This window comes from Myodes glareolus, chromosome X, assembly GCF_982192425.1.
Source record: "Myodes glareolus chromosome X, mMyoGla1.1, whole genome shotgun sequence".
NCBI classification, from domain to species: Eukaryota; Metazoa; Chordata; class Mammalia; order Rodentia; family Cricetidae; genus Myodes; species Myodes glareolus.
In genome coordinates this window covers 127,091,276-127,162,534 of record NC_142053.1, presented here as the reverse complement: position 1 = coordinate 127,162,534, position 71,259 = coordinate 127,091,276, and the positions used below count along the sequence as shown (strand labels likewise).

Below are 71,259 nucleotides of genomic sequence, written 5' to 3'. Positions count from 1 at the left end.
TTGCAGTGGAAGAGAAGCCTGTGCTGACAGCACACCCAAGCTTGGGTGATCTGTGAACTGAGGACAATACCAAGACTGGACCAAAATAGATGATGTTCTGCATAGTGTCCGACCTAGAGATCACTGTACCAGTGTTCTAGGATTCTGTTGCTGAATAACTATACAGTTCCTGTCATTTAATGTGTCAGGGCTTGAGAGAGGACACATAAACCCCAGGATGGGGAGAAAGGAAGACACCTGGATGAGAATCCCACTGTCCTAGCCAGGTATTTTTCTGTGCTATCTAATGCATGAACTAAAAAACATGAACAGGGCTCAAAACACTTGCATTAACTTAGTTCTGAACACGGATCCACTCACATCTCTAAGAAACACCACGTTCTTCTCTAGGAGCCAGAAGCCACAAAAGGCAAAGCAATGAATAGAACAGCCTGTTTTTGATCACAGCAGCACATAAACTGGGCATGGTTGTGCCAACCTATAATTCCAGCACTTGAGAATGTAGAAGCCAGAGGATGAAATTTCAAGGTCATCCTCAGCTACATGCTGAGATTGAGGGCAGCCTGGGCTAATACAAGAAACCCAATTCAGAAAAAGAGCAGCAGGTGTTTAAAAAAAGGAGTAATAACCATCATTGGAAGCTATCAAAAGGGGAGACAGTTGTGGATTTCAGAGGCTGCAGAGAAAATCCTTGTTACCTGCTGCAACTTAGTTCCAAACATGGAGCCGCTGACATCTATAACAAATACCACATTCTTCTCCACTGGCGGGAGGCCTCTGGGGGCAAAGTAGTGAATAAAATAGCCACCATAGATCTGGACAAAAAGAAAGGAGCCAAGAAGGAGGGTGAAAGCTAGGCCGAATCAGGCCCCCTCAGCCTCCTACATAACACCCTGCTCTCTCCTTCCCAGGCCAGCTCCCTCTCCCTGGTTGTCAGCTGGCTCAACCTTGGTCTGCACACCAGAATTGAACCTCTGCTCTTGAGCCCTTCATACCAGGCCTTGTCAAGAGGAGCAGAGGGGAGAAGACAAGCTTGGGGCCCAGGCCTACGAGGGTCAGCATCTCTGTACTATGTGAGTTCCTGTCCCTGAGACAGCCGGACTTGCACAGGCTTGAGAGTCCCTGGGGACGTTTGTCTGGGCTCCAGGAACGGAAAGTATTGTTTTAACCTCCCTCAACACAGTGAGCCGGGGGCCCAGCTCATTGCTGCCAAGGGCTGGGAGCTTGCAGGGCCTCCTTCTCCTCCTAAACACTCCTTTCTGCTGTTGCTGGGCAGAGCAGGGAGGGAGGAGGAAGCAGAGGCCAACAGAGCTGTCTGTGCAGAGGGGATTGGTTAGCACCAGGTACAGATGCCTTGGGCTGTCCTGATGTGATTGGCTGCCTGCCCCCTGCCCCCACACTCCATCTTTGCCTCTGCAGAGCCTGAGGGCTGGGTCAGTGGAGGGGAAGGGAAGGAGATGGGCCTGGTGGCCCCTCAGGACCAGTGTCCTCTCCAGCCAGGGAGGCCTAGGCTGCCTAGGGGTCGGGTCTGAGCTATCCCAGAGCCCACAGCTCTAGACCTAAGGCTTGAGGCCTCCCAGAGAAAGCAGGATTTGCTTCTGTCTTCCTTCAGTCAGCCTGTGAACTCTCTTCTCTTCCAGAGGACAGGGGAATGGGAAGAGGAAATTCTTTGCCCCTCCATCCCTGCCTCTGAATTAATTCACAGGCAACTGGAGACTTGTTTCCCACAGTCCTGGCTCCCTGCCCCATTTCCCTAAGGATTGTCACTCACCACCACTCACTCACTCTGTCAAGCTATGGGCAGAATTCTTGGGGCTCCTATGTACCTGGCATACATGGGGGATGATTGTGTGCCGACCACGCTGGCCTGCCTTCTAACCAGATCTCCTGCAGCTAGCCTGTAGGCTGGGTGCAACAAACTGCCCAGCAACTCACACAGCCCTTTTAATCAACCAGGCCATGCTCCCAGCCCCTGAGAACTCTGAAGGACACTGAGTCATAAGCACTTGCACAGCCCACCTGGTTTGTGGGAGGTCGCACGCCTCCTGATGAAGGCCATGCCTTCTTGCCATGGACCCTGCATGAGGCCAAGCATCTCATTTCTGTGCCAACTGCTCTCCCGGCATGCAGCTCACTAGGTCTTCCTCAGAGTGTGGGCAAGTGATTGCTTTCCACCCATTGACACAAGCCCTTGCTCCCAGTTGCCCTCAGACAGCTAACCAGTTTCTTTCCCTCTGGGAGCATCCCAGGCTGAAGACATGGGGAGCCTCAAGAGTCCCCTACCAGTAATTCGTTCCTGCTGAATTCACAGCATGCCCTACTCCCACCCCGGACTCATGCTTCTGACACCAAAGGCACCTACGACAAGTTTGTTTCCAGAGCCAGCAGATGCCTTTGGGCTCTGAGCAGATCCCACCTCACTGATGTGCTGCCCACCTGTAACCTCGGGATTCTGAGACCCTGAGCTCTCTCCTGCCACCACAGATCACTTCTTCAGAGCTCTTTCTCTGGGTTCCTTCACCGCCCCACCCCAGCCAGACAGCGCTCCCAAGTGTCCACGTAGTTTCCCGCACAGGGAAAGCTTGAGAGTGAAAGAAGCTGCTGGGGACAGGTGGCTCTGAGCAGGCCTTTCGAACTTGGATCTGGACATCCCAAGACATACTTACCGTGGGGACTGACCTTTGCCAGATTCCCGGTCTTACTGGAGTCCTTCCATCCCTGCCTGTTTGCAACGGCCATAACTTCCATGAGTCTCCATTTGTGACTCTGCCATAACCTGCATCTGCTCTCATGCCCCACCCCACCCTCGAGCCTTTTCCTGTACTCCAAGCAAGATCTGCTCACTTTAGCCATAGAACCATGATTGTTAGCTCTTTCAGGCAGACTGTCCTCAGCCTCCAGGCCTGAGAACACAGAATAGCATGGCACTTACAGGGTACTTATCTCTGATGTCAACATGGATCTGTCTGCTACTCTACCAGGAGCTAGCCAAGAAAGAGATAGGGAGTTCAGTCCAATTCTTTCTGAGTGTCCAGCACCAATGAATTGGACCCTAGACTGGAGTAGTTCTGCTGCAGGTTATATAGAGAGGGATGAAGGAGCAGGCTTGTCCCCTACACTGTATGGGGTGGGGGAGAGATCAACTGTGGGTGAGCTCTGGAGGGGATGGAGATGCTGAGATGAGGAGGGGATGGAGATGCTGAGATGAGGAGGGGATGGAGATGCTGAGATCTAGAGTGGATATGGATAGGAAGGAGTTTACCAGGAACTCCATGGAGAAGCAGATGCTGATCAGTGGAGGATGTAGAGGAATCCCACCCAGGGTTGCAGTGAGCCTGAGCAAATAAATCATTGCTCCTGGGCTCTGCGGTACTGGCTCAGGTAAGGGTAGAGAAAGGTGCTTGGTGGCCTGGAACCTTTCAGCAGGGTGGGGTTGTGCTTGGAAGGAGGAAAGGCAGGAAAGGCCTTGGGAACTGACTTCCCAGTCACTGGCCAACCTCACCAGCAAGCCTGGGGTAGGAAAAGGGTGAGGTCTTAGGTCAGGGATGCCCTGCTCAGCTGTAACATTGGAGCTCCCTTCTCTCCAGGGGTGTTCAGGCTCAGAGTCGACACACTTCCTGTGCAGGAAAGGGCCTCATGATGGGGAACAAGTGTTCAGAAGCTAACCACAGCAAGAAAGCCAAGGACAACAGGACAGTCTGAGAGCTACAGAAAGCATGTAAGGCCGAATACTCAGCAATGCCTTGCCTGTTTCAGAGCTGGTTAATGAAGGACACAGCTAGGGGCGTCCATTCAGGCCCTGCTTCAAGTCCTCCAGTTCTGTGTCCCTGTGGCCTGTGGACAGGATTCCCAAGGAATGAAGTCACTCACCTTGTCCCTGATGACTGGCTCTCAGAGATACCTTGTAAAGCTCAGAGGGACAGCTCCTGTAGCCCAGAGCATGACCCTGACCCGAGTGACTATTTACCAAAGAACTCTGCATGTCCCGGGTCCAGGTACCTGCACGTCTCCAATGATGTCTTCCATGACCACATCATAGTGGACCGTGAAGTCAGCCATGATGCCTGAGCTGGAGAAGGCAGACTGGTCTTGCAGTGTTGGGGAGAAGGTGATGCGGACACAGGTCTCTGCCCTCTGTATCCTGGTAGATGGGGGCAAGTCACCCTCTCCTGTATGGGCATTGAGGTGGCATGGAGGGCTCAGTGGAGAGAAAAGCCATGGATGGGGACAGTGAGAGGGGCAATGTGTGGGGAGGGTGGGGAGGCCATCCCTCGTTCCCGCAGCTACTCCACTTGTCTAGGGTGCACTTCCAGCTGCCCTATTCCCACTCTGTCACAAGGCCTGTGGCCAGCTCCTGCCCTTCCCACTCATCAAACCCTGCCTGCCAGACCCAGCCCTCCCTCAGCTGCAGCACTGGAGGTGGAGGGTCTGTCCTTCACTCATAACCTCCCCTGACTCACTTCGCACCCAACCCAAGGCCTGTCTCTGGAGGACTCTCTTGTCCCCAGCTCCACCAGGAGCTCAGTGTCCTCCTCTAGAGGGACAGTGTAGTGGGTGGGAAAGAAAGAGACAGACACAGTGGCAGGGCTGGGCTCCTCTCCTGTCCTTCCTGCTGTGAGATAGGGCAGGCTAGCAGGGATCTCTCTGGGACACGATGGCCTGGTTCCTCTTCTCCCTCTGCCTCTGGCACCCAGAATATCCATGTGAATGAGCCTTGTAGGGTCTCCTGAAATCACTCATGCTTTTTGCTTCTGGACGTTCGCTGAACCGACTGCAAGATCAACGCCTCTGGAATTTTCTTTCAAGACAAGTGTCCATTTAGAAATGTCTCCTTTTCTCCAGAAAATGGAGACTTGGGACTTCTGCTCCCCCTCCTTCCTGCTACAGCTGTCAGGAAGCTTAGGGGCAAACCGAGCCCCCATGCTCTGAGAAGCCTGCTCACATACATTCCCTGGGCTTCCTTCCTTCCAGGGCTCTTTGTTTTGTTTTATCCCCACAGGACTACTTCTATCCTCTGTTTTAACCTTTAAGGAGCAGGGGGAGGGAGCTGCCATTTATAGCTGGGGCTTAAGCATTCAGGCTGCTAGACTCAGCTGGCCCATGGACCCAGGTCCCTGATAGTGCCCTGTGTGCCCAGACCACTTGTTCCCTTTCTCCTCCACTTGTTCATTTTCTGAGCTCCAGTCTCCTTAGGAACAGCACAGTGGGGACAGTAGCTCTTTCATCAGAAGAGGTTGCTGTAGGGTCAGATGTGAGCTCATGGGCAAGACATTTGGAAGTACACCTGGACCTCCTTGAGTGTCAAATGAAGTTGAAGGGTAGCCCCACAGCCAGCATTCATTAACTCCCGTGGAGGGAGGATTGGCCCCGCATTTTGCGGTGGGTCCTAGGGTACAGCTCCGTGGGAGAATGATCTTCTGCATCAACTTGGCCCTAGGACGCATTGTCAGCTCTGGAAAATAAACCTCTCCTTGTGGTCTTGGGTCATAGTCGTCTCTTTCATTCGACAGATCAACAAACTGAAGCCTTGCTCACATGGCTCTATCTTATGACAAAGTCAATCTTGGCTTGCAACCCAACTTGTACCAAGTGCACCATGCTGTCTTTCTGGCTGAGCAGGTTCCCATCAGTCAAACCTGTGCTGAAAATCTCTGCCAGGGTAGCCTCTTGAGCTATGTAATTCCCCTGTTTCTGTCTACTCAACTCCCAGGGAAGTGCTTATATTTGTCTAGTGATACCCGAGCTTGGTTGGAAATCAAGTTACTTTGAAGTGGTTTAATGTGGAAATTATTAAGAAAGGTGCCCCCATGTTGTGGTAAAACGTGTTCATGAACTGGGCATTGGTGTCACATGCCTCTAATTCCTGCACTTGGGAGGCAGATGCAAGCGGATCTCTGTGAGTTCAAGGCTGGTCTATAGAGCGAGTTCCAGGACATGCTCTAAAGCTACACAGAGAAACCCTGTCTCGACAAAACAAAAACAAAATATATAGCTCAATAATAACAAATTTTTAAAAAGCTGTTCCTGGTCATTGGTCATTACAGTATTAGGAGAGCCATTGCTGGCTCCCATATACCTACTGCTTCTGCAAAACCTGTCACATGGTGCTCCAGGGCTGCACAAATACGACTTCTTCTCAAGCTCCATCACAGTGACCACCCTTCCCCTACTGGATGTCTCCCCTCATCATACCACTCTGCCCTTTGTCCAATCCCACCTTGCTGTCCTCTTTGGTCCCTCTGTTAGCTGGTAACTGTCAAGTACATAGATAAGTGGTCTTTGGATTTCAGCCTGAATCCCCCTTCTTCATGACTCAGTGTTGATACTGCCTCCTAACTCATTTGAGAAACCCCACTGTCCTCACCCTACTGCCTCTTGGTCACTCCATTCCTTCCAAGGCCCTGCTTCTGTTCTAAGATCTAGTCATCCAGGAAGTCCTCCCAATTCATTCCTTTTCCTAGGGGTCACTGGCCTTTGGACATCTCTTCCTTTTTTGGTCTGTTTCTGATTCTCTTATGTCATGAGTCTCCCTTTCCCCCAGCCCAGTTTAGTAACACAAACTTTAGGTACTAGTTTCATAAAGGCGTTCATTTTTCAGCATCTGATCCTTTTCCTGGGCTTGTTAGCATACATATTGCTTAAAAAGTCTCTGTCTGTGTGGCACAAGTTGGAAATGGCTTTCAGGAAAGGCATTCGTTGCCCTTATTATCTTTTATCAGACACCTATACGCGGTCACAGCACCATCAACATCCACGTGTGTGAGCCCACTTGATTGGCAATGGCAGTGTGAACTGGGAATGACTGTCATAGTTTATGGAGGAGGAAGTTGAGCCACGGAGGAGCAGAGAGCAGCCCCAGGTCTCATGACCAGCACATGGCAACAAATGCAAGACTGAAAACCAAGGCTTCTTGCTTGACCTGGGCACTTCTGCTGGATAGGTGGGAGATGTCCCATTTTGAACTGCCCTCTGAAGCCCTGTCTATGCTAGCCTTCTGCATCTCCCACGCTGGAGGTCTCCGCTGGAGGTATCCTCTGACTTGATTCTCAGCTCTCCCACTCTCTAAAGCAGGTAAAAAAAAACGACTTGATTCATCAGTCTACACCATGGCACTGCCTTCCTCTCCCAGTCTCTTCACTGGAGCCAACCCTGCCCTGCTATGCAGCTCATTCTTCCGTTTGATGGCTGGCTGGCCATGTCCATATGAGTGTATGAGTACCTCTTGTACATACAAATGTTTGCATGTGTGTACACACCAGACCTAAACCTTCCATTTACACTCCTCAGCACAGTATACCAGGCCTGCTTTCTGTCTTTTGTGTATGTGGAATGTGCATCCATGTCCATTCACATGTGTGGCAGTGCATGTGTGGGAGCCAGAGGTTGATAGCAAGTGTATTCCTCAATTGCTCCCAACTTTATTTACTGCTCCAGGGTCTCTTGCTGAACCCGGCATTTATCGATTCAGCGAGATGGCCAGCTCACCCAGAGGATCTTCTGTGACTGCCTCTTGAAGCATCGGGGTTACAGGCTGGTTCTCATACCCATTAGGGTTTTTGTGGGGACATTAAGGCTCCTAAGTGAAGATCTCACATTACACAGCAAGCGTTTTATCCACAGAGCCATTCCCACTGCCCCTAATTTCAAAAGCTAACCATCTTCATCTGTAGCGTTCTCGGGTAAGCAACGCTGACTGTGTCTCTACTGCACAAATCAGTGCCTGTGTGTATTTGTGTACCTAGCACAGGCCACCTTTGCTTAGTAATGCCCTGTACGCAGAAGAGCAGATCCCCCTCTGGACTCCCAGAGTTCATGCTCTCTTCATCACATAACTGTTCTTCTGTTTGAATTTAACCTGAAAATTTCCTAACCAATTTAAATTACTGGATCCTAGTATATTTCAAATGCCTAACGCAGGGCCCCGAAGTGACCATGCGCTATAGCCAGCACATACGAATTTTGTTCTCTAATCCATCTAACATAAATGTGCCAGGCAGTGACCATGACCAGAGAGAAGTGTCGCATATGGGAGTGGAATAGGCCCCGAGTGTACTTGTGAATTACACTAGGCTCATGCTCCCTGTTAACACCTACATGTGCACTTCATTGTGTAGCTCACCTCTAGGGCCTAGTTCAGAACTCCTGATAACTAAATTCTAGGAGAAAAGAAACTGGGAACATGGTTTGTAGATGAAACATGACAAGGAGGAACTAGCTGGGGTTTGAGCTGTTACAGCCCTACTCAATGTGACCCTGCTAGGAAGCTCGAAGGAGAGATCCATCTGGGGAACACGCATCTGCCTGATCTCTTTATCTGGAAAGCATCCTGTCATCCCAGCACTTTAGAGGGTGTCAGAAGCAAAAGTATATGGAATTTAAGACTAGTCTAAGCTACATAGGAGTGTTTGAGGCCAGCCTGGGCTACTTGAGACACCGTCTCAAAAACTAACACAAAACAAGCAGAAAGCAACCTAGTCAGATGCCCTAATCAATGTCAGTTGAGTCAGGCTAGAGGGCCAGAAAATAGGGAGACTATCGGGAGAACCGACTGTGATGGTAGTATTAGAACAGAATACTTCAAGGATGCACGTTGTGTACCAGGTAGAGTTCTAATTGTGTCGCCTGTCAATCTTTTGAGTAGTAAGCAAACAACTCTCTCAAAACGGGCTGTGTGGGAATATTGATGTCCTACCAACTTACCAACAGCTCTCTTCACACAACTCTGTGCTTGTTCATTAACTAGTGTACAAATTGCCCCAGTGCAACAATAGTTGTCATGTATAATTTCTCTACAAGTTGTCATTCACATTTACCTTTTCACTTAAAACATTTATCTAATCATTATTAACCTTCTGTTGGATTTTTTTAAAGTGGCGCTGGGGATTGAAGCAAAGGCCTTTACACAGTAGGCAAGCACTCTGCCACTGAGCTACATTCTCTCCTCTTCTCACTTCTTATTGAAGACAGGTTCTCAGTAATTTGCCCAGACTGGCCGTGAACTCACTCTGTAAACCAGGGAACTCTGGAACTTACAGTCCTTCTACCTCAGACTCCTAAGCTGGGACTGCAGGTCATGCTTACTTTTTTTTATACATGAGTCATAAATATGTCACAATATTCAATTAGTGAATATACAATTCACTATCAAAGAATATCTACATGCTTTTTAGAAGGTAAAATTGTTCAAAAAGCTCTTTCTACTTCTAGCCAGGGAGAAAATACAGGATATAATGAAGAATTTGGATTTAACTAGTAATGTCCTAAAGGAAGGACTACTGCAGTGTCCACTTCTTACAATAATGGCATCTAGGCTGAAAAGGTGGCAGAAACAAGGTCTTCTGTCATTTTCTCTGCCATTCCCTCTTCCATGCTGGAACCTCGCTTGCCAGGGATGGTTTTTCCTTCCTGTCCCACCTGACTTCAAGGCCTGACAGTTGGAAAAGAGCCAAGCCCTAAGTTTCCTTAGGGAACCCTACAAGCCCAGTGCCCTGTGGAGGACACATAGCAAGGGCAGATTCTTCACACTGACTCACTCATAGCTTAATCAAGTTCTTTAAAGTCCAGTATTGTTAGACCCACAGTCCTCGAGTTCTTCAGTGCCCCCATTATTACATAGGCACCACCCAGCAATGAAAGAACCTTTGACACAGTATCCACTGAGTCCTTGCTAGGATGCCAAGGCCGACTCTGACTGCATGGCATTGGTACCATACAGCCTTCTGAGAAGACCATGGCTTGTACTCCAACAGAAGGACCTGCTTCTAGTGAAGACCTCCCCGGGAGTGAAAGTAGATCTGAAGTGATGGCCATATAGGTAAGACTGGTTCCTTTCTGCCTGGTGTTTTGTAGTTGGTTTCTTTTCCCCCAATCATTTTTCCTAAGCAATAAATGTTGCTTTAATTTTATATAGAATGGAAGAGGTGACTATTACAAGGGCACCATTACCCACAAGAGTTTCTCAGTGACTGAGGATCTATTATAGGAATTAGAGATGGTAAGTTTTCCCACAAAGAAAAGGGCAAGACTCTTCCCACATTTACACAAGTCAATCTCCAGTAGCCCTTTGTGAGCAATGTCAGAAACCACCTTTAATCACAGGAGAGGATTTTGGGTTCCCTGGTTCATAGTGGTCCCCTTCATCTGCATTCTTGTTTCCCTACAGATGATTTGACTCCCATATGGATAGCTCAACTAATATCCTGGCCTCCAAGCCATCATATTCTTACAATCAACTATCCTGTGTGACTAAGCTTCTCTCCATACTCTTCCCCTCCAACACCTAGAACGCCATCAGACATACAGCAGCCACCAAAGATATTTATTTAGCTTGGTGCCCCATTCTTGGACTTAAGATTCCTAATCACAGACAACCCCCCCCCCGACACACTGGTCCTTTTTCTACCTCATATACTCATCTGTCTCCACATCTGTCTGGCTCCCACTGTCTAGCCTCCTCTGTCAGTCTTTGTAAGTACTGTTTTAAGTCGAGCACCAGAACACAGTAACTAAGATGTAGATTCACACTCCCCTTGGTCCTGTGTTCTTATTCGAAAGCTGAATGACAAAACCCAACCCCTGGAGTCAACCAATACTTGTTTTCTATACCTGGAATGCCAGTCACACTGTTGTGTCTCTGCTGCTTCCCTGTCCCAATCCTGAGCTCTATGCACTATTAGGATCTTCCCATTCCTCAGCATCTCCTCTCTAAGTCCTGTCTAGACAGTGTACTCTCCCAGACTTCCCAGCTATCCAGGCCTTTCATCTTCTCCAGGACTGGGATGCATGAATCAGTGTTCAACTTTTTCCTCTCCACTGGCTCCTAGCCCACTATATTACACTCTTCTTCCCCAAGAAAATAGTCTTTCATTTGGGTCTCTCTAACCACTCACCTTCCTCTACAGTTTTCAGCCAAATTCCTCAAAAGAAGAGTCAGGCCCCTTTTTGAAACAGTGTCTTCTGGAACCCCAATTCCCATGACCCTACACCACAAAAATCCTACCTACTTTGGGGAGAGAAAAGCCTGACCTACTCCAGAGAGATGTGCTAATTCTCATTCTCAAGAGTCCAACCACTGAGATGGAAATGTTGCCAATTGTTTTTAGAATGTGACAGTTCACCAAAAAAGGCAATAAACTGAGAAATGGCAAATAGATTTAATATAGAGTGTCAACTTCAAACGATTGATAGTGGCTGCCTAGAGTGCAGTGTTGAGTAGGTTTCTGAGAGCGCACCCTGGCTTGAGAAGAAGATGCAGCGATTATTAGCAATATCTGCAAACACAAATAAAGGAAAATCAGTCAATATCTAGCAAACATGACCCAGGAAAATCACAGTAGTGTCTTTGCACATGCTTCATGCTTATCTCCAACCCAGGACTCAGCTCTCCATCCCACCCCCATGAGCCCCAGGTACTTCACTGGCACCATGACAGATACCTGCATCTCACTTGTAGGAGAAACCACAGGCACCAGAGCTGCTGCTGGTACTGGCCCCAGCTCCACTAAGGCCAGCGAAGAGCCCAAATGTGAGAGTGGCAGTCAGGTTGGAGCTGGTACTGAAGCCACCACTGGCACCAGCACTGGCACTGCCACCGGTACCAACACTGGTACCGGTACTGGCACCAGCACTGGCACCACCACTTTCTTGAGCTTTGGCTTTAGTTCCAGCTCCTGCCTGGATCCGGGCCTTTGCCCACGGTCCAATATCAGCTTCGTCCCAGTTGCAGGGCCCAGCGGCATTCTCAGAGCCAAGCCCAATTCCCATCTGAGCTCTAATCTCAGCTCTGGCCTTGGCTTCTGCAGCAGCCTCAGCTGCAGCCTTCAAATCTGCTTCCATCGCCTCTCGGTACTGAGCTGCCCATTCCTTAGGATCCTTCTTCTGCACCTGAAGTAGAAATAATAACCCTTAGAAAGTTCACAATCAGAGAGCTGAGCATCTGCTATTTGCAGGGCACCATACTATACGGTGTATATCATGTATCAATACAGTTAGTGCTATTGTAATCTTGCACCACATGTTTTATACCTTCATCAACTCTTAACTGGCTCAATGATATGGATATATCACCTGCCAACTTCTCTGAGGCTGTTTTCACATGTTATCACAAAGTCGTACCAGTTGTGAGGATTAGATGATATAGATACAGTGCTTGTCAGTGTTTAATAACTCAGAAGTTTTAAAATGCCCAGATAAGAACATTGGGACATTCTGAACACAGAATGCCCCATCCCAGAGCACCCTATAACCTTCACACGCCAAGTACAAATGGCTCTCCAATTACCTTACAAGCAAACTTGAGAACTTTCATCTTGCTGGTTTCATAGTAGGAGCGTAGGCCCCAGAAGAACTCATATTCAGGAGGATTGCTGTTGGGTACTCTGGCGTAGTCCAGATACCTATAAAAGAGAGATTCAAAATCTATTTCTAGGGTCAAATGTGAACCACTCATGAATGGACTAGATGAGCTGTAAATACACATATTCCCAACTAAATACTTCAGCCCTTCCCCAATATTGAACTGCGTCCTATTGGTAATGCCCAGAACTCATGTGGAAGAATTGGGGAGAAACATGTAGGGCACTTGCTCACAGGAGGACAAAGTGTTGTGCTCCTTGTCACAACGGCCCAAGATTCCTGTTGGGTGTGTTGTAAACAGAGAGGCCATTCTTCAGGGTCCCTGCTCTGAGCACACCACACTGCAAGGATTTGGAAGGAAGACTAGGCAAGCTCTGGAAAGATACACTATTAAAAAAAAAAAAAAAGACTGGCCCGGCATAGTGGCGCAGGCCTTTAATTCCAGTTCTCAGGAGGCTGAAGCAGGATGATCAGGGGTTAAAGGTCATCCTTGGATACATAAGTTTGAGGCCAGTATGGAGTACATGAGGAGAGAGAGAGAACTGTTCTTGATTGACTTCCTTTAGTCTCTGTCTCTCTTGTTTCTCTGTCTCTCTGTGTGTGTCTCTGTCTCCCCCCTCCCCGTGTGTGTGTGTGTGCATGCTCATGCTTCTAAACACACCTGTTTCTCTATGTGAGCGCATGCATAGTCTTCTCTGATACCCAATGATACAAGGTAAGCTTCTACTTACAAAGTTAACAGGTTAGGACTCCAGACCCAAGTGAGCCTTTTTAAAATCACCTGTGGGCCATGCTCAACCATCCCCTCTTAGGGATCAAATCCCTCACCTGTGAATGGTACACAGTTATGTAAATGAAATCAAATGCACAAGTCAGTACCCAGCACTGTCTTGGGTTGCTTAAGGGTACCACTTGAGGCCATTTAATGGAAATTAATTTTTATGAAGCATTACTTAGCAGAGTAAAAGGAGCCATGTTCTAAACACGATTTTTATTTGCTACCTGTGTAACCAACCCTGAGAAAATGACTTTAATTCATTAAGACTGTTTCTATCTCCCTCACAGAGTTGTTCTGAAGCCACATTTGAAACCGAAATCTGTGACTGCTCCCAGAAATAATCTGTCAATAGCATATACACATGCACACATTCAGAACGCAAACACATGCACAGACTTGCATGTACGCATCCATTATCAAGAGGGACCAAATGCATGGAACACACCAACACCAGCCATAGGCACTTACTTCTGCTTCACAAACTCATCGGTAATGAGTTTCTTCACATCCCCAAAGAGTGAGTGATGGATCCTGAGAACACAGAAAGCTGAATGAACAAATAAATATATTCAAGTCTGTTACACTTCCCATGTAGAGGCATTCCCATGAGAGAAAACAGATCTACAGTACAGGGAAAGCTCAAGAGATGGTAAGAAAATGAGCAGAGATGAGAGACATTTCCCCATCCATACAGGTCAGAACTCCGGGCCCACTACCCAGTCCAGTATTCCCCACCCCCACCCCACGCTCCACCAGACCACCAGGTTGATGCAATCCTAGGACCGTCCTCTCTTGCCAAAAGACAACACGGACAGCAAGCACTGAGAGAGCCCAATCATACCCAGGACGCAGCCCCAACTTGCGCAGCACCTCCCAGATGACAGCTGCAAGAGGAGGCAAGGAGACAAGGACAGAAAATGAGCACCTGGAATTCAGACAACAGCCACCTATTCAGCTGCATGCCCAGCAACTCACCCTCACTGGACCGATTTCCATTCATGAAGATGATGCTAAGAAGCACCATAAGGAGACCCAGCTTAGGTGAGTCCTTGGTTCTAAGACAGAGAAAGTTTATGATCATAAGTCATCATCATAAGACACAGCTCATTAGGCCAGCCTCTCCTAGATTCCCCAGATACAGAGAATTCAACCTACTCTGTGGCCCCAACTATCAATGATCCAAGGGAAGGGGCTTTCACTCTTGAGCCAAGGTCTCCAGTAAAATGGGAAACCACATACTATCCCTACCCAACGTTAGCAGGACATGGAAGAAGCCCTGTCCACCACATGGAAGCTTAGCCAACGGGAGTCTTTTCTTTCTCTCCCAAAGTCTCCGGCCCCAAGAAGTTCTAGATGGAACACTAGTGACACTCCTGCTCTCAAGTATCATGGTCCACACCAGAAGTCCCTCCCTCCTTTGAGAGCCACCCTTCCACAGCCAGGCCAGGCACTCCATAGAAGAGATAAGTAACAATAGGCTGATTTCCTGGGAGCTTGTTAGCAAGCAAACCTGACAGCAGCAATGGCCACTCTAGGCTCTGAAACCCTTCTGCCAGTCATAATCTGGCACCACTACTGCTCACAGGGATCCAGCCATGTGTGGGAGCTGGGACATGAGCGTTTAGACCATCTTTCCTGAGCTTCTAAGAGGAAGCAGAAGCCCCTTCCCACCCTGGCACTTTTCCCAGCTTACGTTCCCAGTATGCCTGCATCAGTGGGCTCTAAGGTACTGAGAAGAATATATAAGTGGTCACTCTTGTCGATTTCCTTCAACTGAATTCCAAATACCTGTGGATGAAAAGAATAGCTTATAAATTCACAGCATTCAGCTTTCCAGGCATCCTGTAGCTCCTCATAATAGCTAAAGTCCTTTGGTGTGTGTGAGAGAGAAATTAATGGAATATTGTATATAAAGCATATCGTGAAGTACATATTAAACATATAAAAGACATAGTGTAGTCATCCATAGCATCTGTGGGCATTTGGGGAGACAGAGAGGTGAGCAACTGCAATACATGAGATGGTGTATCCAGCAGCAGACAGAGGCCAGGGCTCAGCTGCATAGCTTTAGTACCAGCTGTGCTTCTACCAGTGACCTGTGATCAGTGGCTATTCCTCCCTAGGCCACTGTGTGCTCATTTGCATGGTGATGGCAATGTATTAGATCTCTGTGCTTCACCCCAGGAGGATGATAATATACCTTTCCTCTGTTTAAGGTTTCCCCAGTGCACCCACCCCCAGGGCTGCCCCTTCACCTTCTCCAGGGAATAGCCTGCTCGTTCTATGATTTCAGGGTATACATCAGTATATTCTTTTATGATGTCCTTCAGCATATCTGCAAAAGGAGAGTGTTGTAAGCATCTGCGCTGTAGAGATACCAGATGACCCTCAGGTCCAACCTACAGACCCTTTGTTGTCCATGCTATGGGTGGCATAATCAGGCTTGGGGCTTATCAATAAAGATGTCAGTACTGGGAGAACTTTGGAAGAATAGACAGAACAGAAGAGGGAAGGATGTCCCCAGCACATTGGAGGGAAGGCAGAGCTCAGGCAAGGGAAAGTGTAGGACTCTACCTGAGCGCCTGATGGGAATCTTTGTCTGATCTTTAGCCAACAGGTACTTCACCAAATCATTTGCCTAGAAGAGAAGGAAATGGTGAGAAGACTAAAAAATCCGCAGAGAACTTCAAAGCATAACAGAGAAGTCAGGTGAGGCAGTGGGAAAGGTAGCATGTAGAAGGTGGAGTTCATACCCTTCCCTGTAAAAGGGCCACATCTCTAGGTGGGGGTGCTTCAGGTTCTTGGGATGACTGCAGCTTGGCAGCTCTTCTTCGGGCCTTGCCTCTCCGGGCTCTAGGTGACCTCAGAGAAAGCAAAGCTCTCCGAGCCCAAGCAGCCAACCGAGTCCTTGATGCTCTGCGGGCCCAAAAGGCTATGGGTCCCCTTGAAGCTCTGCGGGCCATGGAGGCCATGAGGGCCTTTGAGACCCTCCGACCACCTGTGGTCTCCGAAGCCTGACTCTGGTCACTGTTGCCATCCTCTTCCCCATCCAGGTGTTTGTCCTGCATCAAGAGAGAGAAGGGCCAACATCAGCAAGTGAAGCAGGCAGTTCTTTCTCCTAATTCAGTCTCTCTGGAAATCACCCTCAAACCCCATCTCTTTCAGTATGTATCCTCAAACCCTGCCCTTTGTAGTAATAGTCTGCCTCACTGAACCCCAGCCATCCTGAGTCATGGGTTTATCACTGAGTACCAGTTGGCAATTTCCTCCCTGAGGGGATCAGGAACAACTCAGAAATAAGGCGTGAGGCTTTTCTTCTTCTTATGCCCACCACTGACTCTGCTTATAGCACCCTGGACTAGTCCGCTCTCTGGACATCAGTTCCCTTCTCTGGAGAAGAAAACCAGACTAGTTACTTTCAGATAGGAGACTACACATACGCATATGCCCAGCTCCAGGCCAAAAGTGGACAGCTACTGTGCACATTTAAACTGCACACAGTCAGATCGCAGCTATGTGTATTTCCATCTCACACCCCACCAGCCTGAGAGTTCTGTGGATTTAAGAACTACAGCACATTCTTCTGAGTGCTCCCTGTGTCTTTCATGAGCAGGAATCTTTTAAATGTTTGCAGAGCAAATCAACCAAATGGCATAATGAATGTAGAGAAACAAGGGCGGTTATGGCAGAGGTCTTACCTTTTGGGTATTCTTGGCTTTGACCTTGGGCCGAGTATCCTGATTCTCCTGAACCTGGACAGCTGCACCCTCAGGCTCCGGTTCATCTGCTCCAGCCTGAGAGGCAGCAGCCTCAGTCTCAGGGGCCTTTGTATTGACCTTCGGATCAGTAACACAGCTGACCTTTTTGGTCTGGGTTTCAGGCACCGTGATAGCCTGCAGGTCAGCCTTCTGCGTCTTGGTGTCAGCTGGTGGGCTCTTCTTTTCAGCTGCGAGAACCTGGGTATCAGTCTGCTGTGTGGTAGGTGAGGCCTGGGTGACAGCTGCCTCAGAAGCCTCTGGGGCCTTTGAGACCTCTGTGGCCTTCGGGTTCGCAGAGGCTTTGGGGACCTTTGGAGCCTCTGAGACCTCTGGTGCCTTTTCAGCCTTTGGTGTCTCTGAGACCTCCAAGTTCTGGGTCACGGTCAACAGGTCCTGCATCACGGAGCCGCTGTCTTTTTCTGAAGCTTTACCCTGCAAGGGAAAGCAGGGAAGTTCAATGACCTTCTCCCCCACTCTCAACTATGCAAATGGTCCCCAAATTTGGAGGCAACACTTCTCTGACCTGTAAAGACTCCTACCCGCAGTGTGCTCTCACCACTTCATCCTAAAAAGGCCTCCCCTTCCCCTTAGTCAAAAGTAATGACAGAAAAAGGGCCCGCCCACCCTCTCCCCCTTCCTCCTGTCCTCCTGGCTTCCCCTCCACTGGGGAGAGGGGATGCACCCCAGCGAAGAAGTGGGTGGAGAATGACAATGATGGGAGGAGAAGCTCCAACGGTTTGGAGCAGAAGCGGCTGGAAAGGCAAAGCAGAAAGAAAGAGGGGACAAATATCGGTCTTACCTGAAAGCGAGTTGGACCTGCACCACTCTCGCTTGTTTCAGACATGTCTCAAGTTCACCCGGCAAAGCTGAGTCTGAAGAGAAGGCCTGGGTCAAGTGAGGAGCCCGCTGAACGTCGTATCCCTTGCTCTGCCTAGAAGCTGATCCTCACCTTCTCTAGGGCCCCAATGCCCAGCCCCTCCCCGAGCCCCAACCAGTATGTTCTCAGATACAGAAATTCAGTCTCTAGGTCTCAGTTCTCTGCAGCCGCACCCTCCCCTCCTCCAGGAAGATGTGCCAGCGCGGCAGCTCTGAGGACCCCGCCCCCTTTTCCCAGCGCACCCCCCCCCAGTCGCAGGCCGGGAATGCGCATGCGCGTCTGCTGCAGCGCCCTTTCAACCCCGCCTGCTTTCCCAGTACAAACCCGTTCTTTGAAGTACACCGTGCACATGCGCATTCAGCAGTTGGCCCTGTCTCCGTGCGAGCCCTTCTCAACACGCCCCTTTCAAGCTATACATAAAGCGCCTGCGCAGTGACCACGATCTCAGTCCAGCACCCAGCCCCTACACACGCCCCTTTCTAGGTCCGCAATGCTGTTCGGCCCCGCCCCCTCCCCAACAAGTCTTCCTTCCAAACTGTCGCAGTGTCTGGTGGTCCCAGCCCCTCCCCTACTCACATTCACCCTATCAATTTCACTGAGCCTCCAGGTCCCGCCCTTTATCCTAACACGCCCCCCTCCAAACGGTAAAACCCAAATTGGTTTGGCTCCTTCCCTGTATCACCCCCTCCTCAACTCAGGACTGAACAAGTGATTCCATCTTGGGCCCAGCCAAACAGGGTCCAGACCCCTCCCTTCCTAGATGGATGGATTCGGTAAGATTTGGCTCTTAAGGCAAGTTTTCTCCAGATCCCAGAGGGTGGGGCCGACCCCTAACAGGCTCTCATCCAACGCTGGGGCCCATGGCTCACCTCCTCCTCCTCCAGTTCCCGAGTGCCTCCACTCTCTCCAAGCCCCTCCGAAACTCAGATACTGCCCTCCTCACTAAAGGCCGGAAGTGGTCCCGCCCCTTTCCGCCTCCCTAGGGGGCCTCCGTCCCAGCCCGTCTGCCCTTCCCCCCCATCACTTCTTATCCCCCCCCCCCTTATTCACTCTGCCTGACTCCGGACTCCCGATTTCCCATCGCATTTCCTATTTACTCTACAAAATCTCTTCCCATTCCTTACATCCTCCTCTGTATTACCTATGCACACACACCCCCAAATGTTCCTTAACCCGTCTCTGCATACCCCTATTCTCTCTGGATCTTCTCTTCCCCCTCATATTGCCCCGTATTCCTCGTTCTCCTCCCAACATGCACAGTTCCCCTTTTTCTCTCCTCCACCTCTGCTAGTCTCTGCTGTCCAGTCCATACACAGTCTACTACTTTCTTGGTTGTTCTCTTTCCCACACCGCCTTAAATGCAGTACCTCTGCTCCAGCTACAGTAGTGAAATAAGAATTGTCCACCTGTCCAGCTGTAGGTTTCAGGGGGTTAGAACCACTGTCTGGTCTCCAGAAAAGTCCAGTCTTATCCGCTCACCTTGTCCTCTAGGGAGTCTGGGATGCGTGTGACTGCTCTCAGTCCCTCTCGAGAAGTCTCAGCCTCCTGAACTAGAGCTGCAGACAGCCCAGCCCAGCCCAGCCCAGCCCCTTTCCGCAGCCCCCTACCCCCGCCCCCCTTCCTCGGGGGTGGGGCAATGGGGCCCTGCTCAATGCCGTCTGACGCCAAAGCCCATGTTTATGCCTCTGCACCAGGCTCAGTCTGAAGCCCTTCCAACCCAAACTGCCCCACGAAAAAGATTCATTCATTGAATTTATTTATTTTATATCATTACTTTTTTCTTACTACAAGTAGTATGTTGTGTAAAAGTCAGAAAAATGCGGAAATATGTAACGGACAATGAAAGACTACCTTTAATCTCATTCCCCAGAAATAGTCATGATTAACATTTTGATAGACATTCCTCCTTATTTTTTTCTCCTCATAGTCTGACTACTTGTGCTTTCTCTCCACACAGGCTACATACTATACCTACTGTTCCGTGACTGCTTTTTTCAGTTATGTATTCAAACCTCTTTTCCTTAGTGCATATTTTTCTTAGTAGCTCATGTTTTCTTGTATGGGTGCCGTGTAATTCATTTGTTTGATTCAGCTTGCATGTACTCCCTTTTTTCGCACCTTTACAAACAATGCTACAGGAAACATCCTGGTGTCTATATTGGACTCTTTTGCAGTTTTATAATATTTTGCTGTGTTGAATCATTTGGGAAAAAACTTCCATTTTCAACGTACGTTAATTATGCAAAGTAACAAGTTTTATTATGGCATTTCCATACTCACCCTCATTAACATTTCTCACTAGTTTGAGATGGCACTTGTCACCTAATAAATTCACATAAAGAATTGGGTCTCTTCAAGAGAACAAGATAAAATTTAAAAGCAAAGAGAAGTAGACAAAATCATTATTAGGGATAGAACATCTGAATGCTGACCCGGAAAACTGGAAAATGCAGACCCAGAAAAGTTTATTAGAGACTCTAATGTACTACGTGACAGTTATAGAAATAAAATTCAAGATCTTCCTCATGCACAAATGGCCACTGGTCTGCTTCATGAGGTCACCTTTACCTTTACTAAACAAAGCCCTATGCTCTACAGACATTTGACTCACATCCATTTCACACACCACCAAGGCAGGCTTAAGGACTCCTGTTTCATAGTTCGTGAACTGCTACTTCCCCGAAGTTTATAATGTCGCACTGCCGCTTTCTGGCCTCCTAGGCCCTCTCTCTGCTGATCACATTGGACCAGTCTCTCATCTTCTTCCAATTCTAGCACCCCAAATTCCTCTCCCTTCAAAATTATGGCAAACTTTCAGTAACAAGAAAGTTCCCAAACCTGACAGACAGTATCGACGGTCTTTTAAAGAGCCCTCCAGCTGGAAACAGCATGGGTGTTATAGGTGTGTTTTAGCGAGAAGGTCTTAGATGTTGTGTGGGGATTGAGTGTCTTCTTGGAAATAGAGAGCATAGCTGTGACCTTGGAAGCCATCCAAGCAAGCAGTGCTTGTGGTTTGTCGTAGACTGTTAGCAGGGGAGAGAGTGGGGAGATGGATGGGTGGGGTGGGGCTTGCATTAGGACTTGATGAGTCATTGGATTGTGTAGGGTTGGAGTGAAAAGGGGAACATATTCAAATCTTAACAGATAGTGTGGATGGTGACCCCTTCACTAAAACATGGAGGAACGGATTTAAGAGGAAATGAATGTTGATTTTTGAGGCACCCGTGGTACATCCAGGTGGAAAGGCAGTTGAATAAGCATGTCTGAAACTCAAAAAAAAAAGACCTGAGTAGAAGCTGTCAATCTAGAAACTGTTATTCTATAAATGAGTCTTTCATTCACAAGAAAGTGTGCCCAGGAGGAAGAAAAGCATCGAATTGGAAGGTATTGTACACAGAAGGGAGTCCTGGAGTCCAGATCCATGTATGGATGGCATGGATGAAGTAAAAGAAAAGCTGTAAGGAGTGACCAAGAAAAGACTGGATTTGAAAAAAAATTTTAAGATATGGTTCTCAACCTGTGGGTTGAGAGGGTCGAACGACCCCTTCACATAGGTCACATATCAGATATCCTGTATATCAGATGTTTATATTATGATTCATAACAGTAGCAAAATTACAGTTATAAAATAGCAAGGAATAATAGAATTGTGGTCAGGGTCACTACACCATGAGGAACTGTATTTAGGGTTACAACACTAAGAAGGCTGAGAACCACTGGTTTACAGGATAGAGAGGTTGGGCTGGGGACAGTTTGAGTGTTAGAGCACTTGCCTAGCATGCACGGGGCCCTGGGTTTCATCTCTGTCACTGGTTTAAAAAAAAATACATATATTGCTTATTTTTTAATAGTCAGGCATGGTGGCATACAATGGTAATTCCGGAATGCAGGGGCCAAAGACAATAGATTAACTAACCTGAGATACACAGGGGGAGATGAGAGAAAGGGGGGGAGGAATCTAGAAAAGCAAAACATAGAAAAAAGTCTGGGCATATTTACAGGTAAATCTGTGGTGACCTTGGAAGGAGTATCTTTTGCAGAGTCAATTGCTAATTGCATAACCTGATATCCACTCTCTTCATTTTCTCTAGTCATAAAACATCTCATTTTTAGGACACATAAGCTCTGCCCCAGACAAAGACCGAGAAGACCACAGTTCTACATTAGGACGGCATCACAGTAAGTGAAAAGAACCTGGTTCCTGACAACTTTGAGGAACGGACTCTGACTTTCTTTTAATGAGATGAATGAGTGAATGTCTTATGTAGCCATTGTTTCATATGTCTCACGTAGCCATTGTTTCTTATGTATGTCTCATGTAGCCATTGTTTTGTATGTATGTCTCATGTAGCCATTGTTTTGTATGTATGTCTCATGTAGCCATTGTTAGTTCAGAATCTATGTCGTGCAACAGTTCCCTGGTGTTTCTGAATATCTGAATGTTTCATATATGGTATTCATGACAGTGAGTAAATTTTCAAGAAACACCAGAACTTGCCATCTATCCAGTCTATTTGCCAGTCTTTTTTCTGCTGTTTTTTTAACTTCTGAAAAGTATATCCAGTCGCCTATATTCCAGTAAACAGAGCACTTCACTGTCAACTGTCGCTTTCTCTTGCCTGAGAACTTCTCATGCAACTGCTCCCCCATGCTCTGTCTACCCTCTCGTTCAGTTTCCAACATTTCAAGTTCCACATTGTCTCACCCGTGATCTCTAGAGGAACAGAATTAGAACCTTGCATGTTATTGAATTTAATGAAGTAAGCTAAATCTCAGTCCAAGTTCGTCAGAGAGGTAGGTAATGCCCTTCCTCAGTTTTACTGCTTTCCTAACACAATGCCATAAATGTCCTTATCTTAGGACATGGAGCTCAGAGAAGTGCGGGGGGGGGGGTGGGGGGAGGCAAACTTATCCAAAGGGACAAAAAAAAACAATTAGTTCCAAGTCTTTACCCTTTGACTAGGGAAGTTTCCTTCCACTTCCTTCTTATGTACTGTAGAATATTTTGAGCATCACCATTGTTCTATAAAATCTGAAGAGCCTAAGTCATTGTGCCCAAGGCCTGTTTCCAATACCTATAGACCATCAGAAAAATACCTGAGATTATGGTCAGCAGGCGCATGCACTTGCCCTAGAGCGGATGACTCCAGTTTGATCCCAGGGTCCCATATGGCGGAAAGAGAGAACAGACTCCAGAAAGTTGTCTTCTGACTTTCACATGTGCACCATGGTACACTCATATGCACAGACATATGCGCGCACACACACCACAACACACTCTCACACACACCACACCACACTCTCACACACAACACACACACTCACACAGACCACAACACACACATGTACACACACACACACACGCACACAAATGTGGAATAAAAATGTTTTAAAAGAAAAAGTACCTGAGATTACGTAGGTCCCACATACCAACTTGGGGGAAACATGAAAAGTTGAGTTAACGTTAGATGCTTCAATTAAGGAAATGCAGAAGCCTGGCTACATTTGTTTAGCATAGACCAGCTCGATTGAAACTGTCTTATGCCAGAACACTGAGGTTCCAGAGCCCTGAAATTGAAAGAGGGAGTGTAAAATAGCCCTGCGGCCAATCCTGCCTAGCAAATTCTTCTTCCCTGGAGCTGTAGAGAATCAATGTTTATGAATTTTGGAAAATTCAGAGACAATGCTGGAAAAGAGTGGCAAAAAAATCCTTCCAGAGCTACCTATTATTTCTATTGCCACCTAAGATGCACAGCAAACTGTAAATTAGTGATCAGACATTCTCAGTCTTTGGACTCCACAGCCTCTTTCAGTACTGGGGAAAGCCATGCTTGCTGGGCCTTTTCTGTCCTCTACCTTAATTGGCAAGCTTACTCCTCTCCACTTCAAAGTCTTCCCCTCTCCCTGCCCCTCTCCCTGCCCCTCCCCTCTGCCTCCTCAGCTCCCTCTTCCTCTCCCTATTCCCCACCTCCCAATAAGGTTTCACTGTACTGTAGCACTGACTTTCCTGGCACTCAGTAAGTAGACCAGGCTGGTCTTGAACTCACAGACACCTCTGCCTGTATCTACTTCTAGAGTGCTGGGACTAAAGACATCACGACACCACTGTTCTCTCTTTTAATCTACTGGGGGAATCCTGTTGTAAGACAATTTAACTCACTCTGTGTTACTCTAAACTCTGAGGACTGTCAATGCAAAAGAAGAGAGAGGAAGACAGACTGCCTTTTGTTAAATAAAAGGCAGATTCTTCATATATATGAAATCCTGATATCTACTTTTAGACTAATACCACTTCTCCCAGGTGCTTTATACAAAGAAGCCTCCTAAAAACAAACCTGTAAATAAAAGATTGGGCCATCAAAAAGAAAACGGGGACCAAATATCTATTAGGCACCATCACAAAGGTGACCCTTGCTCATAACCGGCTTAGATTTGAGCAACTCGCTCTGAAGTCCTCTTCTGGCTACAAGGAGCTGTTTCTTTACTCCCCAGTAAACTTTGCAAAAGCATGAAGGCTTGCACTTCTACGGTGTGAGCACCAGCCCCATTGGATAGAGGACAACATTGGGGGATGAGAAATATAACTTACCAGAGGCAAATTATTGTCTAATGGGTATAGAGCACAGAAGGGATTTGAGCCAAGCTCAATGGATGTCAAATACCAGCATTTTAACCATGATCCTACATTACCTGTGAGCTGTTAAGTCTCACATGCTTTCCAAGTACTGTGATTTGCTTTGTATGTTGTTTATCTCCCAAGGGTTCGTGTGCTGAAAGCTTGAGACTCAGTGGAATGATTTGAATTAGTGGAATCTTTCAGAGATGGGGGCCCAGTAAAAAGCGACTATGTCACTGGACTAATCCCTGTTGGGAGAAAATGGTGTCATTTTCTTGGGACTCAGGTGAGTTTCTATAGTTGTGAATTGGTATTAAAAGACTCACACCTTACCATTTGACCGCTCCTTGTTTGTGCTTCCACCATGATGCTATTATTCATGTTGAAATTCAGGCAAGGTTGCAAGGATAGGTCCAGCTAATCTTGGACTTTGAACATGCAGCCTCGGACACTTTGCTATAGCAATAGAAAACAAAATAAAATGTCAGCACCCTTCCTAAATATGTTAAGGGCATTACAGTATGATTTTCATCTGTGGAGGCAAGTCTAACTGGATATTTCCATTTAGAAAGTGTCATGAGACATATACTTTTCGAGCCAGGTTTGATGGTGGAAACCAGTAATCACCATGCTTGCAAGGCAAAGGCAGTATGATTCCCCCACATTCCAGACCAGCCTGGTTTACATAGTGAGTTCCAGGCCAGCCAAGGCCTATAGTGTGAGACCCTGATTCACGAGGGAAAACATTTTATTTCATTTATGAGGTCAACATAATGGTTTTAACATTTTTCTTATATTCTGAAGTGTAAATGGCAACAACTCAAACAAAAGAATGATATAAAAATGATCCCAAGCCTCAACCCTCCACATCTCCATTCTTTTGAAAGGTTAAGTTTTCATACCAATATATATTGTATTGTTGATCATATTCCCCTCCTCCTTTTCTTATCCTCCTTCCCCTTGACCCTCTTAGTTCTCCTAGACACTTTCACTTCTGCTTACATATACATGACTGTATGTATCGATATAGAGTCTAAGAACCACAAATAAGAGAAAATACATATGTCTTTCTGAGACAAGCTTAATTTGCTTAATAAAATTATCATCTCCAGTTGAATCTGTTTTCCTAGAAACAATGTAACTTTGTTCTCAAAGCCACTTCTTTGGTTTCATGCCCACCATTGGGTCTCTCTACAACTTTTGATAATGCTACTTCTTAGTTTATAAAATTGAGACAATATCCCTTTAACTCCCTAATATGGTAATGAAGATGCTCTTCATGCCCAGAGCTTCCTTGCTTTTCTCTCTGCTCCCCTACAAGGGCTAGCATCAATACTTTTTGTTATTTTTAATTTGTAGTCTAAAAAATATGTAGACCTCATTTTCCTATTTTGTATATTTTTACAATGATTTCAACTGCCTGCTTTTTATTTTAAAGTGTTTTTATTTTTTGAGATTGTAATTACACAATCCCCCCCCAATTGCCTTTTCTCCTTCCAATCCCTCCCAAGTACTCCTCCCTTGCTTTTCTGTCAAATCCATTGCCTCTTTTTAAAAAAATGTGGTTACAAGTTTTTTATGAATGTATGTGTTTGTGTGTACATCTATATCCCTAAATACATAAATATAACCTGCTGAGTCATATTTATATGTTTTAAGGGCTGACCATTGGTATGGAATAACCAGGCAGTGTGCTCTTTCCTGGTCAAGACTGTCTCTTCCCCTCTTAGCATTCCTTAATTGCTGTAGTTCTTTGACTAGGGTTAAGGTCTCATGAACTCTCCACCATGTTAGCATGTCTATTGGGATCTTCCTTGTTCACATCATGTTTAGGCAGCCATGTTGTTGAGAGCCTTTATGGGTCTAGCTTCTCTGACATTTCCAGGAAACAAAAATCTCACAGAAAACTTCTTGCAACTTCTTCTCTGCAGTTTGATTGGTTGTGATTTTCTGGAATGATCTTTCTCTCCATTGCAAGAAGTTTCCTTGAGGAGGGGTGAGAACTGTGCTTATCTATAAGTACCAGAAGGCACAATGCCAGCTTCAAAGGGAGGGAAGCAATCAGTACTACTGCACATCCATGATGTCTATGAACACACAGCTGGCATGGCACTAATGCGTGCGATAATAGCATGAACACATTGGCAGTCACCACCATCTCTCTGAGAAAATCATGCGTGGTACTGGAAACCTAGTCAACTACCAGACTCTAGTGAAGTCACGGATCTTGGAGGAGAAACTACAGCCACCACTTTACAAAGCCAGCGTTATTCCTAACTGCCTAAAAACAAAGATATTAGCCACACGTCACCCACCAGTGCCCTGCATTATCTCTTTGATCTTTCCTTTTACGTTATACATATTATTGACATTTGTGTTCTGTTCTGAAGTATTAACGAGATCTTCCTCTCTTTGTCTTCCAGGGTAGCTCTTAAACCTAAAAACCAATAAACAGTATTTACATTGTCTTGACTTTGTAAATATTTTTTCCCAAAATCCAGCTAAGTAGTGAGCCAAGAATACACTTCCTTCTTTACAAGTCCAGTGTCATAAACCGTGGGCCTCTTAAAGGAGATTTTGTTCTAGCATTATGTTCTCTTATACTCCATTAGTTACTTATAACCATATTTTATTTTATATTATATAACCATAATATATTATATATATATTATATTCTATAACCATATTATATATATATATACACTTTGTAACAGGTTTTATCCTTCCATAAATGATGTGCCTTTATTATGTCAACTCATTGAACAAATATTTGCTGAGTGTCTGCTAGGTGCTTGATACTGTTTTGCGAGCTGGAGCCATAGCAGAGGAGAAGACAAGCACCAATACCTGCTTCTCATAGAGCTGATTCTAGTATGGGAAAGAGAGGAAACAATCAGATCAAAAAATAAGATCTGAGCCAGACGGTGGTGGTGCACGCCTTTAATCCCAGCACTCGGGAGGCAGAGGCAGGAGGATCTCTCTGAGTCCAAGGCTAGCCTGGTCTACAAGAGCTAGTTCCAGGACAGGCTCCAAAGCTACAGAGAAAACCCTGTCTCAAAAAACCAAAAATAATTAAATAAATAAGATCTGTAAAAACTTAAATAAAGTGGTATGGAGAAAACAAAATTCAGGTGTAATGGTGCACTCCTTAATTCCAGCATTCAGAAGCCTATAAAGAAGGGAGATCTGGAGTTTGAGACCAGTTTGTGTTACATATGAGTTACATAGTAAAGCTCTATCTCATAGAAACGAGGAACAGGGGGATAGGGAGGAACTAAAAAATCAGGGTAAAAGAGAGAGAGAGAATGTCAGAGAAGAAAGGAGGTTATTTCAGTTTTAAATAGGTTGGTCAAGAAGTAACTCCCTGAAATGACAAAATGTGAACAAATCTTACATAAGTTGAGAGAGCTAAGTGGATATCGAGGAAAAGATTTTTCAAGCAGAAAGATCAGTGCAAACACATACCCATGACATCTTTACCCACCCCTGGCATTTTGAAAGAACATGAAGCAATAGAAGGAGAAGGGAGAGAAGTAACAGGCTGAGTGATGAGAACGGAAGTGAGGGCTTGCCTGCCTAGCTCCTCACATAAGGCTCTCTCAGTGAACCTTGGTGGCTTCCACCATTTTAACAGAGAGACGGAAGAATGCAGATTGGGTCTTAAGAGGACCTGGAAATACACTGGTGGAGGACAGAAGAAGAGAACCAGCGTGGGAGCTGCTGCAGTGGCTGAGACGGAGTCGCAGGCTTCTGGATTCACTGTTCCGGTGCCTACGCTAGACGTCTTTCTTCAGCTGTAGGAAATTAACGTCTAATACATTTTTATTTTGGTTTGGGGGTAGAATTTCCCACTATGCAGCGCTGGCTAACTTGACACTCACTATGTAGACCAGACTGACCTCTGAGCTGCAGCAACCCTCCCCGGCCTTGCCAGTGTTGGGGTGGATGACAGCTATGCAGCACCATGCCCAGCTCCTGATACCTTTAAAAAACTTGTTTAAAAATTTTTTCCACCCTTTTTCCTCATCCTGGGTCGCCTTGTCCAGCCTTAATAGGAGGGGAGGTGTCTAGTATTACTGCAGCTTAATATGCCGTGTTGCTATCCATAGGAGACCTGCCCTTTCTTGAACAGAAACAGGAGGAGTGGATGCCATAGGGGCAAAGGGCAGGGAGACAGACTGGGAGGAGAGAAGGGAGGGGAACTGGTAGTCTGGACATAAAAAATAACAATTAAAAAACCTTTTTCCATACAATATATTTTATCATATTTGTTCCCTTCCCCAAATTCCTTCCAGATCATTCCCACTTGGCTGCCCACCCAATTTCATGCTCTCTCTGTCACTCTGTGTCAGTCTGTCTGTCTCTCCTCACAAAATCAAGGAAAAACAACAAAAAATTTTAAGAAAACAGATTTTACAAAGGGAAAATTTAATATGTCGAATATACCAAAACAAAATCAAAAACCACACACAATGTTTCATTAGTTTTCTTTTAGTCTGTAGCTCATTTCTCTGAATGTTGTGTCTGCTATGTTGATCTGTGTCTTTGACATTTTTCTTTCATATTTCCTGTTTGTTTTGTTGTTTCACTTTACATTCCAAGAGTTTTCCTCTATGTTATTTTCCAATCTTTCTGTTGACATTTTTATTTCCAGCAACTTCTTTTCCATTTCTGAGGTGTCTTTATTTTCTCTGATTGTTTTGTTTTGTAGCATCTAATTCTTGTTTCATACATATCATATTTTCTTGAATGATTGGCAGGTATAATTTTTCCCCTGAAGTTCTCTTTTGTTTATCAAATTCCCGACTTTCTCTGGGTTCATTTGTTCTATTTGTTTGTTTTGGCTTCTTGATTTCAGGGTGCAGGCTTTCTTAATTTGCCTGGGAACCCTTGGTTATCAGTTTGTCTTTAAGAGATAGTGGGCACCTGATGGAGTTTTCTCTGTTGCTATATAACAAAGCTTTTCTGAAGCTAGCACTGTCCCCTATGAGGAAAGTTTTTTCTTCTTCTGTTTTAAAGAGATGGGCTCACATATTCTAGACTGTCCTTAAATTCCCTATGAGACTAAGGACAAACTTGAACTTCTGATCCTCCCGCCTCTACCTCCTGAGTGCTGAACTTAGAGACAAGCTACACTACATCCCGTTTGCACAGGGCTGAAGACCCGACCCAGCATTTCATGACTGTTTGGCAGGTATATTCTACTGACTGAGTTACATCCCTAATGCCTGCACCTGCGCTGGGAAAACTGCAATGGGAAGCTTTGAGTGGGTTTGGAGTAGGCGGCAACTAATAAGATTTGGGAACCCCAAAGGCCAGAATGAGACTTTGTTGTACAGTGCTGAATGTCATAGGGCAAATCCAGGTGTCTTTGTCATCTTTGTGCCAGTTTATGAAAAGTCCTCAAAGGGTTTTGTCCTTTGTAGATAGATGCTGGATGTTTTGTGAATGTAATCTATGTTCATATAAGTGTAATAAAGGCTCTGATACATGCTAATGGCCCCTGTATGGGGACACTACTCAATCCATCTTCTACAAGACCTTCAGATACTGGACTCAGAGCAGCATCTCAGCTCTGCTTCGTTCTGCCCCTTTCATGTCCCCAATGGGACAAGGGGATTCCCTTGCTCTTTTGTTGGCATTTTTGAGACAGGATCTCACTGTGTAGGCCAACTTGACATGGAACTCACCATGCAGCATAGGCCAGTGTCAAATTCATAGTTTTTCCTGAAAAAGTCTCCCAAATGCTGGGCTTATAAATGTGTGGCAGCTGTACTTTAATTTTTGCCATTCCTCATCCCAGCATGCATTCACTGAATACCTCCCAGATATCAAACATCCCCAAAGTGCCAGCTCAATGCTGACACTTTAGGAAATGGCACTGTTATCCTCATTTCGCAGATTAGGGAAATGAGGTAGCAGAGTGGTTAAGTTTCCTCACCGAATATTATGCAGCCAGGAAGCAGCCAAACTGCAATTCCCACCCAGATGTCCTCAGTCCCGAGCCTCTATTTTAAACGACTGAATGGTCCTCTTTCTCATCTCCACTGCAGCCCATCTTGACCTCTGGCTGGTCTTGAGATTGGAAATCGCATGTCTGGAACCCCTACACCGTTATAGTCCCTCCTGTGTCAAGACTAAAGTGAGCAACAGAAAAGACCAACGCCGGGTACTTGCCTCTCCAACCCTCTTTAAAGGCTGCTACCTTTTTAAGATGATCAGTGCTCAGTGACCTTTCTCTGGCTCCAGTTATTGAGCTCCAGTGGATGTTTATAGGAAAGAAAAACCCCACCCTGAGCCAACATAGCAAACAGACAGACCCAGCACTCTGGTATGCTTAGTTTCCATTCATCTTACAGCTGGATGAAGGGGAAAAAGGAGGCACCAAGCTGGCCCTTCTCCAGGCAAGATGCCAGCCTAAGCTCTTGGACAATCCTGGTTTGTGTAGGCCTCAATGCCACATTCAGAGACTTCCCCACCCTTCAGCATGATCCCTCCCTCTCAAGAGAAGGCTACCTGCAGATTTAAAAGAGGAAGGCCTTGGGGATCAGACATTCTGGATGAGAACAGCAGGCCCAGGCCAGAAGTGGCACCATGTCTGAATGGAGGTGCCTCGGCCGTGCCAGTGTTTTGCTGACCATTCTCCTAGACCTAACACACCAGGGACCCCATGGCTCTGCCTCGCCAACCAGCAAGGTCAGTTCTAGAATGAGACGACAGCGTTCTGGAGTGTGTGAGAAAGGTAGCTCCTTAGGGTGGTGGGAGGAGCCGAAGTTTCGCAGTCTGTTTCTGCAGGCTTGAGAAGCTAGGGCCAGAGAAAAGAGATACTGATTGCTAAGTGCAGTGCAGGTGATGTGCCAGGAGGCTTGGTTGTTGCAGTGAGTCTTCACGGCATCCCCATGAGCCACACTCTCTTATCCCCATTAGAGAGAGGAGGAAACACAGGCTCAGGGCCCAAGACATAGGAAGCAGCGGAGCCAGAGATTGAGCCTCGCCCAACTGATTCCAGATTACCTCTCTGACCCACTTCCCCGCGCTCAGAACAGACAAGACGGACGTGATGTGTGGGTGGACGGAGGGATCATAACTTCAGGGAAGATAGGGAAGAAGATAATTATCTCACTGCTCGGTGACCTCAGTGTCTGAGCCTCAGTTAACATGTCTGCGAGATGTGGGAGATACTAGAACTTAACTCCTCAGACCGTGAGGATTAAATAGGATCTTGGGTGCTGAACACTTACCATGATTGCAGTATATTACTGTACTTAGCAGGCTTAATCTTTACAGCTGAAATCATAAAAAGCTAAATATTTATCACATTGCCTTGTAATAATGTAGGGCCTGGTGAATACATCTATTCTGTTAGAGTCTAAAGCTTTGCTAAGATGTTCTGTTCATCTAAAAGTGAAATCCATGAACCAACAGTAGCCTCAGCAGTGGGGGCTTCCAGGGAATTTGAAAGCAAGGAGGACATGAGCCTCTTCCTGTCCCAGGGTTGCTAAGTTAGAACCCATATTTAGCAAGACCTGAAATCAGAGAAGTGCTTGTCCAGAGGTGCTTTGATTTGGGACCTTCTGGGAACCTTTAGTTCTGAGACTCACTTACTGGCAGTCTCAGACAGGTCCATGCATGACAGCTCACTTTTCCTCAAGGTACCTCAGTTTCTCCTCCTCCACCCTAAAACCAGTCCAGGAACCTTGAGCTCTCAAGTACCTGGCCATCTTGGCCAATAAAGAACTCTCTCTAACCCGCCTCTCTTGCATTCTCTCTCAGTTGTTGATGACGGCCTATTCCATACGTTCCACGGTGGTGTCTCGTTATGCACACACTCTGGTCACCTCTGTTCTCTTCAATCCACATGATGAAGCCCATGAAGCCACCTTTGACCTGGATCTACCTCGCATCGCCTTTATCTCCAATTTCACAATGTAAGTCCGCTTCCAAACTAACTGCTTCATTCCTTTGTTCATACATTCATTCAGCCTGCTTTCTACTTCACTAGTGCAGAGCAGTTAAGAGGATACATTTTAAAATCAGACTCCTTGATTTTGATTTCTTCCTCTGCCTGCTGTGGAACTCAGGACAAGCTACCTAACTTTGAGTCTTACTTTACACATCTGTAAAATGCAGATAAAATTAGAAACCACTTGCAAGGATTAAATAAGTTAAGACATGGGGGATCTATGCTAACATAAGTGCCTGGCATATGATAAATACTTGATAAAAATAGCTTTAAAAAACCTTTTCCTGATACTGAGGGCATGACTGACATGGTTCCGGCTATGATGGAAAGATGAACTACACACAGTTCCTGCTCTCAGTCCTACTGTCTAATGGGGAACACAAAAAAATGAGTTAGCTGATTTAAATAAAATACCCTAGGAGGAAATAGAAATCTGAATGCAAAATGGTGGGGACTCCAAGGTCCAGCAGGAGACAAGGATAAGTTCTGAACTCCCATCAATGGAAGAAAACCTCGGATAAATGACACTTAAACTGAACTTCAATCATGAGATGGTCACTAGCCAAGCACTATAGAAGTAAGCCTGAAAAATTAAGGCAATAGAATTAAGATACAAAAGTTCCCAGATGAGGAGAAAGTGCATGTACCTCTATGTCACTGAAGTGCAGGCGATAGGCAGAGGGTAGAAGAGAGGTCAGAAATGAGAGTTGAGAGGTAGGCATAGACTCGGCTCTCGGGGGCTCCACTGTGAAACCAAGTCCATGGGACACACACAGATTAAATATACTATAGAACAAATGCATGTTGTGAGGAATGTACATGTAAGTCATCAAAGAATAATGGGAAGCTCTAGAAATAAACTGTTAATATTCCCCCATTCCCTTTCATTTGTCCCCAGCATCCCAGGGACCTATATAGTCCATGTTAGAGATAATTGGGCCCTTTAGTGAAGAGACGTGGCAATGTGGTAAGCAAGGAGTGAGCATAGTGATACAAGGCTAAGCTGGAAGAGGCAGCCAAGAAGCTGGGAGGTTGAAGAGAGTCCTGTGCTAGAACGTGGAAGGAGAACTTGACAGTGGACCTTGAGAGATGATTGGAGAAAGCAACAGCCTCTTCATGATGGGAGCATGATTGGCAATTGCCTTTTTCTGTTTTGTTTTATTAGATGGTGTGAGATGAAGAATGAGGGAAGAGGAAAGCTTTGTGGGGTTGCATTAACCCACATGTATCATAGTGTGAGTTATGAAAAGGCTTCTGGATTTGGGGTGTAGCTAGGATGTAGATGTTGTCATAGTATACCAAAACCTTGGATTCAGTTCCCATCACCAGGTAAAACTGCCATGGTGGCACACATCTGTCATACAAGCACTCAGGAAGTGAAGCAGGAATATCAGAAGTTCAAGGTTATCATGCGCAGCTATGTATAGTGTGCTCAAGTTCAGTGCCAGCCCTAGTTACAAGCGAGTCTGCTTCAAAAGGACAAAATGAAAGAGGACTTCTGTCTTTGAGTGGAGCCACTCTCAGCGTTGGTAGATCAAGTTCAAGTCAAACAGAATTTCTGCCCTTGCTTGGTCACTCTCGCCCCATGACTTGGAGCAGGCTCGTGTGCTATAAACATTCTTTACAGCCCTAAGCCCATGTCCTGCCATCAAGAACCTCCAGGCTGCACATTGGAGGGTGGCTAGGTTGGAAGAGGTGATTGGTGTGAAGTCAGTATAGGGAAGAAGAAGAAGAAGGAGGAGGAGGAGGAGGAGGAGGAGGAGGAGGAGGAGGAAGAGGAGGAGGAGGAGGAAGAAGAAAAGAAGAAGAAGAAGAAGAAGAAGAAGAAGAAGAAGAAGAAGAAGAAGAAGAAGAAGAAGAAGAAGAAGAAGAAGAAGAAGAAGAAGAAGAAGAAGAAGAAGAAGAAGAAGAAGAAGAAGAAGAAGAAGAAGAAGAAGAAGAAGAAGAAGAAGAAGAGAGATAGTGGGGGGGACACTTCCCTGCAACAGGACTTCCAAGTGGGTAAGACTTGAAGCAACCAAGATTGCTGCAAGTAGAGGAGCAAATGAACCAAATACAAGAATAAAAGTGGTCCCCCAAACAAGCAAACAAACCCTAGACGTGATAGCAAGTGTGGGGGCCGACCTGAGAGGTTGGCAGTCAGCTAATGTAAAGACCCAGCAACAGGCAGAATGGGGGTTCGTTTCGATAGAAAAAAAAAAAAAACACCGAAAGGATTTTTTAAAAAGTTTAGCAAAGCAGGCTGGAGAAATGTTCCTGGGCAGACTCTGTGGAAAGTATGCTGGCTGGAGGCAGCACACACACAGAGGCCCCAGTGTGCTACTGCCAGAGTCGCTCCACCCTACCACCCCAGCCCCCAGGAGACCTTGAGGCCCAGCCAGCTATGTCCACCCCCACACTAGCCCAGCCTCAGCAATACTGTTTCAGCTGCCTTGAAACACTCCTTGCCTAAGTAGCCTCTTCTGCCAGCGGCATATCTGCCCTTAGCATTCCTGGAAGCTGCGACTATCTGTGCCCTAGTTACTCCACTTGAGAAATGGAGACAGCTGTTCTTGCCTCCCACAGAGGTATATTAATGTTCTCCAGGACATCGAATTCTCACGGCTCAAAGGTAGCTCTGACCCCATCCCTTTCTTCCCAGCTTGAGATTTATCCAATACTTCACATTCCTCCTTGCTGCAATATGAACCCTTTGAGTCTTGAGTTCAAAGCCCTGGATCCTCTAACCTTCTTTCTCTAGCTCCCTTCTCTTTGATCCACTAGTCCATGAGACCCACGGGGACTTTTCTTACTGTCATTCTGGGACGCTCATTAGAAAGGGATGGAGTGAGTACTGCATGCCAGGCATTAGCAGTAAACCAAGCAGACGTTTCTTTGCCCTCAAGGAGCTCGTAGTCTCCTAGAAAAGACAAGACCCGAAACTAATATGCATCCATTTGTCTAGGAGAAGGGCTTCCAGAAAAGAAAAGTAGCAAGTAGAGCAAAGGAGACAGAGACTGAGTAGAGGTACCAGTCTAGAGTGGTCAAAGACTAAGTGACATTGAGCAGAGACCTGAAGACAGTGGTGTGCAGACTTACAAAGATCTGGAAGAGGAACGACGTTCTAAGCAAAAGGAAGAATAATTACAGAGGCTCTAAGACAACAGTGTGCTGAACGAGTTCAAAGAAAGAGCAAGGGACACTATACACAACAGCTAAGTAAGAATACAGACAACCTAAGGGTCTAATTCATGAGTGGATACCTAAATGCACCATAAAAAGAAGTGAAGTCCTGTTACTTGTGACAACATAAACGGGCTAGGCGTGGTGGTTCGTGCCTCTAATCCCAGCATAAGAAAGGCTGTGGATAGAATATTGGGAGCTCAAACCAGCTTGGTCTGCATACCAAAACCCTGTTCCAAAACAGTTGTTTGTCTTTTGTTTTGGGTTTTTTTGTCATTTGTTTGTTGGTTTGTTTTTAATATGGTTTTGAGCTGGGTACAGTTGTTCATGCCTATAATACCAGCATTTTGGAAAACTGAGGCAGAAGGATTGAGAGTTCAAGGCCAGCCTAAGGTAGAGCAAAACTCTGTCTCAAAAACAACAACAAAACACCCTCCTCAAATTTCGGAGGATGACGTGGCAGCTAAGATCACCGTCTGCTCTCCCAGAAGTCCTGGATCCAAATTGCAAGTACCCACATGGCCAAACACAACAACCTGTAACTCTAATTCCAGGAGATTCAACACCCTCCTTGGTCTCTACAAGTACCAAGTATGTACATAGTGTACAGTTATATATGCAGGCAAAACATCTATGCACATAAAATAAAATAATAAATATAATTTTTTTCAAACTCTCAAACCCTGCCAAGTGGACAGGAGGGGAGACCTTTATGGTAAGTGAAGTATGTCAGGCCCGGAAGGCCAATGCTCCTGCTGTCATGCACAGGTGGAATCAGAATGGCTAATTTCTTAGAATTTGAGGGTGGGATGATGATTTCTCAAGACTGGTAGGGGTAAGGGGTTGGGAGAGGTGGGGAAATCTGATCACTCTTAGATAAGGACCACAGCTCTAAGACACTGTTGCACAGTGTAGGTGATCATTGTGCACTATCCTTCAAAGGGTCAAAAGAGGATTTTGAAAGTTTGAGCAGAAGTGATAAATGTTTGAGGAAATGCGTGGTTACTCTGATTTAAACAAGGCATACATGTATGATATGGATATCAAACAATAAATACTCCTTAGTACATACAACTTTTATGGGTTTCTATGTATGAATATGAGTTTATATGCATATTTGCATATGCTATGAAGTCCAGAGGTTAACTTAAGGTGTCTCTCAGGCACCATCTAACATTTTTGTTGAACAAGCTCTCTCACTCACCTGGAACCCGCCAGTAAGCTAGCCTGATTAGCCAATGAACCCCAAGAGTCTACTTCGCTCTATCTCCCCAATGTTGGTAGTCCTAGAATGCCCCATTATACATTCCCTGTCTATTTTAGCATGGGTTTTGGGATTTTACTCGAGTCTTTGTACTTACAAGGTAAACGTTTTATTAACTAAGCTATCTCCTGGCCACATCTTATATACTTTTAAGTATAAGTTAAAAATAATTTTAAATTTTAAAATTATCAAGAGACAGGGGCAAGAATATTAAGTTCAAGGCCTTTTGAGCTGCAGAGTTAGCCCTGTTAAAACAAAAAAAAACCAAAAATGAAGGAAAAAAGGCAAGAAGATCATGCTACATAGTGAGTTCAAGGCTAGCCTAAACTACATAGTGAAGCACTGTCTCAAAAATATGACAACATAGTTTGTTCACATAGAACCTACATACCATGTGCAAGAACCTAAGTTCCATGCCAAGCTTTGCCAAAAGAGGGGGGGAGGAGAAGAGGAAAGATGGAGAGAGGAAGAGAGAGAGGAGAGGAAAGAATAAAAGGAAGGAAGGAAGGAGAAGAAAGAAAGAAAGAAAGAAAGAAAGAAAGAAAGAAAGAAAGAAAGAAAGAAAAAAGAGGAAGGAAGGGAGGGAGGGAGGAAGGAAGGGAGGGAGGGAGGGAGGAAGGAAGGGAGGGAGGGAGGAAAGGAGGGAGGGAGGGAGGGAGGGAGGGAGGGAGGAAGGGAGGGAGGGAGGGAAGGAAGGAAAAGAAACAGCGTGACTAGTGCAGGATGAGTGGTCGAAAGAGTAGGAAGTCATGGGGTTGAAGAGGTAATAGTCAGTATTATGTGTAGAATGCAAAGTGCCTAGTGAAGAGTTTTGCTTCTATTCTCAGTTGAGATGGAAGCTACAGAGAATTTGGGCAGTGAAGATAAAGTGCCCTCTGAATGTGGCTGGCAATGAAGGCTGACTGAGAAGCCAAGGACAATGGCACTGGGTTTTGATTCTACTGTATGGACTGACTTTGTGGGAATCTGGTTTGTTTGGATGCTCACCTTTATAGATCTGGATGGAGGGGGAGGATCTTGGACTTCCCACGGGGCAGGGAACCCTGACTGCTCTTAGGACTAGAGAGGAAGGGGGAGGTGGGCAGGGGGAGGGAAAAGGGAGGCAGGGAGCAGGTGGAAATTTTTAATAAATAAATAAATAAATAAATAAAAGATAAAGTGCCTTGATTTAAGATTAATGCGATATGCCAGGCATCATGGTGAATGCGTTAAATCTCAGATGCAGATGCAGGTAAATTTCTGTTGCTCTAGGCCAGCCTGGTCTACACAGTGAGTTCAGGCCAAACAGTAGTATGTAGTAAGACCCTGTCTCAAATAAACAAAAGATTAATAGATATTTCTACTGCTATGAGAGCAATGAATAAAGAGCAAGGGTTTAAAAAGGAAGACCAGTTGGTAGGTGTGATGATTAGCTTTTTTGTCAACTTGACATAAGCTAGACTCATCTGGGAAGAGGGAACCTCAACTGAGAAAATGTCTCCATCAGATTTGCCTATCAGGTAATATGTGGTTCCTTTTCTTGATTCATGATTGATTTAGAAGGACCCAGCCCTCTGTGGATGGTCCCACCCCTGGGCTGGTGGTCCTGGGTTGTATAAGGAAGCAGGCTGAGCAAGTCATGCAGAGCAACCCAGTAAGCAGCTACCCTTCATGACCTCTGTATCAGCTCCTGCCATAGGAGCTTCTGCCTTGTGTTCCTGTCCTGGCTTCCCTTCATGGCGCATCGTGAACTTTAAGGTGAAATAAACCCTTATTATTCCCAGGTTGCTTTTGGTCATGGTATTCATCACAAAATCTAAAGACAAACTAGGACAGCAATGGGGTATTGGTGACAGACCTGGCCACATTGTTTTGGGGAGGACTGTGGAAGATTTTGAAACTTTGAACTGGAAAAGCTGTTGAGTGATCAGATGGGCTGTCCTGTGGAAGTGGGGATGAGAATAATCCTGAAAGCAATATAGGTGATACAGACCTGGACCGTTAAGTTTCCTAGGGAAGCAAAGACTTTATCAAGCTGTTCCTGTATTTTAAATTAAGAGTCTTTGTATTTTGGTTAGCTGGGGCTGAAAAATCAGCTGTGATTAACAAAAGACCAGCATCATTGAGGAGAAATCTTGTGAGAAGTGTTTCCTTGGGGTTAGCTTGCAGAAACTGGGGTCCAGGAATGCCAAGGCTGCATCTCAAGCTGATTGCTGAACTTTGTTATGTGTAAGAGTCTCCTGCATAATGCCGTTTTTGAGACTGTGGACGAGTCATGGAGAACAGCTAAGGCTCAGCACTGTGCGAGCCAGGAGAGACCATTGACAAAGATGAAACCTCAGTTGCAGTGCAGCCCCAGCTTGCAGGTGCCAGGACCATGGCACGACAAGCAAAGACAGTAGCAAGTGTAGTGTGCAGCTGACCTGAGCCTAAGAGACCAGCTGTGGGTACCATCGATGGCAGAGCTGGTGAGGAGGAGCTGCCCAAGCACTCTGGAGCTCAGGAGATTGTGAGTAAATCCCCGGCGCTGGATTTTTTTTACACTGTTGGAGTCTGGTTTTGCTTTGATTGTAGCTGTGCCTAGTTCTTCCCTCTTGGGATAAGAAATATGTAACTTTTTAAAAAAAAAATTTACAAGAGCTCATAGTTAGGGGCTTTGGATTTGTAGAGACTTTAGATATCTTAAAGAGGCTAACTTTTTAAAGTCTTTGAATGTTTTAAAGAATGTGAGACTTAAAGTTGTTCTGCTTTATATTATGATATTAACATGAGATCTTGGGAGATAAATAAGAAAGAAATATTACAGTCTAATAGTGATGTAATTGTGTGTAATGTTGACAAGGGGTCCTTGTGGTGATTGTTTTTTGTCAACTTGATTCAAGCTACAGTCACCTGGGAAGAGACAGCTCAACTGATAAAATGCCTTCATAAGATTGGCCTACAGGCAAGTCCATAAGAGCGTTTTCTCAATTAGTGATTGATGGGAGTGGAGCCTGCACATTGTGGGTGGTGCCAGCCCTGGGCCGGTAGTCCTGGGTTCTATAAGAAAGCAGACTGAACAAGCCATGAGGAGCAAGCCAGTGAGCAGCACCCTCCATGGCCTCTGCATCAGCTCCTGCCTCCAGGCTCCTGCCCTTCTTGAATTCCTGCCCCGGCTTCACTCATTAATAAAGGACAAACTAAGAGTTGTACAGTGAAATGGCCCTTTCTCTCTTCCACTTTCAGCATCCCTTAGTTGCCTGTATTTCTTTGTATAGGGTTGAGGCCTCATGACCTTTTCTTCCGTGTTAAAATATCTATTGATGTCTTCCTCGTTGAGGTCATATTTAGGCAAGCATATTGTTGAGACTTCATGGGTGTAGCTTCTCTGGCATTCTAGGAGACAAAATCTTATGACAAACTTCACGTTCCTCTGGCTCTTACAATCTTTCCATCTCCTCTTCTGCCATGGTCCTGAGCTTTAGGTGCAGGTGTCGTGTTATAGATGTACTAGATGGGAGTGGACTGCACAACTCTGCATTTTCATCGGTTGTCATTTTCTGTAATGAGCTCTGTTTGTTACAAGGAGAAGTTTCCTTGGTTAATAATTAGAACTACACATATGTGAGTATAAGAATAAATAGTTAGAACATAGTTAGGGATTCTGCTGGTTTAGTAAAGTGGCAGTTGAAGATTCTCCTCCAAAATCCATGATCATTAGCCCTGGTAGTTGGCTAGGTTTCTAGTATCAGGCATGATTTCTCTCTGGTTAAGAAGATCTTAAGTCCAATTAGAGAGCTGTTAGTTAACACCAAGGTGTGTATGGCACTACTGCACTGTTAGGGTTATTGTGTCATAGTGGTCATTGTTGTGGTTCACAGTAGTCATAGGTGGGTAGGACTATTGGTTGCTTCCCTACTTTGGAAGTTTGTAGGCTGCATTATGGTACTATGAACACCAGTCCTTAGGGAGAGGCCGTTCAGGTCAGAGTCAGCTCAAGTCCTTTAGGACCTGTGTCACCGACAATTTTAACCACTTACACCACTCACATTATTTACCTAATGTGTTTTCTTTAAAAAGACACACTTTTAGGTTGTTCATAACCTAAGCAGCAGTGCCTGTGAGTTGTTGGAGTAAATAGTGTGTGTGTGTGTGTGTGTGTGTGTGTGTGTGTGTGTGTGTATGAAACTTGAGATGGAATCTCACTAAGTTGCATAGCTTGTCCTGGAATTCACTATATAACCCAGAATTTGTGATTCCACTGCCTCAGTTTCCTGAGTACTGGGATTATAGGTTTGCACCACCATGCTTAGCTTTATGTTGCAGCAAATGTAGAATTATAATAAAAATGTTCATCTGTGTTACAACTAAAAATATTATTGTGTGTTAAAAGGCAAGCATGATTCAATACTTGGAGAAACACAAAACTCCAACACATCTAAATATGTTGTGTGGTCTCTCTTTCCCCAGTGGACCAATAGATTTTAGAAGAATATTTCCCTCTCCCTCTCTTGTTCACATTCATTCTTCCCACTCAGTCTTGAGTTTAATGACAGTTTTGTCTTTTCTTATTCCTCTTATTTGTATCTATGTTTTTGACCGTCTATTTTCTTTCTCTGTCTCTTTACCCCTTCTTTCTTTCTGCCCCATCAGGACCATCGACAATAAAGTCTATGTTGCAGAAATCAAGGAAAAACACCAGGCAAAGAAAATCTATGAGAAAGCCTATCAGCAAGGAAAGACATCAGCTCATGTAGGCGTGAGGTAAGGCTCTAACTGGTCTGAAATGTGATTTAGCCATCCTAGCTGTGTGACAAAGAAAGATATTCCTTCTCTCTGGACCTCATTATCTATTTCTGTAAAATAAAAACAATGATTTCTACTTCATAGGATTACATTAAGATTATGTGAGTCACTAACTATCAATGCCTATAACAGTAGATGTTTAATAACTGGGAGTTTACTTCCCTAATTCCAGCTTTCTTCTGCTATAAAGATGTGGCTTATTTAACAATTGGTACTTTGGGGAAGATTATGAACAAGTTAGTTTTTCTCTTCATATTTTTTTTGTTTTTAATGTGGTATTTTATTTATTCTTTGAAAATTTCACACATTTATACAATGTATTTTGATCATATCCATCTCTCATCCTTCATCCAAGCCTCATATACCTCTTCAATGCATCTCTCTTCCAACTTCATATCCTCTTCTTTTGTTCTTTATAATGCTCCAAATCCAATTAGTGCTTCCCACATGCAAATGGGTGTGGCCCATTCACTGGAGCATGGGCAGCCTACTAGTGACTATATCTTCCAAATAAAGATGACATTCCCTTCCCCCCACAGAAGCCATCAACTAACTCTTTGATAAAAAGAGTGGGATCTCATGGGTTCTTTCCCCATTCGTGCTGGGATTTTGGTTGACTTCATCTCGTGCAGGTCTTGTGCATGCTGTCACAGCTGCTGTGAGTTCATGAATACAAAAGCCATGCCATATGCAGAAAGCATTGTTTCATAGGATTTCTTCAAATTTTCAACTTTTGCATTCTTTCTGCCTCCTATTCCATGATGTTACCTGGACATCAGAGGCGATGATATGAACATCTTATTTAGGGCTGGGTCACTTACTCTCAGCATTTGACCAGTTATGGATCTCTTAACTAATCATTATTGAGTGCAAAAGGAAGCTTCCTGATCAAGGTGGAGAGCATTTTAACAATATGACCATTTAGTAAAACAACAATAGTGGGTTCTGTCTTTGGGCCTATGGCCTCCTCAGCCGTAGACTTTTGACAAGATTTTCAGTACCAGGCATGAAATTCCTCTTGTGAAGCATGCCTCAAATTCAATCAGAGAGCAGTTGTTACCCCGGAACAGTCCTACTCCTATTCCGTATCTTGCCTGGTACTCTGATACTATAGTCACTAGACACAGCTCTGGGAAAGACCACTGGTCAGTCTTCTCCCCTGAGCAGCCTACATAAAACCTTCCAGCACTAGGGAAGCTAGCTAGCAGGAAGGAAGTTCCCTGGTCACTGCAACAAAAGTGTGTGATGTCTTCAGCAATAAGGTTTTACCATCTTTCTATAGTGAGAAACTCAAAAAAATGGTAATGGTCTATAGTATTTGGGGGCTTCTGGACTTCTTTGAATAATAACTCATACGGAGGTATCCTCCACCTCACATTAGGATTTTAGTTTAATAACCCATGGCTTCTGAGAGTAGCATTTCCGCCTTTGTAGGGCACCTCCATTAAAACTACTTTTTTAAATGTTATTTTAAATTAGCTGGCCAAGTAGTGGGTTTCCATACATTCTTAATTTTGGTTAACTCATATGCCATATCCTCATCTCCTCCATACCTCAACTCTCACCAGTATTTAAATTTTTAGACTCCCAGCACACATACTATGATTTCTGTTCATCTTTGTTTTCCTCTGTGGGCCCTGGCCATGGCCAAACCTTGCTTCCAACGTTCTCTTAATTGGGCCCCATGCTCTCTGGGTTCCATTTCCCCATTAGCTTTGCTTTCTTCCAGTGTCATTATAGTCAGTGTGACTAAATGCAGCCACAGGGGTCCTCAGCTCCCCCTGTAACCTTAGCGATTTCCCATATGCAAATGATATCCTTCAGAAACAAGACCAGCAATTTTCCCTCCTGTGTAACAGTCTTCTATCCATCCACACAAAAAAACAAAACAGCGACAACTTTAGACTCTGCTCTCCCCCACTTCCTTTGTACTACATATGTGCTACTCATCCCATTAAGGCCTCTTACCCCTCTCCCACATTCATGGACCCTTTCTGGCTTCCTGACTTGTACAGACACTCCAAGGTAAACATGAATATCTAAAAGTTTGAAGTTGGGATCTGCATGTCAGGGCTAAAATGTAGTATTTGTCTTTCTGGCCTGAATTAACAAGTGAAACTTGTCTAAATTGACCCTTATTTCTTAAATGGATCCCATTTGTCTGGTATACATATTATGCTTTTAATGGATTCCCCTCAGCTTCTAAGAGATTTTCATCTTGCAGGAATACTTCAGATTTTGCTGCTAAAAACTGAGTCATTGCCATATAAACAAGCTCAGTTTAACACAAGGATCAGGCAGATTTGAGAGACTATTTAAAGGGAGAGAGGCATTAACAAAAAACCCTCTTTTTGTTAAATGAAACATTAGCCCCAAATTGTTCTGTTCTTGGTTCAGATTTTTATCAACCATGTTTCCCCATAAGGGGAAAAGCTAACTTTGAGATCATTTTCCAGGTAGAATGTTCAAGGGGGGGGGGGGGGAGATGAGGGAGGAAGGGAGGTTGGTGAGTAAATACCTGGATGATGGACTGTGGTCTGGAGACTTAATTGAGACAGAAGCCTGATCAGGTCAAGTTGGTTAAGGATGAGGCTTAGCGAAAGTGTGTCATCTAATAATTCTGCTATGCCACAGGAAATCCAACACCCCTCCCATCCATTTCTACTTCTTGCCCAGGGACCGGGAATCAGAGAAATTTCAAATCTCCACTAGGCTGGCAGCAGGCACAGAGGTAACTTTTGTCCTGGCCTATGAGGAACTTCTACAACGACATCAGGGCCGGTACCAGCTGGTGATAAGCCTGAGACCTGGACAGCTTGTAAGGAAGCTCACTGTAGAGATCACTGTGTCTGAGAGGACGGGCATTGCCTATGTGCATATACCTCCACTGAGGAGCGGCCGAGCGAGCACCAACAACCAAACAAGTATGTGAACAGGGAGAGGAGACACTAAAGATATTTGCATTTTTTGAATGGAAACCTTGGACATTCTATGGAACAATCTTTCAGTAATGTTCCTATACCAATTTCCTTCCCAAATCAGAGAGAAGGGGGCTTGCTTAGAGTTCAAGATTTTTAGAGTTCATTATGTGTTCAATTCCTGAAGTCAGTATGAAATTGGCATGAAATAGAAGCTTCTGAAAGTATAGATTCAATTACGAAAAATAATTAATGGGCCAGGGGGTTTGGTGGCACATGTCTTTATCCCAGTTGTCATGAGGCAAAAGCAGGTACTACTGTGAGTTCAAGGCCAGCATAGCCTACATAGTGACTTCCAGGTCTACGTGGAAAGAATCTATCTCAAAAAAAAAACTGATCACCACACATACTGTATTAACAATCTTTAAGAATGCAGGAATCCTGGAGGATGAACCTTGTTTTTCCCTAAATGACCACAAAGAACAGGAGGAAAGCAGAAAGGCAGTACAGGATTCTAGGATGCAAAGAAGGATCTTGACTAATAGGCTTAAAACCAAGTCCATCTGTCGGGTTATGATAGAAATGGCTGTAGTGCAATCAGGATATAATCTTAAGGAAAGACAGAATCTAGGACCTCACCCTACAGGAGCCTGGTATAGTAGGCTTGAGTTAGAACCACAGATCTCCATGTTTAACCAGTCCACAAACAAGTTTATATCGAACCAAGCTGAGAAAATCACTAAACAAACATAACACTTCCCTGGGAGTTGAGTAGACAGAAACAGGGGAATTACATAGCTCAAGAGGCTACCCTGGCAGAGATTTTCAGCACAGGTCTGACTGATGGGAACCTGCTCAGCCAGAAAGACAGCATGGTGCACTTGGTACAAGTTGGGTTGCAAGCCAAGATTGACTTTGTCATAAGATAGAGCCATGTGAGCAAGGCTTCAGTTTGTTGATCTGTCGAATGAAAGAGACGACTATGACCCAAGACCACAAGGAGAGGTTTATTTTCCAGAGCTGACAATGCGTCCTAGGGCCAAGTTGATGCAGAAGATCATTCTCCCACGGAGCTGTACCCTAGGACCCACCGCAAAATGCGGGGCCAATCCTCCCTCCACGGGAGTTAATGAATGCTGGCTGTGGGGCTACCCTTCAACTTCATTTGACACTCAAGGAGGTCCAGGTGTACTTCCAAATGTCTTGCCCATGAGCTCACATCTGACCCTACAGCAACCTCTTCTGATGAAAGAGCTACTGTCCCCACTGTGCTGTTCCTAAGGAGACTGGAGCTCAGAAAATGAACAAGTGGAGGAGAAAGGGAACAAGTGGTCTGGGCACACAGGGCACTATCAGGGACCTGGGTCCATGGGCCAGCTGAGTCTAGCAGCCTGAATGCTTAAGCCCCAGCTATAAATGGCAGCTCCCTCCCCCTGCTCCTTAAAGGTTAAAACAGAGGATAGAAGTAGTCCTGTGGGGATAAAACAAAACAAAGAGCCCTGGAAGGAAGGAAGCCCAGGGAATGTATGTGAGCAGGCTTCTCAGAGCATGGGGGCTCGGTTTGCCCCTAAGCTTCCTGACAGCTGTAGCAGGAAGGAGGGGGAGCAGAAGTCCCAAGTCTCCATTTTCTGGAGAAAAGAAAATGGACATTCCTAAATGGACACTTGTCTTGAAAGGAAATTCCAGAGGCGTTGATCTTGCAGTCGGTTCAGCGAACGTCCAGAAGCAAAAAAAGCATGAGTGATTTCAGGAGATCCTACAAGGCTCATTCACATGGATATTCTGGATGGCAGAGGCAGAGGGAGAAGAGGAACCAGGCCATCGTGTCCCAGAGAGATCCCTGCTAGCCTGCCCTATCTCACAGCAGGAAGGACAGGAGAGGAGCCCAGCCCTGCCACTGTGTCTGTCTCTTTCTTTCCCACCCACTACACTGTCCCTCTAGAGGAGGACACTGAGCTCCTGGTGGAGCTGGGGACAAGAGAGTCCTCCAGAGACAGGCCTTGGGTTGGGTGCGAAGTGAGTCAGGGGAGGTTATGAGTGAAGGACAGACCCTCCACCTCCAGTGCTGCAGCTGAGGGAGGGCTGGGTCTGGCAGGCAGGGTTTGATGAGTGGGAAGGGCAGGAGCTGGCCACAGGCCTTGTGACAGAGTGGGAATAGGGCAGCTGGAAGTGCACCCTAGACAAGTGGAGTAGCTGCGGGAACGAGGGATGGCCTCCCCACCCTCCCCACACATTGCCCCTCTCACTGTCCCCATCCATGGCTTTTCTCTCCACTGAGCCCTCCATGCCACCTCAATGCCCATACAGGAGAGAGTGACTTGCCCCCATCTACCAGGATACAGAGGGCAGAGACCTGTGTCCGCATCACCTTCTCCCCAACACTGCAAGACCAGTCTGCCTTCTCCAGCTCAGGCATCATGGCTGACTTCACGGTCCACTATGATGTGGTCATGGAAGACATCATTGGAGACGTGCAGGTACCTGGACCCGGGACATGCAGAGTTCTTTGGTAAATAGTCACTCGGGTCAGGGTCATGCTCTGGGCTACAGGAGCTGTCCCTCTGAGCTTTACAAGGTATCTCTGAGAGCCAGTCATCAGGGACAAGGTGAGTGACTTCATTCCTTGGGAATCCTGTCCACAGGCCACAGGGACACAGAACTGGAGGACTTGAAGCAGGGCCTGAATGGACGCCCCTAGCTGTGTCCTTCATTAACCAGCTCTGAAACAGGCAAGGCATTGCTGAGTATTCGGCCTTACACGCTTTCTGTAGCTCTCAGACTGTCCTGTTGTCCTTGGCTTTCTTGCTGTGGTTAGCTTCTGAACACTTGTTCCCCATCATGAGGCCCTTTCCTGCACAGGAAGTGTGTCGACTCTGAGCCTGAACACCCCTGGAGAGAAGGGAGCTCCAATGTTACAGCTGAGCAGGGCATCCCTGACCTAAGACCTCACCCTTTTCCTACCCCAGGCTTGCTGGTGAGGTTGGCCAGTGACTGGGAAGTCAGTTCCCAAGGCCTTTCCTGCCTTTCCTCCTTCCAAGCACAACCCCACCCTGCTGAAAGGTTCCAGGCCACCAAGCACCTTTCTCTACCCTTACCTGAGCCAGTACCGCAGAGCCCAGGAGCAATGATTTATTTGCTCAGGCTCACTGCAACCCTGGGTGGGATTCCTCTACATCCTCCACTGATCAGCATCTGCTTCTCCATGGAGTTCCTGGTAAACTCCTTCCTATCCATATCCACTCTAGATCTCAGCATCTCCATCCCCTCCTCATCTCAGCATCTCCATCCCCTCCTCATCTCAGCATCTCCATCCCCTCCAGAGCTCACCCACAGTTGATCTCTCCCCCACCCCATACAGTGTAGGGGACAAGCCTGCTCCTTCATCCCTCTCTATATAACCTGCAGCAGAACTACTCCAGTCTAGGGTCCAATTCATTGGTGCTGGACACTCAGAAAGAATTGGACTGAACTCCCTATCTCTTTCTTGGCTAGCTCCTGGTAGAGTAGCAGACAGATCCATGTTGACATCAGAGATAAGTACCCTGTAAGTGCCATGCTATTCTGTGTTCTCAGGCCTGGAGGCTGAGGACAATCTGCCTGAAAGAGCTAACAATCATGGTTCTATGGCTAAAGTGAGCAGATCTTGCTTGGAGTACAGGAAAAGGCTCGAGGGTGGGGTGGGGCATGAGAGCAGATGCAGGTTATGGCAGAGTCACAAATGGAGACTCATGGAAGTTATGGCCGTTGCAAACAGGCAGGGATGGAAGGACTCCAGTAAGACCGGGAATCTGGCAAAGGTCAGTCCCCACGGTAAGTATGTCTTGGGATGTCCAGATCCAAGTTCGAAGGGCCTGCTCAGAGCCACCTGTCCCCAGCAGCTTCTTTCACTCTCAAGCTTTCCCTGTGCGGGAAACTACGTGGACACTTGGGAGCGCTGTCTGGCTGGGGTGGGGCGGTGAAGGAACCCAGAGAAAGAGCTCTGAAGAAGTGATCTGTGGTGGCAGGAGAGAGCTCAGGGTCTCAGAATCCCGAGGTTACAGGTGGGCAGCACATCAGTGAGGTGGGATCTGCTCAGAGCCCAAAGGCATCTACTGGCTCTGGAAACAAACTTGTCGTAGGTGCCTTTGGTGTCAGAAGCATGAGTCCGGGGTGGGAGTAGGGCATGCTGTGAATTCAGCAGGAACGAATTACTGGTAGGGGACTCTTGAGGCTCCCCATGTCTTCAGCCTGGGATGCTCCCAGAGGGAAAGAAACTGGTTAGCTGTCTGAGGGCAACTGGGAGCAAGGGCTTGTGTCAATGGGTGGAAAGCAATCACTTGCCCACACTCTGAGGAAGACCTAGTGAGCTGCATGCCGGGAGAGCAGTTGGCACAGAAATGAGATGCTTGGCCTCATGCAGGGTCCATGGCAAGAAGACATGGCCTTCATCAGGAGGCGTGCGACCTCCCACAAACCAGGTGGGCTGTGCAAGTGCTTATGACTCAGTGTCCTTCAGAGTTCTCAGGAACTGGGAGCATGACCTGGTTGATTAAAAGGGCTGTGTGAGTTGCTGGGCAGTTTGTTGCACCCAGCCGCAGGAGATCTGGTTAGAAGGCAGGCCAGCGTGGTCGGCACACAATCATCCCCCATGTATGCCAGGTACATAGGAGCCCCAAGAATTCTGCCCATAGCTTGACAGAGACAGGGTGGTGAGTGACAATCCTTAGGGAAATGGGGCAGGGAGCCAGGACTGTGGGAAACAGGCCTCCAGTTGCCTGTGAATTAATTCAGAGGTAGGGATGGAGGGACAAAGAATTTCCTCTTCCCATTCCCCTGTCCTCTGGAAGAGAAGAGAGCTCATAGGCTGACTGAAGGAAGACAGGAGCAAATCCTGCTTTCCCTGGGAGGCCTCAAGCCTTAGGTCTAGAGCTGTGGGCTCTGGGATAGTTCAGACCCGACCCCTAGGCAGCCTAGGCCTCCCTGGCTGGAGAGGACACTGGTCCTGAGGGGCCACCAGGCCCATCTCCTTCCCTTCCCCTCCACTGACCCAGCCCTCAGGCTCTGCAGAGGCAAAGATGGAGTGTGGGGGCAGGGGGCAGGCAGCCAATCACATCAGGACAGCCCAAGGCATCTGTACCTGGTGCTAACCAATCCCCTCTGCACAGACAGCTCTGTTGGCCTCTGCTTCCTCCTCCCTCCCTGCTCTGCCCAGCAACAGCAGAAAGGAGTGTTTAGGAGGAGAAGGAGGCCCTGCAAGCTCCCAGCCCTTGGCAGCAATGAGCTGGGCCCCCGGCTCACTGTGTTGAGGGAGGTTAAAACAATACTTTCCGTTCCTGGAGCCCAGACAAACGTCCCCAGGGACTCTCAAGCCTGTGCAAGTCCGGCTGTCTCAGGGACAGGAACTCACATAGTACAGAGATGCTGACCCTCGTAGGCCTGGGCCCCAAGCTTGTCTTCTCCCTTCTGCTCCTCTAGACAAGGCCTGGTATGAAGGACTCAAGAGCAGAGGTTCAATTCTGGTGTGCAGACCAAGGTTGAGCCAACTGACAACCAGGGAGAGGGAGCTGGCCTGGGAAGGAGAGAGCAGGGTGTTATGTAGGAGGCTGAGGGGGCCTGATTCGGCCTAGCTTTCACCCTCCTTCTTGGCTCTTTTCTTTTTGTCCAGATCTATGGTGGCTATTTTATTCACTACTTTGCCCCCAGAGGCCTCCCGCCAGTGGAGAAGAATGTGGTATTTGTTATAGATGTCAGCGGCTCCATGTTTGGAACTAAGTTGCAGCAGGTAACAAGGATTTTCTCTGCAGCCTCTGAAATCCACAACTGTCTCTCCTTTTGATTGCTTCCAATGATGGTTATTACTCCTTTTTTAAACACCTGCTACTCTTTTTCTGAATCGGGCTTCTTATACTAGTCCAGGCTGCCCTCAATCTCAGCATGTAGCTGAGGATGACCTTGAAATTTCATCCTCTGGCCTCCATGTTCTCAAGTGCTGGAATTATAGGTGTGTACAATCATGCTCAGTTTATGTGCTGCTTCGATAGGATATAGGGTTTCACGCCTGCTAAGAAGCACAATATTAACTGAGCTGTATTGCCAGCCCTCTACCTCTTCAATGTTTGTTTTGTGTTTCTGGTCCATCAACTACTAATTGATTCTGAACTACTAACTATTTATGGTTTTGTGAGCCTCAGTGCCATTACCTGGAAATAGGAATAATATTAGTGCCTTCTTCCCTATCCTTCTGTAAAATTTATATAAACTGATACAGCTAAAATATTCAGCAATGTCTGCAACATAGAAAGTATCCTATTAGTGGTGCCTAATACTAGAATCTACTTTCTATGGAATCTCATATATGCCTAGCTCTCTGTTAAGTGTTGTCATGGGGAAAAGAGAGAGGAAGAAGGAGCATTATGTGGCCTTTTGCAGGGTATTGGATATGTGACTGGAGAGTACAAATATTTCCATGTCAGAGTCTTGGTGAACAGTCTAGAGTAGAGACTATCTGGGTGAGAAGGATGAAAGCAGATCGCTCAAGAAAGTGCTTCCCTGAGAAAGGGTAAGTGGAAGATCCTTAAAGATATGGCTACATAAAGAGAAATGATGTGCTATCTAAAGGGCAGCAGGGCAGAGTTATGCAGTTGAAATAGAATGTGGGCTCTCCAGGGTATGATGAGAGCGTAGGCATGGAGGAGACAGAGGGGCTGAGGATCAGAAGCAGATCTGAGCAGAAGTAAAGCAAACCGAAACCCAGCAGTCAGATACATGGCTCCATAATCATAAGGCCCTCCTACTTGAAAGGGTTGACTCATTCAGCCCAGGAGCATATGCTCAGAATCAATCCATTGACCACAGAGACTGTGGAGCTCTGGGAAGAACAGACCTGGGAACTTTGAGAGGAAAGCTGTCCAGTAGACCTTTCTTCTGTTCATTCATTTTGCTTTGCTTTCTGAAACAGTCTCTATATCACAGGCTATGTTGGAACTTGTAATCCCTCAACTTCAGCCTCCTGAATGCTGTTTACCGTCATGCACCACCATGCATGTCTCCACTGGAACTTGCTTGATAATAATCTCAAGCTCTGTACTGTCTAAAACAATAACCACTGGCCACATGTGGTCATTGAACACTTGAAATATGACTCTTACAAGTTAAGAACTGATTTTTTTTCTCTATTGGAGAATGAACTTTGAAGCCTACCATAAAGCCTTGCAAACATTTTGACCTAATATCCTCAACACACAAAAGGAGAGGTCAAAATAGGGTTAAAACCGTGAAGCACCCAGAGAGAGCTAAGTGTCACGTGACCAGAGCCGGTCAAGTTTGTGGCGCTCAAGTTTTCTCTCATCTCCTTCATCCTTATCCCACAGACTAAAAAGGCCATGAACACGATCCTCAGTGACATGCAAGCCAGTGACTACTTCAACATCATTTCCTTTTCTGACAAAGTTAACATCTGGAAAGCCGAAGGTTCAATCCAGGCCACTGCCGAAAACATTCATAGTGCCAGGAACTACCTGAGTCGCATGGAAGCAGATGGCTGTAAGTGTTTTACCTGCCTCCCCAAATGGACAGGCTGTGGTGACAGAAGAAATTTCTGAGCCCTTCTCCTCATTCCCCCATGCTTCTCATTTCTCAATGCTGCCAGAGACATCACTTTCACATTTTGCATAAAAACCATACCTTTTCCTCCTCTTGGTTCCCCGCCTATCTCTCTCTCCTGATGGAAGGAACATGGTTGATTTCCCCTGTATCTTAGCCTCTTTCTCTTTGGACTTCAGTGTCCTCTTCCTTAAAACAAACATGACAATTGCTAAGCCTTTTAAAGTCGGTATTGTAGGCTTTATTTCCAAGCTTTTGTCCCGGTTGTGACTTTTGTTCTCAAATAATTACTCCGTTCTCCCAGATCTACTGTCTCTGTCATCTAAGCCATCTTTTCCCCTGTAGCAAGAAGGTGGTGGTGCTCTCTTTGGGTGGTTGTCATCTGACTATAAAATGAAATGATCCTGTCCCCCCCCCCCATACACACATACCCTGGGGAATAATCAAAGAGTGGTCTAAGATAGGGAGTGATAAGGACAAGGACATATGGGCTCCACTATCAGGTCACATGAGCCAGGGCGAGAGTGATGGAGTTAGGAGGGCTAGGCAGCGGGAACAGTGTGAGAAAAGATCAAGTGGGGAGGATGAGCTTGGGAGCATGGTGCAGTGGGGGCAAAAATGGCCTGAGAAAGTGATCTCACAGTCTGCTCCCCAATTAGGGACCGACATCAACGCAGCTCTGCTGGCAGCTGCTTCAGTGCTGAACCATAGCAACCAGGAGCCTGGAAAGGGCCATGGTGTGGGGCAGATTCCTCTTATCATGTTCCTGACAGATGGGGAACCCACAGCCGGCGTGACAACTCCCAGTGCGATCCTTTCCAACATCCGTCAGGCACTGGGCCACAGGGTATCTCTTTTCAGCTTGGCCTTTGGGGATGATGCTGACTTCTCACTACTGCGCCGGTTGTCCCTGGAGAACCGGGGAGAAGCAAGACGCATACACGAGGACGCTGATGCAGCTCTGCAGCTAGAGGGTCTCTATGAGGAGATTTCCAAGCCTCTACTGGCAGATGTGCGCCTGGACTATCTGGGTGGTTTGGTTGGGACCTCCCCTAGGGCCCATTTCCCTAACTATTTTTGTGGTTCAGAGCTGGTGGTGGCTGGCAAGGTGCAACAAGGTGAGCAGGAACTGGGCATCCACCTAGCAGCCCGTGGCCCCAATGGTCAACTTCTTGTGGCCCGCCATAGTGAAGAAGCCACCAACAGCAGCCAGAAGGCCTTTGGTTGTCCGGGAAAACCTGCCCTACATGTGGCCCACTTTATCCGCCGCCTGTGGGCCTATATCACTATTGGGGAGCTGCTGGAGGCACGCTTCCAAGCCAGGGACCCTACCACTCGCCGACTGCTGGCTGCCAAAGCCCTCAACCTATCCCTTGAATACAACTTTGTCTCACCTCTGACCTCACTGGTTGTGGTACACCTCGAGAGGACCAATGAGGGATCCAGGAGTCAGCCATCCACGACAGCTGAGGCAAGCACAGTCACACCCTCACCCAGCAAAAGCCTCGGCCTGGGGGCAGGCACAGCTCAACCAGCCTCGGTCCTCAAGGTGTCTCCCAAATCAAGGCCCATGAAGCCCATCTCAACTGTTACTGCCCCTAAAAGGAAGGTGCCCAGTTCCAAGGAGCTGGGGGCACTGAGTCAGTCCCCTAATGGCCTGCCAACATCAGTACAACCAAAGCCCCAAATTCCAACCCAATATTCCAGTACCTTGGCACTGCCAACTTTGAAGATGAAACCTATTGCCCCTCTGCCTTCAAGTTCTAATGCCCCGTTACTTCTGAAGCCCAGCACTCCATCACACCCGAACCCTGGTGTGACATCACTTATTAATTCTAGGACACATGTCCTACCTCTGAATCCTGTCAGCCCCACCCAGCCCAAAGGTGACACTATGAAGCATTTTAATCCGTTTACTCCTTCTGAATTTCCGGCTTCATCAGATGCTCAGCCTACACCTGATGCCCCATCATACCCTCAACCTGGGGAACCCATAGCACAGTCACCCCAAAGCCTGCCACAGCCCGAGTCTGTCTCCACATTTCAGATAACCAAACACCCATTACACCTCAGCTCCAGAGGTCTTGCTCCCAAGACTCCCTTAAATTTACCACACCCTAGATCAGGGATCATCTTGCCCAAGTCTCCTAAAATTCCTTCATCTCTTAAACCTAATATCTCATCTCACCAAACCTCTACTAGCTTGCTACTTTCCAAGTCCAGAACCCCAACTCCCCATAACACCCAAATTCCACTACCCTCCAGACCCAGGCCAGTAGTTCCTCAAAGCCTCGGCACATCCTCAAGCACACTCTCGAGTTCCACGAGACCCAGCAGTACTGTGGCCACCTCTCTTCCTGGGGAACCTCTCCCTTCTCCCTTTACCCCTACTTTGATCTCTCTGCTTCCTGCTGCAAGACTCTGGCATCAGCAAGACTCGCTGCTGGGACCCAAGAGCACCAGGCAAGTTCTGGGACCATCCCTGCCAGGGATTCTACTAATGGCCCTAACCCACAGCTCTGGTCCTATGCTAGGAAGCATCTCTCCAAATCTCCCAATCTTGCTGCCTTCCAGCATTCTCCCTGAGGCCATCAGTCTTCATCTTCTCCCAGAGAAGCTCCAGCTGCTGCCAGAGTCAGTGGTAGAGTCCAAGTTCGTGGAGTCCTTGAACCCACCAGTCTTCTATACCTTCCTCACTCCTGACAAAGATGGTGAGTACTGCTGGCAAGAGGCCAAGTGGAGCAGGGGAGGTGTGGATGGAGAAAGCAGAGCGTGGAGGAGGTATGCCCCAAGTAATGCTCCAGAAACTTCCTTGGTTGCTTTGGAACTTTGGACTAGTTAACATTTCTAGACCTCAGTACATAGACACAGAATCAGAGGCCTTGGCAGATAAGCATGGAGAAGCTAAACAGAAGCAAACGTGCTAAACAGGTTGACATTTGTCTTGTTGAAAAAAGAGAATGATTGCTGACTCCTGAGCAGGGGAGGAATGTGGCGGTAGAAATTGAAACATCACTGGGTAAGGCAGGTCTGCTTGGTTTTTCTGGACTCCGTGAACAGTCCCCTTAATAAAAAGGGATATACATTTACAGAAAATAATGGCACTTACCATTACATTTCCCGAAGACTTGAAACATTAATTTCTAGCTCTCCCTATGTACAGATACTTCTTTTCATATCATGTTTCTAATCTAGCATTTAATTCTCCATGAGAAACTATTGATATGTGCATTTTATACACAGAGAAATTAAAGTACAGAAAAGTAAAACAACTTGTTTAATGTTACACAGCTAGTTTGAGACTAGAGCCCATACATTCTGGACCCCAGAAATGTGTCTCACCACTCCATTATTTATGTTTTTTTTAATTTTTAGAAGAATTTCTTGAATTACATTATAGCAGAGGATTCGAAAGGGTTGGGGTAGCAATAATTCACATCTTTGACATTACCATTGCTTCTCTTCCCCAATATCCCACCTGCCTTTCCATCTTAGTGATGTTACTTCTAATCTATTTTCCAAATTCACTGACTTCTCACGATCCCAACCGCCACGATCACGAATCAGACAAACTGCCATCTCATCTAAAACAGCTCTTCTTGCCTGCTTATCAGGCTCCTCTTGCCCTCTTGCAGGCCAAGACATTTTTCAAAGAACCAAATCAATTCATGTTCCTTTTCTACACAATGCTCCTCAAAGATTTTTCCATCATGCCTAGAATAGAGTTCAAAGTCTTCTGTACAGTCTGCAAGGCCTTATAGTGGTTTGCCCACATCACACTGACTTCACCTTCTCCCATTCCCCCACTTATCCTCTGAACTCTGGACCCCTAGTTTCCTCCCTACTCCCCACACTGGCCCTCCACAATCATCACCCAGGGGCGTCTTTCCTTCTCCTGCTTCTCTTTGATTCTCCTGGCCTGCACTTTCCTATAGTTTTCATCCTTCCTGTGCCCCTAAAACTCCAGCTGGTGCCTTGGATCTCAGACCAGCTTTCTTACCCACATTCCTCCACACACCACTTTAGGCCTTCACTTCCTTGATCAGTCCAAGGAAGTAAAGCTTTTTTTTATAGCATCCACCACCATTGATAATCTTGACTATGATATTTCACCAGGTGAGAAACCACACATGTCTTTCTCACCATCATAGCCTGATGCCTACATAAGCAGTGCCTGGAAGAATAAGTGAGTGAATGCACACAAATGAGGATATAGGTGCTAGGAGAAAGGAATTTGAGTGTCTCTGAGCTTGAGAGGGGCTGTGGCAAGTATAGACATAAGCAGGTTAGTTTGCGTAGCCAGTGAGGACTCTTCCAGTCAGAAGGAAGAAAGGACCGGACATGGAGGAACATGGAGTCTCCTGGAACTTGGGAGACTGTAGCATTAGGATCAGTAGCTGGAGGCAAGCCTGAACTTCACAGTGAGATCCTGTCTTCTCTTCGACCCAGGCGTGGGAAGGATTCCTTTTATTTCTTTGTGCTTGGCAGGAAGTCCACACTGGGATGGCAATTCTGAGAGAATCCTGGGAGGAACTGAACATGATATGGACTCTAAGGAAAGTTCCGCGGAGCTAGTAAAAGGTAAACAAGGGACTCCTCTGGCAAAGACTGCTCTAAGCCCCCATGTCTAGTCAGTGTCATTTGAAGCTCTCATTGACAGTATGGGAGCCCAGAGGAGGGGCAATATATTCCTTTTCATCACCATATAACAAATTACCATAAATTGAGCAGTTTAAAGCAACACATTGTAGAATTAGTTTTCTCCAATAGAGTCATGTTAAGTTTATCAGCCACACATCAGGGCAGGTCCTATGCCCATGTTAGCCAGCAGAATGAATTCAATGGTGTTTTTGTAGACTTTTGTCTCATGTTGCTTTGTTTGGACAGTTTTTTATCTTATTGTTCTTTTGATTGTTTTTTAATTTTCATTTTGTATTTTTCTGTTTCTTTTTTGTTTGTTTTGAAAGAGAAAAAATATAAAATTGGATATGTAGGGAGGTGAGGTGGATCTGGGAGGAATTAGGGGGTGGGAAACGTGATCATAGCATATTACATGAAAATTTTTTCCAATAAAAAATAATACAACCCCCATTCCCTTCACCCATGTTCTTCTGCTGTAACAGAATGCTACAGCATGGGCAATTTCTAAAGAAGAGACATTTATTCATCTCAAAATTCTGGATTCTGGTTGATCCAAAGATCCAAAGTTGAGTGACTGCATCTCCTGAAAATATCCTTGATGGTAGGAACTCTACAGAATCTCAAAGCAGTACAAGTCATCACTCAGCAAGACAGAGCAAGCCAGCCCAAAGAGGCTGCATTTAGAACAATCACTGGCTAATAATCAATTAATCCATCAATTAGTCTGACCTTGAAGGATAACTAGAAGTTGACTTTGATTAACAAAAGAAAAGGAAAACATTCCAAATGGCAAGAAAAACAGGAAGCAGCAAAAAAATTTAAAAAGGTCATAATAACAGTCAGTTCAGGGTCAAGTGTGATAGTCATATGTGATCCCAGAACTCTAGAGGCTGAGGGAAGGAAGATCAAGAGTTCAAGTCCAGCCTGGGCTATACAGTGAGACCCTGACTCAAAGAAAAACAATTAAAAAAATAAGTCAATTTGACTAGTATAGAATAAAGCATAAAGAAAATATTAGGGAAATAAATTCCAGAAAAAGTTTAAATACTGAGCTCAGGAATTTGGCCTTTACCTAGGACTCAGAAGCCAAAGGGTCCCAGGGTTGTTAGGGATGTGTTGGATCAATTGCTTATCAATGTATGTCCTCTATCCTTTGCAGGCACATTGCCAGGCATCTTCACCTTCTGGTCCTTTGGTAATCCACTCACATCCCCCACCACTTTGTACACTGGTACTGACACCAGGCTCTTTCTCCCTTTCTCTTTCCCTCTCCCTCTCCCCTCTCTCTCCCTCTCTCCCTCTTCTTCTCCCTCTCTGCCCCTCCCTCTCCTTCCCTCTCCCTTCCTCTCCCTTTTCTACTCCCCACTCCAGTACCTCTGTCTTGGGAATAGACATCCTTCCATTTTTTCCTTCTCCTTGCCCTCTCCTTTCTCCCATTCCTTCAAGACTCAGAACTTCAGAGTTTCTTCCCCTGCCTTTCAGTGGATGGGGATCCCCACTTTGTGGTCCACATTCCTCACTCAGGAGAAAAGATCTGCTTCACACTGGATGGGCGCCCAGGGGACCTACTGCAACTCATAGAGGACCCTAAGACAGGTGAGAGCCCCAAGGACTCCATTCTCAAACAACTACAACTGAGTGTTCTCATGTTAGTAACCCTAGATATTTAGCATTTTATTATATATACCTTATAGTAGAGTATATAAAATAATGGCATATTTTATATACTGGGGTATTACTTTATAAAGAGTTTTATTGGCTTACAGTTCTAGAGGTCTAGAGTATGTATATACATACACACATACATACATATAATATTGGTCTAGATAATATAATGTTTATAATACATATATGCATAAGTATTATGTGCTCTATATATTTATATGCCTTATATTTTATAACATATAAAATAATTATATATAAAACCTTGTAATATGGAAGCATACATATGAAAACAAATATATGACTCACAAACATCTGTAACTCAAGTTCCAGGAGATCTAACACCCTCTTCTGACATCCACAGGCACCAGGCATGCACATGGTACACATACATACATGCTGGCAAAGCATTCATGCACATAAATAATACATAAATAAATCTAAAAATAGGTGTAGTGGTGCACACCTTAAATCCAAGTTCTCAGAAGGCACAGGCAGAAGGATTCTCTGTGAGTTCGAGGCCAGCCTAGTCTACATAGTGAGTACCAGGACAGCCAGAGCTACATAGTAAGATGCTGTCTCAAAAATACATAAATCAAAAATTAAATAAATAAATTTTAAAAGTACCCCCCCAAAAGAAAACAAGCACATTCATAAAAATCACTAAGATAGTAAGAGATACATACCAGGGCATATGGTAAATTATTTTGACATTCCACATACCCGTAAATATGTACCACACAGTAACACATAAACATCAACACATTCTGACTTAGAAGCTCTGATGCCTCCAGATTGATCCCACTTCCCAGGAATCAAATGCACAGAAGTAGCACATATTCTCTGTCACATCAGACACATGAAATAGACTAGTGAACAGAAACAGTCACCTGACACACAGTGATATGCATCCAGATGCGTGCATACTGACACTTTATACTTGTTGGCGTATCTTACAAACAGCCAAGACATAAAACACCAACACATCCAGAGGTACATATAATGATATAAACAAAGATACACATTGTACATGCCATCTTCTTCAAACATGTCGATGTACTGATATCCCTCATCGGAATATAACCAAACACACAGATTTATAGAACAATAGGCAAGCATGCAAATAGCCACATAAGGGTGAGCATGTGTACATGGTCCTCTTACCCGCAGCTCAGGGTGGACCATGGTGGAAGCATTCCCACAGGAGAGATAGCATGCTAGCCACAAATTTGAATTATGTCGTCTGAACCCTGGGACCTGAGACCTCAGCCATGCCTGTGCAGTGGGTCACCATGTACATGCTAGGGTGACAGCCTGTGCTCTGTGCCTGCATTTCCCCCTTTACAGGGTTACACGTGAGTGGCAAGTTGCTTGGAGCACCGCCAAGACCAGGTCACGAGGACCAGACCCGTACATACTTCCAGATCATCACAATCACTTCAGATAAACCCCGGGCCTACACTATTACAGTAAACCGCAGTTCCATATCTGTGCAAGGTGAGGGCACCTTGATCTTACCCTGGAATCAGCCTACTCTGGTGAAGAAGCCCCAGCTGAAGCTCCATGTGGCCTCTGCAACCCATCTCACCCTCCAACTTGGGCGCCACCTCAACTTCCTCATCCTTCGTCACCAATACAGACACCCCAGCATACTACAACTACCCCATTTGGGGTTTTATGTGGCCAATGGCTCAGGCCTCAGCCCCTCAGCCCGTGGCCTGATGGGTAAGTGCTGCTGAGGTTGAGAGGAAGCACAATGTACCAGTCCTGATAGACACCTCTTTCTTTTCCTTTTTCTTCCTTCTTCCTTTCTTCCTTTCTTTATTTCTTTTTATTTGTGTATATATGGATGTTTTGCCTGTGTGTGTGTGTGTGTGTGTGTGTGTGTGTGTGTGTGTGTGTGTGCTCTCGATAGCCCCAGAGGCCAATAGAGGGCCTTAGATTCCCTGGAACGAGAGTTAAAGAAGTTTGTGAGCCCATGTGGATGCTGGCAACCAAACTCAGGACTTTTACAGAAGCAGCAAGTGCTCTTAACCTCTGAGTCTTTTCTTCAGCCAATAAACCTTTTTTAGGATGATGGTCTAGTGGGTTCCCAACTGTGCAGACAAATTAAAGCCTTTAGGAAGCCGCTGATACAGGAAAAGGAAAGAGTCGGCCATAGAATGGCGATCACAAGGAGGGGTGAGTGTGAAGGGAGCTGCCCAGGAACCTACAGTGACCCAAAGTAGGAAAATTTCCCCAGCCTCATAGCTCAAGAAAAGGCTCTCAAAAGAGGGAGGGCACTGCATCGGGAAGGCTGAGGAGAAGTGTGGGGGAAGGGACAGAGTCTGGCAGAGCTAGTGCTGGCATGATCAGGCTGAATGTCAGCATGAGAAATCGAACTTTCTCTCAAAGCCATGGCAGGGGGAACCATGAAAGGTTCTAAACAGAGAAAGACACAGCTAGGTCTTAGTATTATAAAGCACCATCTGCATATTTAGCCTTCTGTGAAAGTGGGCTGTAGACTATAAGAAGTCAGAAGACCCTGGCAGCACCCGAGGCCAGCGATGATAGGCCAAACAGGTAACTTCACCTCCCTAAGGCTCTTTGATCCTCTTCCCACCCCCGTATCTTCCTGTCTTCTCCAAGCCCAGATGTTCTCTTTCTCTCTGCAGTCTTGACTCTCCACTTCCATGCCACACCCCTGTCCCATCTGGCTTTCTTCAGTGTCTAGCCTCTCCCCTCCTGAGCCTCTACCCTGCCTCTAGATTCCCTGCTTTCAGACCTCCCCAGAGCTCTAATTGCTGCTGCATCTTCTCTTCCACAGGACAGTTTCAGCACCCAAGCATCCGGCTGGTAACAGGACCTACTGGGTCTTATTTACAAAAGCACCATGGCCCAGATGTGCCAGTGGTACTAGGCAAGAAACTGCTGAAAGAGTCACCAAGGCTTCGTTCACGCTGGACTTCATGCTGGCTGGTGAAACGCTCTCATGTCGAACAGCTGCTGGGCCAGCCCTACCTTGCCTATGTTCTGTGATGACACCTGTACCTAGAGTCAGGAGATATGAAATTTGGAGATCCAGTGACCAGGGCATGGAGTCAACCAGGACACAGGCCTGGGTCCATGGAGGTGCACATAAAGACTGCATATGCATGTGCTAAGGGACAAATACGCCAGGAAGCACAGAGATAAGAGCTTTAGTAGTCTCACCTCGTAGTTCTTGTTTATACTCTCTGCTCCCTCCAGGTTCATATTAGCCCTGGAAGTGATTTCCTTTTTTATTGTTTGAGAATTTCACACATGTATACAATGGATTTTGATCTCACCAACACCCCACCACATCCCTGTCTATTCCTCCCAGAATCCATCATCCCACCTCCACCTCGCCCTCCCATTCATTTTCTCTTTTCCTAGCCCCCAGACTGTCTTTCTTACAAGCAAAGCCTCGCTGGGTCACCAGTTCTGCTCATAGCATTCCCGTATTTCTAGTGTACTCATAGCTCTTGGATTTACCTAATAAGCTATGATCAACCCCACCGTTGGACTTCTATATGTATTCACCTTCTGTGAGGGATACTTTCTTTATCTAGGTAAACTTGATTCATCTTTCAAGTCTTAGTTGTTCCTTCTCCTAGAAGACATTCCCTGGGCCTTCCATGAGGTTGAGTTTGGCACCTGCATTAAGTCCTGTCCAATCTCAGCACTTTCCATACTGTGTAATAATCATCTGGATCCTGGCTAAGCCTGTAAGCTCTCTGAGAACAAGAATCTGTTCTGAATCCCCCGTGTAGCCACAGTTCATGGCAATGGTAGGTGCTTAATAAATATTTGCAGAATAAGTGAATGAACAAGAATAACCATTAAATAGCAGTAGGCATGCAACCAAAGACATGGATCACATGCAGAAAAATAGCCACAAAGACATGAAAATGGAGACACCGTGACAGAGGAGACATAACAGCAGAAAGGACAGGGAACCCAGAACAATGAAACATGGACAGCTGGGTGTGGGTCCATATGCCTGTAACCTCAGCATTTGCAAGACTGGCACAGGAATATGGCCGCAATTTCAAGGTCAGTCTGAGCTACATAGTGAGTTAAGGCCATCTTGAGCTATAAGACAGGGACTTGTCTCCAAACAACAGCAACAATAAAACTAAAATCATGAACATATGGACACAAAGACATTAAGAGGACAGAGTGTCAGAGTGACTATATCAGAGACAGAAACATATGTTTTCTTGCTGGAATTCAACATTCTCATGACTTGAGTTACTGTCCCTTCACAGTAACTTTGAAGAGATAAAAACAAGATGACTTTGGGCAAAACGCACAATGACGAATGTGAAAAATGAGACATAACAGCATACAAACCAGTAGACACAGAGATTCAGCCTGGAGCTGAGATATTAAGATCACAGAGACATAAAGGTATGAAGATAGCCAGGAAGACACTGGTCAGGATCACAGTCCAAAAAACCAACCAAACATGAAAAAAGTAGAAACATGGGAGTATACTGACACTCTGATCTGCAGACGTAGGTGGGGATGGAGTGATAACATAGAGACACACAGCCAGAAACATGCAAGGTGTGAAAACAGACATTGTATGGCAAAGATTCAGTTACACCAGCACATGCAGAAGAAGACTGGGCCAACAGCAGAGATCCACATACTCCAAGATCTAGAAACAAAGAAGGGAAAGCCCTAAACAATGAAAACCACCAAAAAGAGATAGAAATCAGATCAGATAGCACAGACATAAGGAAAAGTAGGGTGTCAGCACTATGGTGAAATGGCATAAAGAGAGAGGCATAGAAACTCAGAGAAAGAGAAGTAGTAAACATGGGCATACGAACCCACAAATGTAGTCACACAAACAGGGTAGATTTGGAAAAGAAGTCGATATGCCTGGAAAGGTAGAGATGAAAGAAAGAAAGAAAGAAAGAAAGAAAGAAAGAAAGAAAGAAAGAAAGAAAGAAAGAAAGAGAAAGAAAAAAGAACTAGACGCAGAATGTGTCAGGAGGCAGAAGACAATGAGAAAGGTAGGAATGAAATGACATTAAATCAGAATATAATTGAGGGTACCTTCAACAGTGACATATAGCAGGCACCAAACCAAGGCTACAAATAAAGGGATAAGAGCAGCAGTTTCAACCTAAGGACAAAAGGGTAGTGGGTTATGATTAAAAAGCATGGTTCCAGGCCAAAATAGGGAGGCAAAGAAATAAAACCAAGGACAATGAGACAGAAAGAAACAGATGCAAAGAAATAGACAAATAAATTCACAGAAACAGTAATGCCATCATGTGGAATCTGAGACAAAGAATCAGAGACTAGGAGAGTAAAGGTTCAGTCCTATAAGTAGTCACGCAGAGACACTGACAAAATGCTGGAGAGACAGACGGAGCAGAGAACTAGCAAAACACATGAGAAAGAAAGTTCTGGAGATACACAGACTTGGGTGCTCTTCGATAGTGGGCACACAGAGGACAGCATACTCAGGCTGCAGGTGCTATCTGGAACAAAGGAACTCAGGGACACAGGCACAAAAGTGCAGGAAAACATTGCTGATTCCCAGAGTGTCCAGTATATGCAAAGAGTTAGGGTCACGCAGAAATAAGAGCAAATTGAGAGTGAAATACAGAGACTGGTGGATACCCAGCCACCTTGTGTAGTCAGTAGGTAGCATGCAAACACACTCAAAGTCATGTAAAAAAAATCTACATATACAGACTCAGGGATGTACAAAGATTCAAAGACAAAGAATTACAAATATACAAAAATTGAGAAACATGTAAAGAATCGCTGGTACATAATCAGGAATGCACAAAAACTAAGAGTTACACAGGAAAGGGGACGCACACACGCATGTACTCAAACAATGCCAACTCACTAGATAAGCGGGTAGTGAAACACAGAGCTACATGGGCACATAGAGACACTAGAAAAGAAGCTCAGTACATGCTAAATCTCAGACACATACAAGGGTAAGGATACATAGGCATTTAGACATACAGCCAAGGCACATAGACATAAGGTCAGAAGTAAATAATGCAGTGTCATAGGGATACCCAGAGATAGGGCTATGTTGGTACTGAAATGCAGACTGATAGAATTTATGGCATAGAAAAGTATTAAGGGTTGGAAATAGACACTCATAGACTTACTGACAACCAAGAGCATGCAGACACTGGATGACAGCATACCAGAGAAACTACAGACACCAGAACACAGAAACCTTGGTATACAGAAATCTTAGGAAACTGAATTATGTAGACATAACTCAAGTGCTCACCATACAGATTTTATGATTCATACAGACAAAGGAAAACATACATGGCCACTAAAACACACAGATACACTGGCATGAATAAATATTTGACACACACATAAGCTCTATTACAGGTGTCAGATACACAGAAATGCAGAGGCAATAGTACCAAATACTGGTACACAGAAACACTGGTATACATACACAAAGGAGCACACAGAACCCGAGATACTAGAACACAAAGAACTGGCACAGAAAAATGAAGCATATGGAAAACTAATCTCAGAGACAGAACAAAGTACTAACACTAGAGCAAATAAATGCTGAGGTGAATAGTCGGGGTCTGTAAGATACCAGTGAGACACAAGGATACAGAGAGACTGGCGAACACTGGGGAAAGTAAACACTGAGATACACATGCCAAGGTAAACTGGCAGTGCGGCACAGGAAAACTGGCACGTTGCTCTGGGGAGTGGAGTCCGTGATGAGGCATGCACATACAGACACAGAATTAAATAGAACTGGTATTTACAGACATTGTGACAATGGCACTGGAACACAAATACACAGGTGTAGAAATGGTAAAAACTAATAGGCACAAGCTGGTCAGGAAAACACATGAGCTAACTGTAAATCTCCCCCTCTCCCTTTGCTCCTCCAAGTCCCATCCTCCAGTCTCATCCCCAGATCTGCCACAGAATCCCCATGGCAGTCTCCCTTCTCCTCCTGTACCCATCTCCAGGGGATCACACATATCTTCACCTCCAAACTTCCTTACTCTCACTCATTGCTTTGTCCCAGACTCCAAGGTCTGCAGGAACTCCCTGGAAAACCAGAGGCCACTCCAAATAGGAAAGCAGGTAGGCTAATTGCAGATCTTCCCCAAGTGTCATGCTCCGGTCTCCTCCCTGGCTCTGGAGCAGACCTTCTGTGGTAGCCTCTCCACACTCTGTGCCCTTATTCCCAGGGGACTAACTAAGCAGACCCTGGTAGAGTACCGTGTCTTCTTCCCTTCACGAACCATCAGTCCATCCCCATTCCTTTTATAGTTTGTTTGGTTGGTTTTGGTTTTTGGTTTTTTGAGACAGGACTTCTCTGTAGTTTTGGAGCCTATATTGGAACTAACTCTTGTAGACCATGCTGGCCTCAAACTCACAGAGATCTGCCTGTCTCTGCCTCCTGAGTGCTGGGATTAAAGGTATGCGCCACCACCACCTAGACCATTCCCATTACTAAGTCTCTGGTCCCGATATCCAGAAACACATTTTAATTGGAGCCCTCAGTTCCAATACCTATCAGGACACAGGAAGATTTTTTTATAGGCAACACACAGCCACCACGCTCTTCCTAAAAACTTGAGAGGACAACAGAAACCAGAGAATAAAATACCCACCCAACAAAGACAAGACCAGATATTAGCACCTAGAATTACAATCTTCACAATCCTGGATGCCTAAAGGCCAGCATAAAAACACAATCAATTGCAGCCAGAACAATATATCTCCACCAGAGCTCAGCAACCCTGCCATAGCAGGTCCTGTGTATTCCAACATAGCTGAAGCACAAAAAGAGACTTTAAATAGCCTTTATACCTATTATAAAGGTCCTAAAAGAGGAAATGAATAAATCCCTTAAAGAAATCTATGAAAACACAAAAATGGTGGCATAAAATAAATAAAGACATTTAAGACTGAAGGTGGAAGTAGAATCAATAATGGAAACCCAAATTGAGAGAATTCTGAAAATGAAAATTTTAGGAACTCAAACAGGAACAATAGAGGCAAGTTTCACCAACAAAATGCAACAGGTGAAAGAGATACTCTCACACATTGAATAAACAATAGAAGAAACAGATACATCAGTCAAAGAAGATGTTAAATCTAAAAAAAATTCCTGGCACAAAACATCCAGGAAATCTGAGACACTGTGAAAAGATCAAATCTAAGAATAATAGGGATAGAATAAGGAGAAGAAATCCAGGTTGAAGGCACAGAAAATGTTTTCAACAAAATTATAGAAGAAAATTTTCCTAAACTAAAAAAGGAGATGCCTATCAAGGTGCAAGGAGTATACAGAACACCAAATAGATTAGACCAGAAAAGAAAGTCCCTTCATCCCATAATAATCAAAGCACTAAACATACCTAACAAAGAAAGAATATTAAAAGCTACAAGGAGAAAAAACCAAGTAACATATAAGGGCAGGCCTATTAGAATTACACCTGACTTCCTGATGGAGACTCTAAAAGTCAGAAGGGCCTAGACAGATGTGCTGCAGACTCTAAGAGACCACAGATGCCAACCCAGACTAATATACCCAGAAAAACCTTAAACCACCATAGATAGATAAAATAAGGCATTCCATAATAACACCAAATTAAGCAATATCTATCTACAAATACAGCCATACAGAAGGTGCTAGAAGGAAAACTCCAACCTAAAGGGGTTAACTAATACATCCAAGAAAACACAGGAAAATAATAGACTTCTAAGAGATAACAACAATATGTATCAAAATAAAATATAATAAAACAGAAACCATCACATTGAAATTGGACAAGACAAACAAACAGAACGGAAAAAGTCCAAAAGAAGGCAAAAGAATAAGAGACCCATGATCTCATACATTTAGGAGTCTCATAAAACACTAAACTGAAAGCTATAGTTTATAAGCAGAGGGCCTGGGGAAGACCCGTGTAGGCCCTGTGCTTGCTGATTCAGTCTCTGTGAGTTCATACAAGGCTTGCTCAGTTGTCTCAGAGAACCGTGTTCGCTCCATCCTCTCTGGCTTTTACACTCTTTCTGCCTCCTCTTCCCTGGAGATCCCTGAATTCTGAGGGGGAGGGATTTGATGGAGACATCCTATTTAGAGCTGTGTGTTCCAAAGTGTGTGTCTCTCCCCGCCCCCCCATCCGCTATGTCTGTAATGTCTGACTGTAGGTCTCTGCATCTGCTCCCATCTGCTGCATGAAGAAGCTTCTCAGATGATGCCTGAATAAGGTATTGATCCATGAGTACAGCAGAATGTCATTATGTTATTGTTTTGTTCCTTTAGTAGTATTTGGTTTTACCCTCGATCCCTGGGCTATCTAGTCTCTAGCTCTTACTGACCCAAGCACTGGGAGGTATGGATTCCATCTTAAGAAGTAGGCTTTAAGTCAGAGGACATCACAATTTTTAACATCTATGCCCCCAAAACAAGTATCCCTAAGTTTGTAAAAGGAATGCTACCACAGGTTAAATCACACATTGACCCTCACACACTGATAGTGGGAGACTTCAATACCCTACTCTCACCAAATCAGGTCATCCAGACAAAAACTAAACAGAGAAATGCTGGACTTAGCAGATATTTGCAGAATATTTCACCCAAACAAAAAAAAAAAAAAACCTTCTTCTTAGCACTTCATAGTGCTAAGTTCTCCAAAATTGACCACATATGTGGGCAAAAAGAAAGTATCAAAAGATATAAGAAAATTGAAATAATACTGTGGCTATTTTGAAAGAAAATGTCCCCAAAGGGAGTGGCACTATTAGGTGTTGGTCTTTTTGTTTTATCTTGCTGTGTTTTATTTTGTTATATTTTGTAAAAGAGAATGAATCAATGAACCAATGAACCAATGAACCAATAAATTAAAGAATCAATGAAAACTTAGCTAACCATCACTTGTACCTGCTGGGAGAGACAAAATCAGTTTTATCCAATAGAATGACAGTGGGTATATCAACCACTCCAGGACAGGCCTCATGTTCAGGAATGGTTGACCAATATACAATGGCCTGAACAGTTGTGTGTGTGCTTTTATATGGCAACAGTTTGGTGTTTTATTTTGTTTTGGTTTTGAGAGGCTGTAGTTTTGTTTTTCTTGGTTTGAAGATTTTTGTTGTTGTGTTGGGTTTGTTTGTTTTGTGAGAAAGAACTTAAAGTTGGGTGGATAGGGAGGGGAGATCACCTGTAGGAGGGAAGAATATGATCAAAATAAATTTAAATTTAAAAATTGTTTTAAATAATATAAATGCAATAAAAAGAAAAATAAATGAAAAGAAAAATATATGCCACCTGTATGAGGTATGAATAAAGAGCTATTTTCTGAATTAATTGGGTAACCTATAAAGGACATTTCATTAATTTATTGCTTAATATTAATAAAACTTATATAACACAACTTTCCAACTATCCTAGCATTTTTGAAAATACTTATTGTCTTTTTAATTATGTATCTCTATGTATGTCAATGAATGTGAGTGAAGGTGCCCTTGGAAGGCAGAAGAAGATGTCAGATCCTCTGGAACTAGAGTTACAAATGGTTGTGAGCGCCTGATGTAAGTGCTAGAAACAGAATGAAGGCTCTTCATAAGAGCAAAGGGTGGTTTGAATGAGAACGGCCCACATAGGCTTATATGTGTGAATACTTTGTTCCCGGTTGGGGGAACTGTTTGGGTTTTAGGCGGTGTAGCCTTGTTGGGGGAAGTGTGTTGCTAGAGTCAGGCTTGGAGTTTTCAAAAAACTGGTGCCATTCCCAGTGTGCCCTCTCTCTGCACCCTGCTTGGGAATCTACATGTAAGCTCTCAGCTGTTGCTTCAGCTGCCTGCTGCCGCCTGCCACGACTTCTCCACCATCATGGGCTCTAACCCTATGAAACTGTAACACCCAAATAAACTCTTGCTTTTATGTAAAAAAAAAAATCAACTCGGAGACACAATGTAACACACAAATAGCCACCAGAGTCTACAGACACTAATCTACAGAGACTCGGGAACCTATGGTCATTAGGACAGGAGCAATTACAGAATCATGAATACATACAGTAAAGAGAGGCTTTATAATCTATAGATGGTGGGAAACAGACACTGTGCCACACAATCTTTGGGTTACATAGTCAATGAGAACAGATTCTGCAACTCAGAGACACTGGGACACATAGACATTAGCTCATAGTTACAGGCAAAGACAGTCATTTGAGCTTAGAGTGCACAGGAACGTTAGAGTGCACAGACATTGGAATACAGAAATGTTGTGATTCATCAATGCTGAGATGTAGCCCTGACATAGACACTTGAATGTGCAGAAATTCTAGGGAATATAGTCAATAGAGTACTCAGACACTAGGAAACAAAGACACTAGCTGACAGAAACCAAGACCAGCAAATGCTGGGGCACACAGGGATTAAAGTGGCGAAACACAGACATTGTGGCACTCAGATAAAGGAACACACAAACGGAGTGAGTGCTCAGAAACTGAAACATACCATACAGACACCGAGACATATAGTCATTGAAACACACAAACATGGGAACATATAGAAACAAGCACAAATAAACCAAGGCACACCAAAATACAAAAAAGTGATTCTGGGACATATTAGTGGAGCAAACAGGAAAAGGATATGCAGAATCCAAGAAACAGACACTTGGACACAGAGTTATCAAGATAACCATATCTGGTTTTCCACACACCGAGATGTGCAGACACACTGACGCAAAAATTGTGTAAGTAGATACTGGAGCCTACAGGCATTTGGACACTGATTCACGTATGCATACAACACAGATACAAGTCCCTAGAGACAGAGATGTAGGCAAAGGGACAGCAAAGCACTAAAAACTAGAGACACCGTGCAACATTCTGCCAAAACAGACAGTGGGACACAATGACACTGAAAACCAAGGAAACATACACAGACCCAAAGATACCCAGACCCTGGGACATAAGAAAGACAAACTAAAACATGGACTCTGGGGTACACAGACACTAATACAAAAAGACTCTGCTTTACAAAGATACTATATCTAATCCCAGCGCTCAGGAGGCAGAGGCAGGTAGATCTCTAAGTTCAAAGCCACTGGTCTACAGAGTGAGTTCCAGGACAGCCAGGACTACACAGAGAAACCCTGTCTTGAAAACCAAGAAAAAAAGATATTAAGTCACACTGAGAGTGAGCATCATAAACACAACACATTCGAAGACATGTGACACAGGAGCTCTGGGGATATACGATGCTACTTAGAGATACATAGTCATATCAATATGGAGAGACACGTATCTGAGGCATGTTAAGTTCTCCAACACAGCGCTATTAGGGTGCTCAGGACAGAGGTACATAGAAACTGAAGGTGGAAAGTACAAAGCAGCATGTCAACACAGGATCATGCTGGTGATGGGAAACACAGATATATGACCCAAAGAGATACAGAAAAAACACAAACCTTGTGTTTGATCCAGGCATAAATGGCCAATAAAAATGCTCGGTGTGGTTCTAAGCCAATAATACACCCAGTCAATGAGGCATACAGAATCGTAGGAAGACAGACACCTTGACATAAATATACCAAGAAATACAGGCACACACAAATGGAGTGAGTGCTCAGAAACTGAAACATACCATACAGACACCGAGACATATAGTCATTGAAACACACAAACATGGGAACATAGAGAAACAAGCACAAATAAACCAAGCACAATAATAAATATGTATTTATTATTAACATACACACATACTGTGGGACATAAATATACTGTCATATTAACACATGCATCAAGAGACTATTGAACATAGATATGCTAGGACACAGAGACACTAGGGCAAATAGGCAATGGCTTACACTGTCACTAAGAAATAAAACTGAAATACACACATGTAGACAGACACTTGCATCCACAA

General features: G+C 45.3%; 2 protein-coding genes, 1 long non-coding RNA gene and 1 other non-coding gene across 7 annotated transcripts; 2 read left to right on the top strand and 2 right to left on the bottom strand.

The window, feature by feature from the left end:
- Positions 1-11,134: 11,134 nt before the first annotated feature.
- On the bottom strand, positions 11,135-19,339 carry Maged2 (MAGE family member D2). 4 transcript variants are annotated; one of them, XM_087902663.1, is made up of 13 exons: positions 19,247-19,339; positions 17,690-17,762; positions 16,831-17,322; positions 15,886-16,194; positions 15,707-15,770; positions 15,388-15,467; positions 14,826-14,920; positions 14,108-14,187; positions 13,974-14,016; positions 13,601-13,663; positions 12,281-12,395; positions 11,436-11,883; positions 11,135-11,270 (listed from the first exon to the last, which is right to left on the bottom strand). In XM_087902663.1, the coding sequence occupies exons 2-12, from the start codon at positions 17,732-17,734 to the stop codon at positions 11,443-11,445; spliced, it is 1,827 nt and encodes a 608-aa protein (XP_087758789.1). In that variant the 5' UTR covers positions 17,735-17,762; positions 19,247-19,339; the 3' UTR covers positions 11,135-11,270; positions 11,436-11,442. The 4 variants fall into 4 exon arrangements, with proteins under 4 accessions (XP_087758789.1, XP_087758791.1, XP_087758790.1 ...); XM_087902665.1 differs by having other exon boundaries at positions 19,135-19,271; XM_087902664.1 differs by lacking the exon at positions 19,247-19,339 and adding an exon at positions 18,637-18,722.
- Positions 12,568-12,694, bottom strand: LOC125405256 (small nucleolar RNA SNORA11). The gene has a single exon (XR_007233514.1). It is a non-coding gene; the product is annotated as a small nucleolar RNA SNORA11 (small nucleolar RNA).
- On the top strand, positions 18,405-24,663 carry LOC148117482 (uncharacterized). The gene is made up of 3 exons (XR_015736909.1): positions 18,405-18,540; positions 21,859-21,946; positions 24,528-24,663. It is a non-coding gene; the product is annotated as an uncharacterized LOC148117482 (long non-coding RNA).
- A 5,804-nt stretch (positions 24,664-30,467) lies between these two features.
- Positions 30,468-62,145, top strand: Itih6 (inter-alpha-trypsin inhibitor heavy chain family member 6). Its single transcript, XM_087902893.1, has 13 exons — positions 30,468-31,079; positions 32,157-32,311; positions 41,384-41,494; positions 44,213-44,460; positions 46,762-46,931; positions 50,099-50,215; positions 51,804-51,975; positions 52,695-54,746; positions 56,524-56,616; positions 57,836-57,871; positions 58,159-58,272; positions 59,686-60,063; positions 61,145-62,145. The coding sequence occupies exons 1-13, from the start codon at positions 30,978-30,980 to the stop codon at positions 61,354-61,356; spliced, it is 3,960 nt and encodes a 1,319-aa protein (XP_087759019.1). The 5' UTR covers positions 30,468-30,977; the 3' UTR covers positions 61,357-62,145.
- The last annotated feature ends 9,114 nt before the right edge of the window (positions 62,146-71,259 follow it).

Coding starts and splice junctions, on each gene's coding strand:
- Maged2 (XM_087902663.1), bottom strand. CDS start 17,734: ATGTCTGAAACAAGCGAGAGTGGTGCAGGTCCAACTCGCTTTCAG. Junction 14,921..15,387: donor CAGGCTATTCCCTGGAGAAG/GTGAAGGGGCAG, acceptor TTTCATCCACAG/GTATTTGGAATTCAGTTGAA. Junction 13,664..13,973: donor AAGTTGGGGCTGCGTCCTGG/GTATGATTGGGC, acceptor CTGTGTTCTCAG/GATCCATCACTCACTCTTTG.
- Itih6 (XM_087902893.1), top strand. CDS start 30,978: ATGTCTGAATGGAGGTGCCTCGGCCGTGCCAGTGTTTTGCTGACCATT. Junction 46,932..50,098: donor ACATCATTGGAGACGTGCAG/GTACCTGGACCC, acceptor CTTTTTGTCCAG/ATCTATGGTGGCTATTTTAT. Junction 60,064..61,144: donor CTCAGCCCGTGGCCTGATGG/GTAAGTGCTGCT, acceptor TCTCTTCCACAG/GACAGTTTCAGCACCCAAGC.